This window comes from Onthophagus taurus, chromosome 6 (assembly GCF_036711975.1).
Source record: "Onthophagus taurus isolate NC chromosome 6, IU_Otau_3.0, whole genome shotgun sequence".
Lineage (NCBI taxonomy): Eukaryota > Metazoa > Arthropoda > Insecta > Coleoptera > Scarabaeidae > Onthophagus > Onthophagus taurus.
The window spans coordinates 10,035,380-10,095,158 of record NC_091971.1 but is presented as its reverse complement, the minus strand read 5'-3'; the positions used below and the strand labels follow the sequence as shown (position 1 = coordinate 10,095,158).

General features: G+C 33.7%; 1 protein-coding gene and 2 long non-coding RNA genes across 4 annotated transcripts; 2 read left to right on the top strand and 1 right to left on the bottom strand.

Moving 5' to 3' along the window:
• The first annotated feature begins 9,900 nt into the window (after nt 1–9,900).
• On the top strand, nt 9,901–25,545 carry LOC111427869 (uncharacterized). The gene is made up of 5 exons (XM_023063218.2): nt 9,901–10,233; nt 17,323–17,770; nt 21,039–21,158; nt 22,328–22,543; nt 25,256–25,545. The coding sequence occupies exons 1-5, from the start codon at nt 10,072–10,074 to the stop codon at nt 25,321–25,323; spliced, it is 1,014 nt and encodes a 337-aa protein (XP_022918986.1). The 5' UTR covers nt 9,901–10,071; the 3' UTR covers nt 25,324–25,545.
• A 1,416-nt stretch (nt 25,546–26,961) lies between these two features.
• Nucleotides 26,962–59,506, top strand: LOC111427878 (uncharacterized). Its single transcript, XR_011640661.1, has 6 exons — nt 26,962–27,470; nt 44,596–44,673; nt 46,466–46,920; nt 46,979–52,087; nt 53,384–53,778; nt 59,130–59,506. It is a non-coding gene; the product is annotated as an uncharacterized lncRNA (long non-coding RNA).
• Nucleotides 31,704–32,802, bottom strand: LOC111415116 (uncharacterized). Of its 2 annotated transcripts, XR_011640706.1 has the most exons (4): nt 32,391–32,802; nt 32,028–32,332; nt 31,878–31,969; nt 31,704–31,820 (listed from the first exon to the last, which is right to left on the bottom strand). It is a non-coding gene; the product is annotated as an uncharacterized lncRNA (long non-coding RNA). The 2 variants fall into 2 exon arrangements; XR_011640705.1 differs by having other exon boundaries at nt 32,028–32,802.
• Nucleotides 59,507–59,779: the final 273 nt, after the last annotated feature.

Here is a 59,779-nt window from a genome sequence, read left to right as displayed (position 1 = left end):
CGTGTATTACTCCATATACCACATAAACAACCACATCATTTCATCAAATCCACGCATAATTTCTCATACGATTTATATTCACGATTTCTTCAGCGATTGCGATTCGCCATCGCATGTTAATGATCGTTCCAAAAACTCGAATAAATCACTGGGGAACGGGTAGACCCAAAGTTATTTGATCAATCCGATTAACGTTGCTTAATTTTTTCGCTTTCTTTGTCTGATAATTTTTTACTTGAATATGTCGTTGTTATCGATCTAATAATAATGGACGAGTTTTGTACGAAAACGTGATTTCGCGTCTGTGTTATCGCACTTTATGATGGTAAATTCTGTGAAGCCGAACTCGCGTAGCATGACACGGGGCAATGCAATGTGTAATTTTCCTCCCTAACCAAATGGGGAACGTTTTAAAGTTTATTGAATACAAAGGTTTTGGCGTAATCATATTGCATGAAGTTTATTTGAGGTAAAATGCATTATAACGTTTTTTTTTTCTGGTGAATTTATTATTTTTAGATTTTTTTTAATGATTGTTAGTCACCGTATGTTAATTTGAATTCTAAAGTGTCTGTAGTAACCGCTAACCATTGAAATCTAAATGACTCAGGACAATTGCGAGAACGAGGCGTTTATGACGATCGTGATGAGTTTAGATCGTCTGCGAAATAGTTGTAGAATTGAGATTTATTGGTGTTAGTCATTTAGAAACATGGTGACTTAAGACGTTTATAAAATTTAAGTTTCTATTTTTGTTGACCCACTTTTATATGTGAAATAAAAAAGTTAGATTATGATCTCTTTTAGAAATCGTTTTAATAATCAAATTAGTAATGAAGTCATAAAGAGGTTTAAATGAATTAAAATTGTATAAAAGGGGTTACAAGGATTTGGTGCGAAAAAGGGGGTACTTACATTAAATGAGTAAGGTCCGGAAGTAAAACTTCAAACCGGTCGCTTATTCAGCGTTCGTCTAACTGAATTCCATGGGGTAAGGATTAAGGACGACTGATTACTGATACCAATCTCTATGGTGAACGAGGTTTGCGGCGAGTCAACCCCTTATAACAGAGGTGGACTCAAGAAATTTAAAAAAAACTTTAACACCTCCAAAAAAGAAAATTAAATCCCTTTTTTTAATGTTATAAATCTAATTTAAAATTATTTGACGCAATATTTTTTTAAGACACAAAAAAGGATGATTTATTAAACATGAAACTTCATTAGTTTTGAACTTAATCCTTAAAAGCTTATAGAAAAACGTCTATAAGAAAAGTTTGTAAACCAATTTAGGTGATTTAAATGTAAATTTTTTAAGTACTTTAAAAGTTTGATAGGATAAAATAAGATTTAGTCCGGGTCTGTTAAACTTCCCCTACTTGGGGGAAACCACGAAGGGCGACTCCGCCTGCTAGAGATTGCATTAAAATTGATTCGTTAACGGAAAGGTAAAGCCTGGGATGTTTTAAGGACGAGCGTGGAAAACTCAAAGACTAATTGCCTCGAGACCGAAGCCGAGGAATTTTTCCAACTGGAAAATGGGGTTTCGTAATTGGTAGCGTTTAACCGAATCGAGTGGTTTTTTTAGGGCCAATTTATATGTGGCGTGATCCAAACCCATTTTTTCTATAAAACAAGAATATTTCGGTTTCATTAACATCTTTGTTATTAAATAAACTTTTTATACTTTTTTTTCCTTTGTTTCTTTTTTATTCTTGTTTTTCTTTTCATTTTCACAGTTGGAGGCTCACAACCACCATAATCCAGTAATAAACGTTTCTGCTCTGATTCTCGAGCTTGGTCGAGCATAGGTTTTTCTTCTTAGGACGCGATGCGACAAGCTATTGTAGTGCTTTTAAGAGAGCGCGGATCATAACCCGTGAAAAATGTGTCGTTTTAAAAGTTTTAGATTGGATCGGTACCATACCTGCAACTTTAAAGTATTAATGGGAAGACGTTCAAACCGTCTGGGAAGTTACTTCCTCGAAATTGAAGTTTAAATTTATTATTATTGTCTAGTTTCGTTATCGCTTCCGGATGTGTGCAAGTGTGATGCCTCTTTTTATAGTTTCACCGCATTACAACATAAGAATGGCATTAAAATGGAAACTTATAAGATTCATTTGTATACAACAGGATTATCTCATAAAATGATGGATGGGAGACAACCTGAAGTAGACGAAGTGCGCAATCACTGGCTTTTAGAAGTTTAAAATAGAGATTTAAAGCTTTCATCTGAGCTATAAATCATTTCTGCATCTTCATAGTTTGAGTCAGAGCGATTTATTAAATTTTCTAATAAACCTCAAATTAAGACTAATATTATAGAGGTTGATTGTGGAACGTATCATAGAATTTTTTTTTTTCTAATCAATATGTCGATTCTTTTAAAATAGAGATTTCAAGCTTTAATTTAAGATATAAATCATTCTTTTATCTTCATAAATAAAGTCATGAGCGACTTTTCAATTTTCCAATTCTCAAATACACCCAAATGTTAAGGTTCTTAATTTTGGCTCATTTGGGACACTATTTCCTAATTAACATATCGATTTTAATACGCCATTTTAAAGCACAGATTTTAAACTTTCATCTGAGCTATAACTCATTTCTGTATCTTTACGGATAGAGTTAGAGCGATTTTTTCAATTTTTTAATAAATCTCAAATTAAGCCAAATATTAAAGGGCTTGATTTTGGACCATATCATTTATTTTTCTATAATCATTATGTCGATTCTTATATATTTTAAAGTAGAGATTTCAAGATTTAATTTAAGATATAAATCATCCTTTTATCTTCATAAATAAAGTCATGAGCGACCCTTCAATTTTCCAATTCTCAAATACACCCAAATGTTAGAGTTCTTGATTTTGGCTCATTTGGTGTACTTTTTTCTAATTAACATATCGATTTTAATACGTCATTTTAAAGCACAGATTTCAAGCTTTCATCTGAGCTATAACTTATTTTTGTATCTTTACGGATAAAGTTAAAGCGATTTTCTCAATTTTCTAATAAATTTCAAATTAAGCCAAATATTAAAGGGGTTGATTTTGGACCATATCATTTATTTTTCTATAATCATTATGTCGATTCTTATATATCATTTTAAAGTAGAGAATTCGAGCTTTAATTTGAGATACAAATCATTCTTTTATCTTCGTAAATAAAGTTATGAACGATTTTTCAATTTTCCAATTATTCTCAAAAACACCCAAATGTTAGGGTTCTTGATTTTGGTCCCTTTAAGATATTTTTTCCTAATTAACATATCGATTTTAATATATCATTTTAAAGCACAGACTTCAAGTTTTCATCTGAGCTATAAATCATTTTTGTATCTTCACGGACAGAGTCAGAGCTTTTCAATTTTCTAATATATCTCAAATTAAGCCAAATATCAAAGGGCTTGATTTTGGACCATATCATTTATTTTTCTATAATCATTATGTCGATTCTTATATATTTTAAAGTAGAGATTTCAAGATTTAATTTAAGATATAAATCATCCTTTTATCTTCATAAATAAAGTCATGAGCGACCCTTCAATTTTCCAATTCTCAAATACACCCAAATGTTAGAGTTCTTGATTTTGGCTCATTTGGTGTACTTTTTTCTAATTAACATATCGATTTTAATACGTCATTTTAAAGCACAGATTTCAAGCTTTCATCTGAGCTATAACTTATTTTTGTATCTTTACGGATAAAGTTAAAGCGATTTTCTCAATTTTCTAATAAATTTCAAATTAAGCCAAATATTAAAGGGGTTGATTTTGGACCATATCATTTATTTTTCTATAATCATTATGTCGATTCTTATATATCATTTTAAAGTAGAGATTTCAAGCTTTAATTTAAGATATAAATCATTCTTTTATCTTTGTAAATAAAGTCATGAGCGACCTTTCAATTTTCCAATTCTCAAATACACCTAAATGTTAGAGTTCTTGATTTTGGCTCATTTGGTATAATTTTTCCTAATTAACATATCGATTTTAATACGTCATTTTAAAGCACAGATTTTAAGCTTTCATCTGAGCTATAACTCATTTCTATATCTTTACGGATAGAGTTAAAGCGATTTTTAAAATTTTTTAATAAATCTCAAATTAAGCCAAATATTAAAGAGGTTGATTTTGGACCATATCATATATTTTTTTATAATCAATATGTCGATTTTTATATATCATTTTAAAGTAGAGATTTCAAGCTTTAATTTAAGATACAAATCATTCTTTTATCTTCTTAAATAAAGTCATGAGCGCTTTTTCAATTTTCAATTACTCTCAAAATGACCCATATGTTAGGTAGTTGTTGTCATACCGATTTCAGCTTATAAATCCACCCTCAGCCGAATTTATCAAAATTGTTAATAACAAAATATGTATAGCAGTAAATAATATATAAAAAATTAGAAGTGTTATTTGTTCGTTTACATTAAGAAGATAATTTTTCATTAAAATAATAACTTTCTTGATATTTAAAGAGTTATTATTATCTCAAAACAACAACGAATAACCGGACGTGGCTTTTCTTTGATCTTAACCGCTAAATATAAGCTGCGCATTAAAAAAAATTGTCATATTTCTACTTCTACTTGTACATTTTACATTTTCTTCCTTACAGAGAAATTCGAAATAGGTCCTCTGATATCATAGACGGGATCATCGAACCATACGTAATCGCGAATTTAATATACGGAAAGTCAGTCGGGTGACGTAAGTCCCGACGAGTCGAAAAAGGAACAATTTCCGGCATTTCCATTTTAGAAAAGAGCACGCCGTTATCGCTGGTATTTATTTATAGTGCGGTTCGCCTTTTATTTACGCGAAAAAGAAGAAGGCATATTGTTTCGTGTGGAAAATTTCGTATACAATTTTGTCGTGACACGATGTATAAGTAAAAAAAAGAATAGGAAAAGAATAAAAAAAGATACCGAAGGCAAACGGAGAATACTTAAATAAAACATGAGGCCGGAGTCAATGTATTACTTGTCCACGAAACGAGAACGCTATAAAATATAATACATGAAAAGTTGTGTGTAAGGGAAACGTGAAACATGTTTCTAACAGTTTTTAAATTATTAAATTTTAATAATTTAAGTAAATATAAGACGAGAACAAAATAATTCATTCAATTTAAAATTCATTCTAGAGTCTATTAGTAATTCAAGGAAACGTTTTTTTTATGAGTTTTGTTGACTCATCGACATTTTTATTGAATTGAATAACTCATCATTGCACATATATAGTTGGTATGTCAATATAGCTTGAATGGTTTGGATTCCATTCGGTTTTTAGCCCTTTCATTTTTCCGGACTGAAACGGATAGAGAGCTTTTCGTTCTGTTTGCTTTCGAAGCGAGGGGAACTCGGAACTGAAAAAGCTGTGAAAGCTCGGAATTCCAAAAGGGTGGTGTGAGGGTATGGACACAGAGGAATTGTTTGCGCTCCTTTAAATAATTCAATTTCGTCAGGTCAACGCGGTACCTCGTTTAAATTTCAACGCACACGGTTGACGTTTTCTCCCCAAAGACATTTACATTCAACACCACAAAAAATTATTTTTGTATAGTTATTTTCTTTTATTCAGTTTAAATCAAATTTTAACATTTCCTTTTTAAATGTAATAAATGGGATTATTAGAAAATGTATAATTTCGACTTTGTGAACGAGTAGTTTCCTCGGGAATTAAATGGAACTTAAGAAGTAAGAAGAATTAAACCGACTTAAGAAATTGGAATTAAACGATTTTAATCCTTCTCTCTAAAGTTTCCATCTTTTCTTAGATTAACTCTAAGCGCCGCGTTATTTATCGTCGTGGATTTAAGAGTTTAAATTTATTTTATAGCCCAATTACCTTTAAATGTACGTAATTTGTTGGGCTATTTGATGACTTATCGCCTGATCGTGCGTTATCAGGTAATAATGTTTAATAAGTTTGGTATTTTCAATGTTTATTTTAGATAACTTGGGAAAATCGTGTATTGAAAATTTACACTAATCGGTAATTTCAGGTATAAAAGTTTTCTAATAATTCATTTTTTTATTATTTTCTTGATTATTTACTTCAATGGAAACTGTGGCGCCTGTTGTTTATTTAATCTTGATAAGAGTTTTTAGAAAGTCGTTCATCGTTCAACAGAGGATTTCCTGTATTTTCCAATTAGTGGTTCTGATTGACGTTTTTTATTTCATAATTTCATATCATGAGCAATTTTTCAATTTTCAAATACACTCAAATGTTAAGGTTCTTGATTTTGGCTCGTTTAAGATACTTTTTCTTAATTAACATATCGATTTTAATACGTCATTTTAAAATGCAGATTTCAAGCTATCATCTGAGCTATAAATTATTTTCATATCTTTTTGGACATAGGCAGAGCGATATTTTCAATTTTCTAATAAATCTCAAATTAAGCCTGATATTATAAAGGTTGATTTTGGACCGTATCATTAAATTTTTTATAATCAATATGTCGATTCTTATATATCATTTTAGAGTAGAGATTTCAAGCTTTAATTTAAGATATAAATCATTCTTTTATTATCATAAATAAAGTCATGAGCGATTTTTTAATTTTCTAATTCTCAAATACACCCAAATGTTAGAGTTCTTGATCTTGGCTCATTTGGGATACTTTTTCCTAATTAACATATCGATTTTAATACGTCATTTTAAAGCACAGATTTCAAGCTTTCATCTGAGCTATAACTCATTTCTGTATCTGTATGGATAGAATTAGAGCGATGTTTTCAATTTTCTAATAAATCTCAAATTAAGCCAAATATTAAAGGGGTTGATTTTGGACCATATCATTTATTTTCCTATAATCATTATGTCGATTCTTATATATCATTTTACAGTAGAGATTTCAAGCTTTAATTTAAGATACAAATCATTCATTTATATTCGTAAATAAAGTCATGAGCGATTTTTCAATTTTTAAATTATTCTCAAATTTACCCAAATGCTAGGGTTCATCATTTTGGCTCGTTTGAGATACTTTTTCCTAATTAACATATCAATTTTAATACGTCATTTTAAAGCATAGATTTCAAGCTTTCATTTGAGCTATAAATCGTGTATTAAAAATTTACAATAATCGGTAATTTCAGGTATAAAAGTTTTCTAATAATTCATTTTTTTTTTATTATTTCCTTGATTTGCTTCAATAAAAACTGTGGCGCCTGTTTTTTATTTAATCTTGATAAGAGTTTCTAGAAAGTCGTTCATTAGGTAATTCCCAACAGAGAGTTTCCTGTATTTTCCAATTAGTGGTTCTGATTGACGTTTGTTATTTGATAAACAAATCTTTTTTTTGAGTATCAAATCTTTGTTTTAGGAATTGAAATCCACAAATCTGTAATAAAACAATGTTCTTGGTATTAATTAAATTAGGTTTAAGCATTATCTACAAATATCTATTAATCGATTGTGTTTTTTATTGATATTAACATTTTTTGATTAAAATCAACCACAATATTATCCGTATTTAGATATCATTCGATTTAAAAGCCTACAGTTTCTTATCTCGCTTTCCATAGCAATTCTACATTTTCACTGAAATTTTAATTCTGTTTAATACATTTCTTGAAAATATTATAATTCCATATCGATTTTAAGAAAACCTATTAATGTTCTAAACCATTGTGGTTAAGAATCATCAATATTTACCACTTTTCATCACTTTGCGAATTGAATAAATTGATCTTTAAAAAATTTATCTCTACAACAAATAAAGATATAATGATGAAGTAATACATATTTAGACTATTACTTCTTATTTTCCATAAACCTCGTTGTTATGATTTTTTAAACCCAACCCCATATCTTTCTTGATATTGTAAAAATAGATGTTTCAAAGATCGTATCTCTAGAACGAATTGAGATATCATCATGAAATAAAGAACATTTTAAAGCAAATTTGATGTGCCATAAATAATTTCTTGTTTTCCATGAACATTTCTGCTATGATTTTTCAATCTCTGCAGTTTTGGTTATTACAGTTAAAATATAAATTTAAAAAAATCGTATTTCTAGAATGATTTGAGATATCATAATGAAATAAAGAACATTTTAAAGCAAATTTGATGAAGATTTAATGTGCCATAAATAATTTCTTATATTCCATAAATCTGATTAATATCATTTTTTAAACTCCACTCAACATCATTCTTGACATATTGATGTAAGAACTTTAAAAAATTGTATCTCAAGAACAAATTGAGATATCATGACGAAATAACGAACATATTAAAGTTAATTTGATGGTGAATTAGAATATCAAAAATATTTTGTTATATTTCACACTTTTTTCTGTTTTTGTATTTCGTTAAATTATCTCATTTTGCTTGTGACACGTGCGAGTTGGGTTGAGTTGGATTATGATAGAATAAGGGAATAAGATGGATACGCCCATGATCCAACAACAATGTGCTCTTTTTGGATTTGTTCATGATCAGATTTTTTATTGGATCTATACAGTAACTTCCTCAATATTAGATTGATACCCCAATAATTCAGTTATATTTTAGTACTTTTCTACATATTGCTTTCTATTTTTTTATCTCTGAATTGGGGTGATTCTAAAAGCAGGAAATTTAGACTCTGGATATACTTAACTTCTAGGTAATCCATTATTAAATTATGAAAACTGATGGATGTTAATGGAAAAGATAAGTCAAACGATGATTCAAGCATTATACATGCTAATGAGCTGTACACAAATGTATGGACAGAGAATAGAGTAAATTTCAAGTATGGTCTACTAATTTTAAAGAATAACGCGCTGATTGTATGTGAACCAGAACAGTTTAGAGAGCAAATTGTAGAGATGAAGTGGCAGGATTAGACTCTGTGGCCAATGAGTCTAATCAAAAAATACAAGAACCTGTAGTTTACTCACTTTCAAAGAATTTCTTCATAAAAGCAGAGCATTCAGATTTGGTACAACCCAACCCAGTGTAAGTTATCATTTCAAAAACTAATGGTGATTTTAACTTTTGCTATACATATTGAGAGGGTAATCCATCGTACATACAGACAGATGACAGACTTGGTAGTGAGTTGATACAATTATTGTAATGGACATGAGCAGAAAGCGAAAAGTATTAAAATGGTTTCGAGACAAGACGATGACCCGTGCCGATAGAAACGTAGTTATTACACAAATGCCAAGATCACGTGTTAAGATAATTAATTGAGTTAAGTATAATTATATGCGCTGTCCATAAAGAATAACAAATAAAAGGAAATTAAAAATATTGTATCTGAAAAATTAACTTAGAAATCATAATAAGATACTAAATTAAATTAAATCTAGTTTTATTGTGTCATAAATGATTTGTTATTTGCCATAAATCTTGTTGTTATGATGTTTTCAACACAACTGTGCATGTTTAGCAGTTAACGAGGTTAAATTTAAAAATTGTTAAACTTTTTCTCAATCTATGTGTATTAAATATCTTCTCCACCAAAATTAATCAAAAACATCCTCAAGTTTTCCCATACATCGCCATAGAAATCTCCCCATCAAACATAAATCTTCTCCAATACATCCCTAATGTCCCTATAAATCACCCACTTAAACCCACCATTACCCCCCATTTCAAAACTTACCCCAACAACAAAATCTTATCACCTATACCGATAGAGTCGATAGATGATCGCATCTCTACAAGTCTCTTTTTAAGCTCCCCCATCTTTTCACCACGTTAATAATCGTCGCTGCAATTTTCCGATAAGAGCGTCGCGACGCCAACCGACGGTTCTGCAGAGGGTTTCCCTCGATACCGGGAGATTCCTCCCCCACCATCACCAACAGCGCACTCCGAAAGCTTAGTCACCGTGATACCTCGATCCGTCAACTGGCGATCGGCTGGCGACGCCGCATTCAGTTGTATCGCAGCTTGCGATCCCGATGGGTGTCGTTCCTTCCTTTAAAGTTGAGTTGAAAGCGTTTCAAGAAAAGCGTGTTTTGTTTCGAAAAAAATTGAATAAAATTTTTTTTTGAGTGAAAAAAAAATTTCATTACGGATTTTTTATTTTGGAGAAAAAATTTAAGTGATGTCGACCTCGAATCAGCGATTTTCGTCGATGCCCCCCGGCATTCTGGACTCTCCTACGCTCGCCAGGGTTGAAAGAGCAATCTTGCGACACGAGCAGGACGTTGTACTCAGGAATGGGGGACATAGGGAGCACACCCAAAGTAGTATCCCTTATCAACAGGTAATTAAATTACACCTCTCTAAATGCATGCAAAAATTTCGAGTAAAATTAAAATCTTGGAATTTTATGATTAAATATATACGAAAAATAAAGATTACGTTGAAATATTTCATTAATTAGAAAGTTTTATGAAATGTGTTAAAAATAACTTTGATAAAAATCTTTTCTTACTCTTTCTCCCTTGTATTAAGCTCTCTTTTTATTCCATAAATCTGAAGTGCTGGGATGAATGAAATCGATTACGATTCAGCTTTCCCTTCACAATGCGGGGGGACAATGTACGCAGCTTTAACGTTTCTATGCAATAATAGGGGCTGGTCTATTTGACTCTCTCTCCAGGTTATAATCAAAAATCACTAAATACACCAACAATGTTTTTACAAGTATTTACTTAATAAATTAGCTGTGTTTAAAAAGTCTTTTGAAACGCGACGGGGGTTATGTTTATTAATAGAAAGAAAATATTGTGAAAACAGATGTGTTTGAAGACAATGAGATATAGAAAAAATGAGATATAAAAGAAAAGAGATGTAGAAGTGAGAAGCAAAAAAAGGAATTAAAAAAAACAGATAGGGACTTGAAAGGAAGAAGGTTTCTTTTTTTAAAAAATGCTTTGTGGGGTTCTTAAGAAATGTGTTTGATGTGGTTTTCTTCGAAAAACTTCAAAGGGGGCTCAAATAAATCAATAATTGTTTATAATAAATTGTAAATTAAGCTTAATCTTTTTTTTTGTTATCGTATTATGAAATTAATTTTAATTCAATACCTTAATAAATAGTAATTGTTTTATATCAGATGTCTGCGATATGATTTAATCTAACTTGTTTATGTTTCAAATTGCAACAACCATTATGGTTGAGCAACCTCAGATATTATTGTTGAGTACTCAACAATGAAGTATTAATAATGTAAGGGTACAAAATGTCACGTTAATGCACAGATATAAAAATATCTTGTACAAAACCAAGCTGTAAGGTGACGCAAAGATGAAGAAAAAATGTGCATAGATGCAAAATTTCATGTTACGGAAACAATGTGATAAATATGAGCGCAAGAATGAAAATGTGATGTGTATAAGTAAATTATGACGTGTAGAAGCGAAATATGTTCTCCTTAGTGGCAAAACACCATCAGCAGAATCAAAATACCATGTGCATAGGTAAATTATGATATGTTGAAGCAAATCTCAGATGAAGAAATAATTTGATGAATATGTGCAAAAGAAAATGATCTCCTCAATGACAAAATAGTATTAGTAGAATCAAAATATAATGTGCATAGGTTTATTAGAAGCTATAGAAGCTAAATATCAAATACAGAAACAATATGATGAGTATATGTTAAAAAGAATTCTTCTCAATGACAAAATAGCATGAACAGAAACGAAATATTATGCCCAAAAGTTTATTATGATGCATAGAAGCAAAATATCAGATGTAGAAACAATGTAATCAGTATGTTCAGGAGATAATCTTTTCCTCAGGACCAAGATAGTATAACCAGAATCAAAATATGATGCGCAAAAGTTTATTATGATGTGAAGAGTCAAAATATTAGATGCCGACACAATGTGATGAGTATGTGGTGAAAAAAATATTCTTCTCAAGGGCAATATATTATTATTATTATTATTTATAGAAGCAAAAAATTTGTGATGAATATGTGCGGAAGAAAATATTATCATCAGTAGCAAAACAACATGATCAGAATCAAAATATCGTGCGCACATGTAAATTATGAGAATTATGATGTGTCTTGAAGTCAAAGTCAGATGCAGAAACAATACCATAATCTTGTTTAATAAAAGATTTTTGTAACAAAGGAAATTTCGTAGATAAATAATCAAGAAAGTGAAACTTGAGCTGCAAATTGCTTAGAACAAATTTTGATGAGGTTGGTCATAAATTTTAATTCAGTGGGGGAGTCTCTTTACAAAAAAAAGCGAAAGATAATGTAAAACTTTCTAAATTTAAACAAAATTGTTTTACTTAAAACTGTTAAAATCGACCCGGTGAAATTCAAATATAAATTAAACCTCCCTTTAAATTGCACACTTGTTCGAACTTGCCGTAAATAAACAGCGAGTATTTTGCGCGAGAGGTCATTACGTACAGTTGCTTTGATGGCTACATTAGCATAGAAAACCAGACTTTCTAGCAAATAACAACTTCCATCACAGCGTATAACGTTTTTGATGTTTAACGTTTCGCTTTTCTGTATTAAAACTAAGGTCAACAAAAATTTCTGGCACAAAAGACTTGTTTTCTTAAATACTTAACCGTAATTAGTTTTTAATTAACGGCGCCAGTCGTCTAATGATAACAGAAATAATGCGAAAATTAGTAGGAATTAGATAAACGTAAAAAAATGGAATGAGGTTTTCAATAAAAAACACGTTGTGTCAGCATGGTCGTATTAGGAATCGTGTAAGGTTATGACCTACATTAAAAACCAAGTTTAACTGTATACTTTACCTTTTTAAATAAATACTTTAAATTATTTTGAATCGAGTGATGAATCTCACCTGATCAAGAAATATTTGATTCTTATCAATTTTTAGAATTCAGAAATAATCAGGAACGCGAATACCAAGAAATATATAATTGCAGTGGGTTTTTGGAAATTTTAGATAAAATTCTACTTAAATTGTTTAAATAATTTTATTGTATCGAGTTTGTAAAGTGTTTGATACTTTGACGTACAAAATCTGTATAAATAGCCCAAGTTCACAGTACAACTATTTTTACTCTTTTATTTTCACCGAAAAATCTGGTTTATTTTGAGTTTTCCGAGATTTCCTATAACTGTTATTTGGTTCTATTTTCAGCTTATTTCAAAACATTTTTTTTTAATTATCTGTTTTGTTTCATAAATTATTTGCCGTTTTCTACTTATTTCATTTAAAACACAAGCTTTTAACTTCGGCCAACCCAACTGTTTATAAAACGAGGTTTTATCATTTAAAACCCGCGTAACAAACAAGGAAATTCCCATGTACTCAACTCCTCGGCATTGTTTCCGAGCAATTCCGTTTTATAAATTGCAGTTGCTCCGTTACTTCTCCCATTTTCCTCCGTTTGTCTTTTCCACAAATTCAAATCGCGTTATGTTAATTTTTTTCACTACAATCTTTATCTATTTTTGTATGATGTATAGTTGTGAAATAAAAAAATGAGGAAATGAAAAATTTTGCCGTTTAGAATTCTTTATAAATTACAATCCTCCTTGAACTCATCCGAGGGGGGAAAACAACAGACGCCTTTCTCTCTGCATAGAATTCGTGTTTGTGCGCGAAAGGCTATCAAAAGAAAGTGATAACAATGCTGCAAACCGGAAATGAATCGCCTGCTGGCGAACAGGACGTTGACCGACGCAAACTCGTCATAGTTTTACTTAAAAAAGATCAGTTTCTTCTCGAAACAAGGAAATGAAGAAGATGAAACAAAAACCTAGTCGTTCCGTTAGCTCTCCCACCATCTCTCCAAATCAAAATCCAGTTTTATAAATTTGCATACTTAATTACTAACATAAATTAGCTCGTTAAATTTTGACCTAAAAATGTATGTTGAAAAATCGAAATACGTTGTTTATTTATTTTCTTGAAACGACGACCTAGAAATGCAATTACGCGCTGATAAAAATGTTTCGTTCTACAACTCGGTGTGTTATCAACAAATGCAAGTGTTCAACACGAGCTGATTACGAAGTCGTACAATAAATCCAGTTAAAATCGGAAGAAACAAATTGGTCTCTAATCAACCGATTCGGAAGTCTTTGTCGGCCGATGATTAAAAGGGGGACGTTTTGAATGACTCCGTTCATTAGAACCATTCGCTATCAATGAATCCTTATCTAAATCCTCAACATATTATCAAATCACAATTCCAACAGATGGTAAACCTCAAAATGAAATTTTATTTCGATTAGATTTGACTTCAAAGACAAGAACAATTCATTCTATTCTTTATAGATTAATGAAGAAGCTTGAATTTTTATCTATATAACAGAGTATTAAAGAAAATGATAACGAGCAATTAATAGAAACTATCTTATTTATCGCTGTCAGATGGTCCTTTATCTTGAAAAGGCAATTAAACGCTTGTTTATGGGTTATTTATACTTGTAAATATAGCGATATACATTTTTTTATTAGTATAGAGAAAAATTGATTTTTTTTATTCTTTATGAATCATATTTATGATAATTTAAACGGAATTGTTAAAATTCTAACGGCAATTCCACAAATTTTACTGCTTCATAAATCAAATGTGTCGAGCAATCGATAACCACTCCACGCGAACAATTTACTGTTATAAAAGGTTAAACGCAGTTAGATCAATAAATTCAAGACAAGCGTAATGACTCTAACATCTGCTAAATGAGCGTATTTTCCTGTTGCTGCAATCATGATATTTAGAACACCCAATTGGTTGGAAATAAATATTAAAATTTACATACAAGAAAGTTCTGGCTAGAAATGTATAATTCTATCAAATCAAAAATAACCAACAATTAATATTTAGGTTATAACAATTTATATACTATAACCTTTTTTAAATATAGAGGTGAAATTGTGGTGGTTAAAGTGAATGTGTTAAAACAAAAAATATATTCGTTGTTTCAAATAATGAAATAAAAAAGTTTTGGATGGATAAAGTGAAATATAAAGTGAAAAAGAACTTGATACTTGGGCATAATCTTAGGTTTTTTCCACAAATTACAATTTATAATAAAAACTAGTTAAAATTTTCCTACAGTTTTCTGGGCATGTTGCTGTACACTATATGTAGATTTGAGATGGCCCCAGAAGAAATAATCAAGTGCATTGCCCAGGTTAAACTTCGTTCAGGAAAATATGGGACCAAATCCATCTTTCTGAAAAAAGACCCACATTTTTTATCCACTTTTATCTACGCAGTTTGGCTCTGTACAATGAGCATGTATCAATCATTAAACGCATCGAGATTCAACCAATAAGGTATTCATTGGCGTAGACCTAATCATAGTGGTAATAACCCTGGCTGTCCGTAATTATTTGCTGATTAATTTCCTGCAATCCAGCTAGTTTCATTGGGCTACGACTCTATTTGGTGTGTAATAATTCACATGTATCCCCAAGAATACTTTAATATTCTCCCAATTACACACTACTTATAATCGATACAATCTCCTTTTCCTTTAGCAATACCTTTAGTATTGCTGTATATATGTATTTCTTCTGTAATAGTTACTGATATTGTTTCACATCATCCTTAACGAAGTCTACCTTGTCAACAGAATCTATGAAAATGTTCTCCTTGCGCTCTTTGAAGTAGCATTTTAGACAATGCTGATTTCTTCTTGACAATGCTGGCCACCAATTTGAGTCTGAATCTCATTATTCTTACATTTTCACCACCATCTACAAAGATAGCTAATTTTCGAGTTTAGGTCAGTCTTCGGGATAAACTTAATTTGTTCATTGCTGGAACATTCACGAGCATATGTTTATGGGTAAATTCCAATACATATTTAAGATTCATTATATTCGTGTAACTGTCAAAATCGTCGTTATGATATAATATTCGCGAAGGTTTTTGAGATTATTAAAACTCAGAACTTCTGTAATAGTTAGTGTGAAAATGAAACTTTTAAGGAAGTAAAAAGACCGTAGTTTCCAATTATAAATGCAAAACCATTGTTAAAATTGAAATGGAAAAGTTATCGGAACTCAAATTGAAAAGTACTCAAAACTTTTTGAGAAATTGTCTTAGAAATTGTTTTAGCGGAAATTAATTTAAAGATTAAAAAATCCTCTTTCTCTAAGAAAATAGATAATTAAAAATTGTATAAATAAATATTGCAGACATCCACAAATGAATCACTTCCTGATTAAATACATACAAATGAAATTTAATCGTTATCACATTGTTCTATTTTTTTTCCGCCTACATAATCATCAAACTTTTTTTATTCCCCGCATAAAAAACTAAAGATAAAAAACGTCCAGTTACTCGTTGTATTTTTGTATCCTACATAAAGATAGACACAGAAATTTACTACAATGTGTCTATAGTTAGAGCTTACTCACGCTCGATTATCATACTTTCGCGTAATTATCCGGCCAAAGCAGAAACGGGAGCTTCGCTGCGCCTATTATTCTCCACGCACTTCCTTTTTTACGAGTACTTCTTGAATCATCCGACGCAACCAGATGGTTTAGAGAAGACAGCGCGGAAAAAGAGGGGCGACAACTCTTAATTGCGAAAGGAATGAAAATGCCATTCAAGCAACCAACCAACCAAGCGCTCTTTTGAATTGACCAGAAGGTCGCGTTAACGTTCGAGTTTATTCGAAACGAACGAATATTACACAATTTGTTGACTGGATACTGCATAATAAGCACGATATTAATTAATTCGAGCTAACGCAGTTATATTTCCGCAACACCTGTTGCTATACTTGAAAATGTCTATTAATAAAGTCACGTAAATTATTTGATACAATTTCAATTTCTTAATCATAATATATTTTGTAATGCAGCTGCAACATAATCTATAAAATCGTGTATCGTAAAATGTTGTAATCCAGCTGCTTTTAAATGAAAAAAACAGACATTATAAAGAGATCATTCACATTTAAGTCTTCTCTTTGCCCACCAGTGTTAATTAAGTGTTTGTTAATCTATTTCTGCCCAATTCAACATCAACAACGTCCATTTAGATTACTTGACATAAGGGTCAAACGTTTCTTGTTATTAAGAATGGTTCTTTTAGAACCATCAATAAAGAAAGAAAATGTTTAAATTGTAAATTTAAAGAATATCTGGTTTAAATGGTTCAAATAAACACGTTTTTGAAAACCTGCTTTGTCTTTAACTCTCGGGAGACGGTCACAAAGAACCTCTTCACCGCGTCAAAAAACGTCACATGTGGCCACACGATGCGTTTGCGGTCGTTTTGAGGAAGTTACCCTTATACGACTTCCGGTGTATTATGTATTCTACTCTCGGGTAGTAGAATGGATATTGTTTCTGAGAAGAGTACTCATTTTTCTCTTAACCATCTTTTTTTTTCTTTCATTCTAATATTTTGTTTTATTTTATTTTAGTCTCTTCTTTCTAATTATGGGAGAGAAGGTCATACAGCAATAAAACGTGGGTTATTATGGCAACAACGAGGAAAAATGTTTAGTAGATGGAAGGAACGTTATTTTATCTTAACGCGGGATTATCTCCATTGCTTTAGAAGAGCTTCCGGGGCGGATCGGATCTCCGATATGGGCCAGTTCCTCTTCAAAATCAAACTTATGGAGCTAACACGAGTCGAATGGGAGAACAAGAAGACTTATAGCACGGTCGCTTTGATCCTCGACCGAGACAATAAGATATATCTCCGAGCTTCCGACGGTTTAGAGGATTGGTTTGAACTTTTGGAAGAATGCACTCTTATCAGTAAAGAAAGGAGAAGAAATCAAAGGTTTTCTGTTGATAGTAAAGCCAAAGATGTTAAGATGTCGTCGTCTTTTGATAACTGGATAGCTGCTAGACAAAAAATTCGTAAGTTTTAATTATTTGCATTAATTTTTTATGTATATAGTAAAATAAAATTGTCCTTCTTGTCTTTAATGTCACGTTACGTGTTTTACGATAGCGGCACCTGCGATGACGTACCCGCATATTTTGTAGGTGCGGTCATAAATTTATTAATAATACAGGGTTATTACGGTGAAGCTTCATTTATGGAATAGGTGGTTCGTTTATAATGGTGTATCAAATTATAAAGTCTCTTTATTTCAAAATAAATTGGAAATATCTCTACTCGTTAAAATATTTCAATAATCTAGTTTGTCAATATAATTAAGCAGCATGCTTGAATAACCAAAGTAATTGAACACTCTAATAATGATATAATGATATAATCACGTGTACCCATGTGTTTGTGATTATAAGGAAAAATGTATCTTTCCCGTTATCTATAAGCAAACAATTAATATCAAACGGCACTTATTTTTTTGTACGTACAATCACCGTTGTTGTATAACATTACGGATTAATTCTCAAGGTTTGCGAAATAAAATAAAATTTATTTCTATAGAAGGGCGTGTCGCAACTATTTCAATTATACCTATTACACACCAATCCAACAAAGAATTGCTTTGTTTAAAAAAAGGGAACGATTTCAAACTTTTTTTTTACTTTTTTTTCCTAACGAACTTGATATCTTAAGTAAATGTTGTAATCGTTCCAAAGTGATTACAACATGATGTATAAACTAATCTTAAAGAAAGGAATTCGATTTGAAGGAAAAAAATTATTTTATAAACTAAGTGAGATATCACGATGATTTTAAAACAAGATTTTAAATCAAAATTAATCTAGATTTAGTGTTTAGTAATAATTTATAAGTAAAAGTACGCAACACTTGGAACAAAATCGTTTATGGATTATGTTTTTATGATTTATTATGCACAATTTTTATTGATATCATTCTTACCCACAACTTTTCATTTTTGAGTTAAAAGTAATTTTGTTGTTAAACACTTCAAATTTATCAAATTTGAGGTTTTGAACCCGCTAGGTTGGTAATACTCATTCTTAGGTTGTAATCATTTTTGGAAAACATTTTCTTGGTTCATTACAAGCAATTCACATCTACAACATTTTTTCATATAATTTTTATTTTTCGAGTTATAACAAAAATATGCCCAAAATCGTCAATTTAAAGATTTGGGGATTTTATGATTTATAAGTAAATGTACGTTATAGTTGAAACAACATCGTTTATGGATTATGTTTTTATGATTTATTATGAACAATTTTTATTAATATCATTCTTGCCCACAACTTTTAATTTTTGAATTAAAAGTAATTTTGTTGTTAAACACTTCACATTTGTAAAGTTTGAGGTTTTGAATCCGCTAGGTTGGTAATACTCATTCTTAGGTTGTAATCATTTTTGGAAAACATTTTCTTGGTTCATTACAAGCAATTCACATCTATAACATTTTTTCATATCATTTTTATTTTTCGAGTTATAACAAAAATATGCCCAAAATCGTCAATTTAAAGATTTGGGGATTTTATGATTTATAAGTAAAAGTACGTTATAGTTGAAACAAAATCGTTTATGAATTATGTTTTTATGACTTATTATGAACAATTTTTATTAATATCATTCTAATCCACAACTTTTTATTTTTGAGTTACAACTGATTTTGTTGTTAAACACTTCAAATTTGTAAGGTTTGAGGTTTAGAATCCGCTAGGTTGGTAATACTCATTCTTAGGTTGTAATCATTTTTGGAAAACATTTTCTTGATTCATTACAAGTAATCCACATCTACAACATTTTTTCATATCATTATTATTTTTCGAGTTATAACAAAAATATGCGCAAAATCGTTAATCTATAGATTTGGGGATTTTATGATTTATAAGTAAAAGTACGCAATTCTTGGAACAAAATCGTTTATGGATTATATTTTTATGATTTATTATGCTCAATTTTTGTTAATATCATTCTTATCCACAACTTTTTATTTTTGAGTTACAACTGATTTTGTTGTTAAACATTTTAAATTTGTAAAGTTTGGGTTTTTGAATCCGCTAGGTTGGTAGTCCTCACTCATTGTTAGGTTGTAATCAATTTTGGAAAACATTTTTTGATTCATTACAAGCAATCGACATCTACAACATTTTTTTATATCATTTTTATTTTTCGAGTTATAATAAAAATATGCGTAAAATCGTTAATTTAGAGATTTGAGGATTTTATGGTTTATAACTAATAACACACAACAATTGGGACGATATCGTTTATAGATAATATTTATGTTTCATTATAAACAATTTTTATTAATGTAATTCATATCGCTAATCTTTAGTTTTTAAGTTCTCTACCTCATTTTCTTGTTAAATACCTCAAATTTAAAATGAATAATTTTTAAATCCGTAAAGTTGGTAATAGTTACAATAAAATATATTAAAATAGAAGTATTCCGAACTTTGTACGACCCATTTAGGATTTTGTTCAAATTTTTGTTCCCTTCTGTATATGTATAACTCTTGTATTTATGATTTTTAAAATAATCTTTCAAATTAAATTAAATAATTCTTATAAATAATCTTAACTTAATTAATTTTTTCATCGTAATCATTCGAAAATACGAAAATGCTGAATTTGGTGATTTTGAAAAAGCTTATAAATCAAAAATGGAATGATACAAAAACGATTTTTGCATGAAAAATGTTCATTGTCAACCTGAAACGCGATTTCAATGCACGATTATAACTCATCGATTAGTTTCGCCAAGCTGAAATAAAACAGTTTTGAAATTGATGATTTAAATAATTATTTTGTAACAAAAATAAGCTTTTTGTGAATGTTGTAATCTGTTAATTACATTGTGACACACGCTACATAATAAACTCATTGACACTCTACTTTAAGAGTAAGATTACACATTGATGTGGAGGAGAACCAATATTTAAGCTGTCGTTGAACGACTCCTTGTTTAAACAAATAATGACATCACAACCATTTCGGTTGTTTTATATTTTTTAAAACACGTTTTTTTGAATTTCATCTTTTTTTATTAAAAGCCTTTTTGTTACGCAAATATTTGTTCACCTCGATAATATTAGTTTATACATTTTTTAAGGTTATTTATAAATTGGTGATCTTGTTACACATCCGGTTTTGTTTAAAAAGGGGTTTAATGTTTGTTTAATATACTAACTTTTTTTCTTCTTCTCCGCTTTAAGCCGGAGCTAGTTTCTTCAAAGCAGGAGGAAGTATTTATTTACAATTTTTTTTCTCTTTCAGCAACGGAACAGAAGCAGTACACCGATACTGTTAGCACGAACCAAAATTCGGTTAAAGAGGATTGCTGGTTACCGTCGGAGGATGAAAGCGAGAATCCCATTTACAACAATCGATTATCACGTAAGTAACTTGTGCATATAGACGGGTGAATTTACCACGATGACCTAGTTATTCTCAGTATTAAATTAACGAACTCCATTATAAGTACGGAAACGATGATTTCAATGATAACGATGATGTCTATTTTGTAGAGAAAGTAAACTTGTTTTATAGGAACGAAAGCTTTAAGATTGTCCAATTAGTTGAATCGTTAAGAGATTTCAAACATCTGGAGTGAATCTCATTTTCCATCTCTTAAACAATTTTTATTGCTACTTAATATTTTTTTAAAAGATTTTTCCTTGAAGAAACTTTTATTTATGTATTTTGGAGTTATGAATCACTTCTTATGAACTCATTTTCTTTGTTGAGATTGTGAAATCATTTACAAAAATGTTGTTTAAACATTAAATAATTTCAATTTCCTTATAAAAAGTTTTTAATAACCAATAACTACTTACTTCAATAAAAGGCACACACGCGTGCTTATTGCGTAGTTTCCTGCATACGATTGAGGATGTGATGCAAGAAATGTTAAACAAAACCCGTTGAAGTTGTCGACGACGACTACAACGAAGGAAGTCGTCTCAAACGGCTCGGTTTCTAACGATTAATCCGTAATTAATGCACAATCGGGAATTGGGTACGCGCTTTCCTTCGCAACGCTTTCTTGTTTCTCGTTTCCTCCAACCGGATCGAAGTCTTTAACAATAACGAGAAGGAAAAAAACATGATTTTACGAGAAGAATTTCGCATATAGAAGAAAATTGAAAGAGACTGCGATGATGATGATAATGAAAAGGGAAAGAGACTTTCTTTTTTTGGTTTAATAGATAACAAAGATTGAGGTTTTAATAGAAAATATTGATTAAAGTTTAAATTGTTTTGATCGTTATATCTATTATTATTTGAACACTTTCAAAAAGAAAAAAAAACAAAGTAATCATTATTGTGCAATAAACGTGACTTGGTTGCAATCGAATTTCGCGTCTTATTTTATTACCTTACTAACTTATTCTGAACGCACAAGTAGGTTACTCGGCTGCTTTTTCCCTTCTTATTCACCATGACGTGCCAAATACATTAATAGTGATGAAAGTAAAACATTAAACGATTTTAATTTTAACATGTTAAATCTTATTAAATATTAATCAAAAACATTTATTAACAATTAATTTTTTTTCTTTCAGTGTTAACCGATATTGATATTAACGCTTACGACACGGATACATTGGAAGCAATTTCTGTAACTTCTTATAGAATGAGTGAAGACATCCTATGTATACAGCCACCTTATCTAAGAGTTTCCGGATCGTTTAGGTCCAGCAGAGAACCCGTCAGGGAGGTTAAAAGGCCCAAAGAAGTCCCCCCGGAGGTCGCTCCGCAACAGCTTATAAAATTTCGAGGTAAGTAAAGGGACAAGTTCGTGGCGACGTCGTCTAAATAGGTTTAGCTACACGTCCTTTGGGTCGGTCGAAAAGACCTTTTATGTCCCTTGAAAATTTTATTACACGATCCGAAAAGACGACAACAGAAAATTGTTGCGACAGAAAATGTTTTCGTCTTTTAAAGGATTTGTGACGTAATTTTTCTTTTCTTTATTTTGGATTGTAAAAGTTTAAACATTTTTTAGGGCTATCTTATCTTTCTTTGTGAATCATATGTCTCGATTGATATTCAATGTAAACAAAGACGTGTTTTACAAGAACATTGATATAATCTTTTTTTAAACTATTTAATATAATACAATCAAAACTATCATTATAAGAACCTCCAATTACAGCGTTTATTTCAATTTCAATACAGTTTCTTGAGTGTCCATAATTAATCCAAATAAACAGTGAAATATAAACAACACATTATCTTACGTAAACACAATTTTCCCGAGATTAAGATATTATGTTGGTTATGAAGTTGACAAAGAAAATTTACTCAAAGTTTAAGTTACAAAAAGAATTGTCTATTTTGAATACCACAAATAAATTAAGCAACCTTATTAACTCTACACACAAATGAGAGAAAAGTTTATTTCTTAAAAAAAGTGTTGTTTATCTTCTTTTAAAATTGATATTGACATCAATTAAAAGTGATGTTTTTGATTAAGAACTTGGATATTGTCAATAAACTTGTCTCTTTTGCCTAACTAGTCTAGACTTTGCAAAATTAACCTGACTTTCCTTACCAGACAATTTTTGTCTTAACGTCGTTATTAAAGTTCAATTATTAATTATTTTATGGCAAAACGAATTTTTTAAGTTCAAACTAACGATAAAAAATTCTCAAACGTTATGAAAATCATGTATAAATATGTACCAAGACTATCTTCGTGAGTAAATGAGTAAAAATGTGCTTTGTTAAATGGTTCTTATACTTTCTATTTTAAATATCTGAAAGGAATTTTAAATATTTCTTGTTGCCCAAACTGTTTGGAAAACTAAAGCAAGACTAACAAATTAAAATATGTGATTGAGGTTGAAACAAAATAGGAACATCAAGCACCATAACTAAATCAGCTCTTTGAAACGACAAAATCATCCACAAAAGATCCACCACAATTTCCAGCAAAGTTTGTTTCTGAGCTTAATATATTTCACTGTTAGAAAGTCTGTGGTTTAGTGCCATAAAGCTGTAACTTATGATTGCATTAACTAAGAAACCGCAGATTCGTCTTCAATTGTGCAAATAACATTACACTAATAGATGAGAAACTTTTCACCATAAACAAAGCTATCAATAAACTGTCGGATTGTTACTTTTTCGAGCAGAAACGTATACTAGAAAGATGGCGATGTTACCAGAACAGGAGAGGAGTTAGTAAAACTCAATATTAAAAGCTGATATGAATCAAAGAATGATTTTTGAAAAGTGTTTTACACTTATTGTATAAAGTTCTTTCTTACTAAAATTTGCAGCTTAGCAGTTTATACACATTTTTTCCTTTACCAGTATTCTGTTCTTTCTTGGACAGAAAGTTTTTTAAACTTGTAATAATGTATTTCATGATCCTTCGAGTGAGAGATTACTGCCAACATTTTAAATTGATTCTTGAGATAACCCAAACCGTCTTGTAAATGAGACAACAACAGGTGTAGTGTATGTATTAGACATAACCTATCTCGGTAACATGATTTTCTTGTCTTAGACTCAAATAGAATTGTTTCTTAACTCCAAAAAATAATTTAGTGAAGTTAGACGTTAATCTGAATTCAAAAGGGCCTTAGCCAATCATATAAAATTATATAAAACACATCCTCATTACCTTACCTTAGTTTCTTTAGTATTTTGGCTTTATTATTTCTGGTCTATCCCTTTTTTCTGAATTCTTCCTAATATCTTACTTATTCATAGCAACTTTAATTCTAACTCAATTAGTAATTTATTCTTTTTATCTGGTACCTTCCTAGTTTCTGATGTGTTTCTGGATTTTCTTCTTGATCTTGGCGCTTTTCTGGCACTCCCTTTGTGTCCCCCCTTGCTTTTTCCTGCTCTATTTGAAATGTAGCATGATTAACAATAACATCTATCTTTGGGTTGATGAGAAGAATCATGTTGTGAGACTTTACTGATTCTTTCTCCCAAACTGCCTTTTCAAGTATCTTGCTTATATTTTGTGGTTTTTAGGTTTATTTAAGTTTTTTGACAAACTTTCGAATTTTTCTTTTTGTTTACATTTTCCACTTGGTTTTTTAGATTCCTAAACAATTTGAACTAGATCTTAAGAAATCGTCTATTTAAAGTTTGCAATTCATTATTTTCCATTTTAAATGACTTTAGAATATTTTATTTATTAATTTATTATCATATTTTTTATGAATTAATAACAATAGTGACATAATCAATCTTATATCCCATGTGTTACACTTCTGGTTTCGCGAGAATTCGTCTCTGTAACACTTACATAAGTGTGTTGCGGAGAGAAACTTTTTTTGAACATCTGCAAACTGTTTGCAAATACTGAAAAACATATGGCGTTGTTTGTAATCGAATTTAAACTCCACTTTTAAAACCCGCCATTAACTCCGTAATTGTATATTTATTTTTAATTTTGTTAACATTACCAAATAAATTTAAAGTTTCTTTTTTGAGTGATTGTAAAATTTCGAAATTTCTTGTTGCAGAGCGTTCGTACAGCGACATCCAGCGGGTAGACAGAAGACAGTGGCGCGCGAGATACAACGGCGAGTAAACAGATGGAGCCGCTAGTCACGATTATTTCATCGTTTATAAATCTGCTCTGTGGACGATGTTCATTCCCGTTTTTAAATTATATTATTATCGATGTTAATGAGAATGAGGAGTCCCTTTATTGCTGTATTACAAAGGGCCCTTGTAACCCTGTCCTACCAAAGAAAAATAAATGTATGAGAAATCGGGACGCTCGATTTTCTCCTCTTCATATCCAAGTGTATCTCGATTTTTAGATATAGAATGGATAGATGTTATTTAAATTTTTATTAATATTAATAGATATTAATAGATGGCGATATTTTTCGTTTTTTTTTGTAAGTTTTAGGACATGATCTGTTTAAATTGGTTTATTTTCATTATTTGTGGATGAATAAATAATCAATAAATAAAATATATAATTGGTTTTATTTCTTTATTCATTAATTATATTGATGAATTTTATTTAGAAGTTCATCACTATACAGAGTCGCTGTATAAAGCTAAAGTAAGATAGCTAACAAAAAACGTTAAGATACAAAAATTTTAGATGTTTTTTAAATTTTTCTTTAATGGAACACCTGTGTATCATAAACCTAAACCTAACCGTTTTCGAGATAATCGAACTTTGAAATTGTCTTATAAATTACACAAAAATATTTTAGTCAATTATGTTTATAGTTCATCAAGTTACCTTAGAAAGTTTCTCATCTCCATAGCAACCTAGTATGTCACTATGATTTGCTGTCAGAATAGTTCAGTACCGGAATAAGACACCTGTCTGAAATAATGACGAATGAACTCTGACTTTTCAGTTAACTGTTATATAGTGAAAACCTTCCTTACATGAATTTTGTTTAGAATTTCAAGATGAATTAAAGTATGGAATAATATACAGGTGTTCCATTAAAAAAAAATGTAACTTTGTTTGTCCGCAACTTTGTCCAGCGATCTAGCAACACCGCTCGCCACGGCGTTGCAAGATCGTTAGTTTCGTCATAACTTTTTGACTGACCCTGTATACGTAATTTGTCTTTACTGTTATAGATTTAAAAAAAAAGCACTAAAACTTTTGTATCTTAACATATTTTGTTAGCTATCTTAGTTTACGAAACAACCGAGCGTTTCGATACATGAGCGACCCTGTATTTTGGTCAATATTTTGCAGAGGAAACGAATCTGGGGCTAATGACGTTTTTGGGGTTGCTAGGCAACATTGTTGTCAGGACAGGAGCGCATGGATGTGGAAAAGCGGGGTTGTAAAGATTCCCAGAAAATATTCGGCTTTGTTGAAGTAATCACTTCTCTGTTTCAACTATTAAAAAATGTGAAAATTAACCACCTAAAAAAAATAATTTAATAAAAACTAAACCTTTTTCATTTATTATTTAAATAATCTCCTTAAATAACCAAAAAAAAAAGTTAAGTGAACACAATAAAAAAATATACTTTAAAAGGTAAGTTTAAATGAGTAATAATATAAAAATATTTAAATTTGGCGCTTTTAAATAAACGAGTGGTGCAACCTACCGATAAATTTTTAATTTAACACAACGAGTTAATTACCAAGGTCGGCGTATAGATGGCGCCATCATTCTAATATGTTAAATATGTCTGACCATGTGATCGACAGTTACGCGACTGAAACTTTGAGGTTAGTTAGGCGGTGATTGTCGATTTGACGTTGTTCCGCGTACATTTCAAACTTGAATTAAGGTTAATTTGAAGGGTTTTTATAATGTATTTTATTAGAAAATATCGGTTGACAGGTGCAGTTTGATGTTTTGCCCCTAACCTTGAATACGTCCAATGAGAGAGTGCGCCAGTGTCTTTCGGCCAATAGAAATCGCCAAAGCGCCAGGGTCAACAAATCCTTGTGAAATAGCAGAGTTTTCGGCGGCCATGTTGAAAACAACCTTTACTTGGACGTGTGTGATTTTTTAAACGATTTTCGCTCCATTTTCCACGGATTTTCACCCTTTTCTTCGTTATGGGCACGGTGCGGTGAGTTCTTGTACGACGGTTCGCGTTTTAAGTGCCACCGTACGTTCTGCTCGAGTGACACTTGGCGTGTTTTGATAAATGTGAGACCTTGAATTGTGTTTGGCTGGACGGAAGATAATTTTCGGCAGTTTCGGATACATCTCATTATGAATTATATTATTTCAGGTAAGTTTATGGGTTTATTAAAGGTGTACTTGTTGAAATTGTTACAGTAATCGTCTCGATTTTGTTTAAAACTCATTCTAAAATGTGGGTTTGTTAATCGATATAGGTTAGGTTCACTTTTTTATAACCAGCCTCCTATATTGGTAAACACGACTATCCCACATTTTATTTATTCAAATTTACTTTTTATATCCATATTTTTTGTTTACAAATATGTTCCATATTCAATTTTATTCATATTTTGATGGAAGTTATTTAAAATTTTAATTGAATCCCTAAAAAACTCATCTATATATCTTTATTCAAACGTTTTTTTTTTAGTATGTACAGAGGAAGTCAAAATCAGTATTCCAAGATATTACTATTGATTACTAATTAATTAAATAATTACACGTCTCAAAAAACGTTCAAATACGTTCTACACTTAAGTTAAATTTACACTTTGATTTTTATTTTTAGAACAACTTGTTTTAAATTTGGCATGAACATATTTTCAAATATTTGGATTTAAATATAGGATGAATGAATAATGAATTTTATATACAGGGTGTGTCAGGTATGAATAAAAAAATTATGTTGTAAAATTAGTAACACAATAAACCATTCTTTATCCTTCTTAAGATATGACAGGATAAAGTTAAGAGTTCGCAAGTTTGAGTACTACTAGATAATGAATTATACTAAGCAGGCTTTGCTTATGTATTGCTTTAATATTGACACAAACGTTTATTTGAAAAACTATTAAATTATTCCGAATATAATCTTTTAATACACTGATGCTGCAAGGCTACAATATTCTGTACAATTTCCTAACCGCCGTTTGCCAAATGTACAAAAGTTTATTAATGTAGTTCGAAGACTTTGACTAACTGGTCAGTTACAACCCAAAATGAAAGATCGCGGTCCTTAAAAAGATTTCACTCATGAAGATAAAATTTTGGAAAGCATTGAAAACAATCCGTAATACATCACATATGTCTGTTTGGAGAATTTTACATCATAACTTGTTGTATTCCATCCCACAAAAGATCAAAAGTTACCGGCAGATTATCCTCTAAGGGTCGAGTTTTGTGTGTGGTGAACTGATCAAAATTCCGTCGATAATCAGCTCATTAATAAAATTATGTGGACGGATGAGGCGTGTTTCAGTCGTCAAGGAATTCAAAATTACCACAATAATCATACCTAGAGTTATGAAAATTCACTTTCTATACAAGAACGGCGGTTTCAACATCAGTTATTGGTGACGTTTTGTTGGGTCCGTATTTTATAGCAAACCGGTTAATATTTACGGAGATTCATATTTACAACATCTACAAGGTATACCAGATGTTGTACCTTTGCAATACATAAGGAATTTCATATTTATGCATGATGGCGCCCCGCCACATTTTAGTAGAAATGTGGGTAATTGGATAAATGCAACAATCCCCTGTCGTTGTTTAGGACGTCATGGTCCTATAAATCGATGCCCAGATTTAAATATGATGGATTTTTTCTACTGGTGTGAAGTTATCCATAAATCCCAGCAATAAACTTAAAACATTAATAATTCCGTAACCAATACGATTTGGGTAACCAAATTTCACACACAGGTCACTCTTACCCTCAAGAACAGCTAACCACCCCCATTTGGTAAAAAAAAAATTTTTCAACCCTCACCCCCGAAAAAGGGATGTTTTCGCCCTGATGGGCACCTTCGAATTAAACGAAATTCTACCACATAATAGAACACACTTCTAAGTATTTTTATCAATTTTCAAAACACCGTAAGCCCTAACGGTTTTCGAGAAAAACAATCAGTATTATAAACCGCGGATGGGACTTTAGGGGTGAATTTGACCCCGTTGGGCACCTCCAAAATTGACGAAATTTTAGGATGATTTAGAGGATGCCTTTAGCGATTGAAATCAACCATCCAAACACCGTAATGTATTACGGTTTCGGAGAAAAAAAATGTGTTATTAGACACTATAGGTATACAGCGCGGCGCGGACTTTGGGGGTGAATTTGACCCCGTTGGGCACCTCCAAAATTGACGAAATTTTAGGATGATTTAGAGGATGCCTTTAGCGATTGAAATCAACCATCCAAACACCGTAATGTATTACGGTTTCGGAGAAAAAAAATGTGTTATTAGACACTATAGGTATACAGCGCGGCGCGGACTTTGGGGGTGAATTTGACCCCGTTGGGCACCTCCAAAATTGACGAAATTTTAGGATGATTCAGAGGATGCCTTTAGCGATTGAAATCAACCATCCAAACACCGTAATGTATTACGGTTTCCGAGAAAAAAAATGTGTTATTAGACACAATAGGTATACAGCGGGGCGCGGACTTTGGGGGTGAATTTGACCCCGTTGGGCACCTCCAAAATTGACGAAATTTTAGGATGATTTAGAGGATGCCTTTAGCGACTGAAATCAACCATCCAAACACCGTAATGTATTACGGTTTCCGAGAAAAAAAATCTGTTATTAGACACTATCGGTATACAGCGCGGCGCGGACTTTGGGGGTGAATTTGACCCCGTTGGGCACCTCCAAAATTGACGAAATTTTAGGATGATTTAGAGGATGCCTTTAGCGATTTAAATCGACCATCCAAACACCGTAAGGTATAACGGTTTCCGAGAAAAGAAAATTGTTATTAGACACTATAGGTATACAGCGCGGCGCGGACTTTGGGGGTGAATTTGACCCCGTTGGGCACCTCCAAAATTGACGAAATTTTAGGATGATTTAGAGGATGCCTTTAGCGATTGAAATCAACCATCCAAACACCGTAATGTATTACGGTTTCGGAGAAAAAAAATGTGTTATTAGACACTATAGGTATACAGCGCGGCGCGGACTTTGGGGGTGAATTTGACCCCGTTGGGCACCTCCAAAATTGACGAAATTTTAGGATGATTTAGAGGATACCTTTAGCGATTGAAATCAACCATCCAAACACCGTAATGTATTACGGTTTCGGAGAAAAAAAATGTGTTATTAGTAGGGCCCGGAACTTTTGTAACGGTACGATACGATTTACCCCCTCCACTTGTTCTCCTAGAAAATGAGTCGGTGGCGTCAAGTCAACTCACCTGATCGGTTGTTATTGACGACCGACGATCGGTTTTTTATTGCGCATCAATGTCAACATTGTCAACTGTCAGTACGATTTCACTGTTGTTCAAATGTGCAGTATTCGACGCTTTTCATCCGCATAATTTCGTCAAATTTGCTATTTATCTTTCTTTAGTTACCTTTAATTGGAATTTGGAGTTCTGTTTGAGTTCGTATTATAGTTTTTTTTAAGAATTGTTTTTAGTTTCCCTTTGTGGTAAAATTGTTGTTCGGATTTGAAAATTGTTCAACAAATTGTCGAGAACAATATACCTTTAACTCTTAAGGAAAAATATGGTTCAATAGCTCAGTATTTTATTTATGCTCCACTTACAAATTGTGATGTTGAAAGATCATTTTCTAGGTACAAACACATTTTAACGTCAACTAGAACGTCATTTACAGATGAAAGTTTAGGGATGGTTGTTTGAATATACGTTAACAGCAATATTTTTATATCCGTATCCGATTTGTGATTGATATTACAAATCGGATCCTGTTTGTTTGAATTAAAGTTATAAAATATATATTTTTTTAATATTTTCAAATCGTACTGACAGTTGACACTGACGTGTAATAAACCGATTGTTGGTCGTCAACAACAACCGATGAGGTGAGTTGACTTGACGCCACCGACTTATTTTCTAGGAGAACAAGTGGAGGGGGTAAATCGTATCGTTCCGTTACAAAAGTTCCGTGCCCTAGTTATTAGACACTATAGGTATACAGCGCGGCGCGGACTTTGGGGGTGAATTTGACCCCGTTGGGCACCTCCAAAATTGACGAAATTTTAGGATGATTTAGAGGATGCCTTTAGCGATTGAAATCAACCATCCAAACACCGTAATGTATTACGGTTTCGGAGAAAAAAAATGTGTTATTAGACACTATAGGTATACAGCGCGGCGCGGACTTTGGGGGTGAATTTGACCCCGTTGGGCACCTCCAAAATTGACGAAATTTTAGGATGATTTAGAGGATGCCTTTAGCGATTGAAATCAACCATCCAAACACCGTAATGTATTACGGTTTCCGAGATTGTCTGAAATTTTAGGATGATTTGGAGAGTGGATTTTTGATAGAAAAAAAAACTTTTGATAAAGAATGAAATCTATTATATTAATGGTCTGTTTTACTTATAATTAAATTGTGTAATGGATTGAGAATATTATTATAATTAGTTGCTACCGCGTTCCAAACCGCTTCCAATCCTTGTTCATTTAAGTGAATGCCATCCCTGTGTAGAAATTTGTATTAAACACATAAGAAAAGAAAAATGTTCACGTTGTGTTACCCTTCCATCATGTTTCTGTTAACAATTGCTTCAATGTCGGTACAATTGATTTGCTTTTCAGCACAAAACCGTCGAATGTAATGATTGATTTCCTATAAAGGCATAGAGAGTATTTATTTATAGCATGACATAGAAATTATAATATCTTACGTTCACAGACTCGAAGTTTTTGCAGGGAGGAATTGTGCAAATTTGTATTCCTTTAGGATTTAAGGAAAGAAGGAAGCGGAAGAGGTGAGAATATTGGGACTTTAGTTGGGATGGTGATGTTTTGTGGAGTATATCGTTAGTTCCTATCATTATAACGATATGTCGTTCAACAATATCTCCACAAAACCAAGGGGAACATGTTTTTGGAATACACTTTGCGCGCCGCAAAAGTTTTAGTATTGTTTGACCGCCTACTGCTAAGTCGAGGAAATATTTTCCGTTGCTTGTCCGTTTTGATTGTCGTCCTAAAAATATATACCATTAGTAGGAATTAACTTCATATCTGTTAAAACAAATACTTACTTTGTATAGTACGTAGCATTCGGCAAAAATTACTATCGCCCAAAAACAGTAATTTCGTCGGCATCTTCGCTGGTCACTGGTTTTAACAAGAGATAAGCAGAACAACTGATCTCTGCAATAGCTGAGGAACCTTTATATATTATTAAGTTCTTACCTGTGTTACAGTAATATCGATGGCTATGATTGGTCAAAGCCGGTGTAAGTGTACTTACAATGCACTAACTCGTAAGCCACGTACCTGCTTAAGTGACCTTTTTGCTGAAAAGAAGTTAAAAAGGAATTCCCTGTACATTTATTAACATCAAAAATAAGTTTCTGAATATCACTATTTCTTTATTAACTTCGCGCTTCTAAATGAAGACGTCGTTACCTCGCCAAATATTAATATATATATATTATATATTTAATTAAATATAACTATATTTGTAATTTCTAATTTATATTATATATAAATATAATAACTTATTTATACACAATATATTATATACACAAAAATATTAACGAAAATATCGAAGCAGATTGATTCTAAAAAGAACCGATAAAATATCCATAAAGCGCGAACTACAGCAAAATATATCAACTAGTGATCTCCGTCCCCAATAGAATAGTTTAAGCACATTTATAAGTTTACTCCTCACCCTTCTGGCAAAATCTAAAAAAAAACAAAGGCGCTCTAAAACAACGCCGAATAAGTCGGCAACTATTTTCCCGGAATGCACTTATAATGCAAAAAATATGGACATATTTTTTCCTTAATACCTGCGCCTTTTGTAACTGCACATGGCGGAGTTCTTACCCTTTGTCAGTAACGACTAAAAGCTCATAAAACTACAAAATGCCTTTCTTAACAAAATTTATTTTTTCCATGAAATATTAAGAGTTTCGCAGTTTTCATAATCTATTAAAATCGCTAAAGGCACCTGCTATCTGGTCTACATACGTGTACAATTTAATAACAAATTTTTTTCTCTGAAGCCGTTAAGGGTTACGGTGTCTTGACGGTCGATTTAAATCGCTAAAGGCATCCTCTAAATCATCCTAAAATTTCATCAATTTTGGAGGTGCCCAACGGGGTCAAATTCACCCCCAAAGTCCGCGCCGCGCTGTATACCTATAGTGTCTAATAACAATTTTCTTTTCTCGGAAACCGTTATACCTTACGGTGTTTGGATGGTCGATTTAAATCGCTAAAGGCATCCTCTAAATCATCCTAAAATTTCGTCAATTTTGGAGGTGCCCAACGGGGTCAAATTCACCCCCAAAGTCCTCGCCGCGCTGTATACCTATAGTGTCTAATAACAGATTTTTTTTCTCGGAAACCGTAATACATTACGGTGTTTGGATGGTCGATTTAAATCGCTAAAGGCATCCTCTAAATCATCCTAAAATTTCGTCAATTTTGGAGGTGCCCAACGGGGTCAAATTCACCCCCAAAGTCCGCGCCGCGCTGTATACCTATAGTGTCTAATAACAGATTTTTTTTCTCGGAAACCGTAATACATTACGGTGTTTGGATGGTTGATTTCAATCGCTAAAGGCATCCTCTAAATCATCCTAAAATTTCATCAATTTTGGAGGTGCCCAACGGGGTCAAATTCACCCCCAAAGTCCGCGCCGCGCTGTATACCTATAGTGTCTAATAACAATTTTCTTTTCTCGGAAACCGTTATACCTTACGGTGTTTGGATGGTCGATTTAAATCGCTAAAGGCATCCTCTAAATCATCCTAAAATTTCGTCAATTTTGGAGGTGCCCAACGGGGTCAAATTCACCCCCAAAGTCCGCGCCGCGCTGTATACCTATAGTGTCTAATAACAGATTTTTTTTCTCGGAAACCGTAATACATTACGGTGTTTGGATGGTTGATTTCAATCGCTAAAGGCATCCTCTAAATCATCCTAAAATTTCATCAATTTTGGAGGTGCCCAACGGGGTCAAATTCACCCCCAAAGTCCGCGCCGCGCTGTATACCTATAGTGTCTAATAACAATTTTCTTTTCTCGGAAACCGTTATACCTTACGGTGTTTGGATGGTCGATTTAAATCGCTAAAGGCATCCTCTAAATCATCCTAAAATTTCGTCAATTTTGGAGGTGCCCAACGGGGTCAAATTCACCCCCAAAGTCCGCGCCGCGCTGTATACTTATAGTGTCTAATAACAGATTTTTTTTCTCGGAAACCGTAATACATTACGGTGTTTGGATGGTTGATTTCAATCGCTAAAGGCATCCTCTAAATCATCCTAAAATTTCGTCAATTTTGGAGGTGCCCAACGGGGTCAATTTCACCCCCAAAGTCCGCGCCGCGCTGTATACCTATAGTGTCTAATAACAATTTTCTTTTCTCGGAAACCGTTATACCTTACGGTGTTTGGATGGTCGATTTAAATCGCTAAAGGCATCCTCTAAATCATCCTAAAATTTCGTCAATTTTGGAGGTGCCCAACGGGGTCAAATTCACCCCCAAAGTCCGCGCCGCGCTGTATACCTATAGTGTCTAATAACACATTTTTTTTCTCGGAAACCGTAATACATTACGGTGTTTGGATGGTTGATTTCAATCGCTAAAGGCATCCTCTAAATCATCCTAAAATTTCGTCAATTTTGGAGGTGCCCAACGGGGTCAAATTCACCCCCAAAGTCCGCGCCGCGCTGTATACTTATAGTGTCTAATAACAGATTTTTTTTCTCGGAAACCGTAATACATTACGGTGTTTGGATGGTTGATTTCAATCGCTAAAGGCATCCTCTAAATCATCCTAAAATTTCATCAATTTTGGAGGTGCCCAACGGGGTCAAATTCACCCCCAAAGTCCGCGCCGCGCTGTATACCTATAGTGTCTAATAACAATTTTTTTTTCTCGGAAACCGTTATACCTTACGGTGTTTGGATGGTCGATTTAAATCGCTAAAGGCATCCTCTAAATCATCCTAAAATTTCGTCAATTTTGGAGGTGCCCAACGGGGTCAAATTCACCCCTAAAGTCCCATCCGCGGTTTATAAGAATGATTTTTTTTCTCGAAAACCGTTAGGGCTTACGGTGTTTTGAAAATTGATAAAAATACTTAGAACTGTGTTCTATTATGTGGTAGAATTTGGTTTAATTCGAAGGTGCCCATCAGGGCGAAAACATCCCTTTTTCGGGGGTGGGGGTTGAAACAAATTTTTTTTACCAAATGGGGGTGGTAAGCTGTTCTTGAGGGTAAGAGTGACCTCTGTGTAAAATTTGGTTACCCAAATCGTATTAGTTACGGAATTATTAATGTTTTAAGTTTATTGCTGGGATTTATGGATAACTTCACACCAGTATTTTTTCTTCTGGGGCTACATAGTGTACAGTGATGAAATTGAAGATCTCGCGAATTTACGTTTACGAATTGAAAATGCCTTTGAAAATGTATCTATCAGGAATAAATTTTCGAATGTGACGTTTAGAACTTAATGTACTCATTGCAAAATGAAATTTGTACTCTTTAATCCAGGAAAGAGAGTGTCGAATTACACCAAATCCCCTTATCCAGTAAAACACGGTAAGTATTTTAATCCATTCAAATTCGGCGATTTGCGGGCAAATCCACCCTTATAGTCTAATCCGCCCTATAATTATGTGAATGTGCGACATTATCAAATTTACTCATTAATGTAGTGATCTTTTCCAAATAGTCGAAAAAGTAATAAATATTTAGTTATTATTTTGATTTACTTCACAACAGGCACTATACTCTGAGTAGTAATTGGCACATTTAATGCATGGAATACTGATTAATAAGTTAGAAACGCATATACTGTGTCGTTTGAAATTGCTATATTTACACCGTTTGATATTTAGATCAGATGGTCCAAATATATCATGTTCAAACAGTGCAAATGAACTCCGCAATTTAAATCAATGTCATTTTGAATACACGCTAACTATTACGTAGTTAGCGCCAATCTCGATATGTGACGTTGTACTTCATTACTGTGATGACTGTGAATATTATATAGTGTAAGTGTCATTTTTCCGTGCAATTTTGGAATTTATTAAGTAGTCGGATACAAGTAGGATTATTAAAAATCGATTAATAAGGGTGAGTAATAAGGATCTGTGTATAAAGGATATAATAATAATATATAATAGATTAAATTGAGAAGGAAAAAGTTTTCTTGTGTGAAGTCTATGATTACTTCAGCTATAAATCAAAATTGCATATGGATTTAATTTTATACTGTATTCTTATCCATGACGAATATGCTAGAGGTCATGAAAAAAAAGGTGTTGAACATCCCCATTGCTAGTTGTAGGTTTTTTGGATGAAGTAGATACAAGAGAAGAAATGACACTTCGGTGATCAGTATGCTCAACCTCGGACCAATTATGTGCCAGACTCTGATATATGCAAATGATATAGTTCTCATTTCAGCCTAGGAGAGGAAATTGTAACTGGCTGTACTCGAGTGGTCAGAAACTCGAAAGGAGAGGGGCATGATGCTGAACAAGATGAAGAGTCAAATCGCAGAGAAACAGGTGGATAACATCCACATCGAATCCAAATATACAGCTATCAATATCTAGACACAGCAATCCACCAGACGGGCAAGCTTACTGAAGAGGTCAGTAACAGAGTGCACAAAGCTACCAAGGCTTAGTATATCCTCAGTCGGTGTATGTTTGGAAAGGATTATGTAAGACGGCAGGCCAAGACAAGGGGTTATAAAGCGGTCATTGAGCCTATACTTACCTATAGCAGTGAAAGCTTGGCCGTAAATAGACGGGACATCAGTAGATGCGGTCTAAATGAAATGCCTCCGGAGGGATGCAAGAAAGACGACGACACAGAGTACGAAACAGCCAGCATTCGAGAATATGCAGCCGGTCGAAAAGATGACTGAGAACAATTTGGGAAGATATAGTAATGTAGAAGACTATGTAGTAGCTCAAGGGTCTTGCTGGGGAGAGGGAACACTTCAAAAAATGGATCCGTGTACATCTCCCCCTAATGCCACGATAGGGGCACGCTGGAGAAAAGAAAGAAGAACAAGATGTTGTATTCTTAGTCATTTTTTGCACAATTCGTAGATGGGGATGGAGCTAAGAAAAAGGGGAATTAGTGAACATCTAATAGAAAGGATAGAATATACTCGGAGATTTTTATAATATATCAATACTTTTTTACTAAATGACATTTTTGAACGAGATTAATGGTTTTATAAAACCCATCTTTAATTTAATCCAACAGCCTGAACCGTTGATTAACGTCTCACTTAGCATCCATTAGTAATCAATTTTTGATTGGAGGTGTCGTTAATGTTATTTTAAAAACCATTATTCGATTAGCGATTGGGTAAGTGGTTCGAACGATTAGCGCGCGCATAAAGTTAATGTGACGTTAACATAGCTTTATTAAACTGAATCGTGATTAAAGTGATACTGTTTATAGAAATAGAAAAAATAGAATAGAAGATTAGGGAAATATATAAAGATCACATCTAAGACGGTGTTGTTACAAATAAATGGATAAAAGCTCCAAACATCGCAAAAATTGCCAATTCAAGTAGATAACGTTTCGCGCAGTCTTAGGTGAGCGATTTAAATCGTCTCTATCTTTCTCACACACGTGACTAGTTAAATGTTTAATTAACACTATAACTTTGCTTGAATAAAAATCTATCCCATACTTAAACGATTTTTAATTTATTACTTTTCCCACGATCGTGGAATTAGCCACAGATATAAAAATAAAACAATAGGTGCTTTTGCGCGTATGATACCTTCACTAACTTTACACGCATTAAAAGCAACGTTTATTATCCGCATCCAAACTTTTTAAAGTTATAATTGTCCATAATTGATTTCGTAACCGCAGTACTCGGTTTGATTCAAAATTAGTTCAAAACAGTTATAAATCACGAGTTAGTGATTTGACCGTCAGTGCAAACTTTAATAATGCTGTTACAAATGAAGATATGTTACGTAGTGGATATTTCCATTGAACGGAAAAATTAATAAAACTACAAGTACACTCTTTTCCGGTTAACCTGTTTTGCTTAAATGGTTGGTCCAAATTTTGTTACTGCACTAATTCTATGATAAGTGAAAATTTGTAGTGGTTGGATAAAGTTCTAAATTTCGATGCTTTTTCGACCTAAATAATTGATAAACCATTAAACTGTTCGGAACTATAGAACTCTTGAACTAAAACTGGCCTAATGAGAACTCCTTAATAAGTTTTCCTCTGTCAAATTGCCGAAAACGATAGCACTTTAGTATTTGATGCGACTATAAGCTGCTTTTTCCCTAAATCATGTGTTATCTGTCATTATTCTACACACAAGGTATCGAGGTAAGCAGTAAAAAAATATTTAATGCGTTTATCAATTAGTTTTTTAATTACCTTTTCTTCTAAGCACCTATTAGCGGATGAAAAAAACCTTGATTAAAGGTAATTGAAAAATCCAATTAATCATTAAATAATCAATAAACTACTAACGAAATGTGATTAAGAAAAAAAATTTAACGATCAAAAAATTGTTTTCAATACATTCGTTTTTCGATGAATTTCTCACTTTTGTCTTAAATATCGTTGATGATTAATCAAACCCATATAAAGTCAGTCGGTATCGAAAAGCATGTTGTTTGCGATATTGCAACGGAAAGGAAAACGACATTAAGTAGTGTGTGGTGTTTTTAGTGTATCGATGTATCAGTTCGTTTCGTATACTATGTACACTAACACATAAAAACGCACACAAACGGAAATTCCCTCGCATACACGGAAAGAGTCTACCAAACAGAGAGTCCGTCAGACGTTTGCACGCAATTTGAGCAAATATTTTTTCAGCCGGGTGCAACGACTGATGAATGGGGTGTCTCGTTATATAAAAAGGTACGTCGTAAAAGTTACTCAGTATTATTGTTACCAGACAAAAAAAGCCATAATGACTTCACTTATATAATTTGTTTTTAATATTATTATTATTATTTTTCGTTTTGCTTTTTACGATTTTTTTAAAGGCATAAAACTTTTATGTGACTTTATATAACAACACTTGACCGCGAAGACACTCAACATTGTAGAGAGATATGTTGTGGTATCTAGGTTCAATAACTTTTGAGGCCCTGATATCGTTCGATAATTTCGCTTATTTTTGGCGAGTTTATGTACTGTTTGTACGAAACGCTCAAGGCGAGATTAGGGGGAAACGGCCACATTTTTATATATACCAACACCAAAAACCACGTATCGATATCTTGTTTTTTTGTGTGTGTATGAGTGTTATATATTTTTGTTTAACTTTACTTTGGTCTCTAACGGATGTTGTTTCACTTTCTTATCGCGAATACTTTGCAATAACAAAAATTCCAATTTAATTCTGATTTCTGTGGGGCTTAAATTTAAACGTTAATAATAAGACGGATATCATTCATATTAATGGATACTAACTTCGTACAATTTCCTTTTCTTTTTAATATCTCAACCTGGGATTTAATGGTGTGGTCATGTTTATTTCTTTTTGTTGTGGTTTTCCACGTGCCACCCGAATAAGGAGGTAATAAAATCTTGTTTTACTCACGTGTCTTCAAGCGGTCAACAAATTTATTTTGTTGATTGAGTTAAGTTTGTAATGATGACAGATTGAGTTCAATTGGAATGATACAGAATATATGTGGAGTTTTACAATTATTTTATTTGCTGAATTAATGATCTAACCCATTTGAATTTATTTGTTTATTTTTCTGAGATGAATCCTTTGCGCAAAGGGGCTACTTTGCAACATAACAGGATTTCACGTGTTTCAAAAGATGATTTTTTCTATAAAGGTTTTGTGCTCCTTAAGACTACTTTTCCGAGAAACGAACCAATTTATGATTTATGTTTTTCTCAACCTTATTTTTTTAAATTCTTTAGTCGAATGATCAATAATTCATAATTATTGTTTAAAATTGTTTGGTTTTGCGCAATAGATGTCTAAAATTCTAGGCGTTGTCCTTAAAAAAATCTAAAAATCTCGTCGACCGCATTACCATGTGTGACGTCTCGCCATTATCGCTCGTAATTACTATCGGCTATTAAATTGGTTCTGTCGAACGGTATAGAAAACTTAACGTACGCACGTCGAAGGTGAACGAATCTAAATGTCAACGGGCTACAAATCGGTTTCGTCCTACCTCGTAATACGTCGTTACGAGGTATTTAGTATAGATGTTGATACAATATTTTAATACAATGCAGCATAACTTATTTAAAGTGTGTTGGAATATAATTTGAATTGTTAAAATATTTTGAAACATGTTTTAAAGCTATGTATCTGAAAACATCAAGTGTATGTTATGTCCAATAAGAGGAAAGATTTTCAACAAGCCTTAATTTCGTTACATGTTTCTCACCAGCTACTAAGTTGCTACCTAATAGTAGCATATTTTTATACACTAGCATTTAAATATTAGCTACATTAAAGAGAAAAATTACATATTCATCACAAGATAGTGCACATGGTGGCGCATCAAGTGCAGTTTTTATGACGCACGATATTTTCCTTTCCATTATGTCTTCAACCGAAATTATGTTGAGTAGGTAGATTAAAAAAATTTAAATATTCATTCTTTGTCTGTCCAAGTTGAATTATAAAAGATGTAGTTTACAGCGCCAATTTTAATTTATTAGCAGTGTCACCGGGTTAAAAATTCATAAAACGTTGAATAAAGCTGCTTGTAAAGTTATTAAAGATAAATTATTAAAGAGTTTTATCATAAAAACTATCACTAAAGACAAAGATAAATTTTACGAGTAATTTGTAAGATTTATTCTCGCTATAAATTCTGCTGTGAACATTGACCATTTATAAAGCGTTTAGAGATGCTACATCATCATAAATAAAAGCTTCCAAATAGAACCGTTAGTTGTCATAATTTTAACCATAACTTAAGTGCATAAATTATTTAAGATAAAAAAAATCATTGCAATATTGCTACTTATTCCTATTTCCAGTGGTTTTCAATTTTAATTATCTTCTCCAACCAGTTTTTTCATTTTCTCCCTCACCCAGCCTAGTCATGCACCGTTCTCTTTTCAGGATTCTATTAAGATTTTGAAATCAGATTTAGTATCTATATTCTAACTATATTATCTCTTGTTGGATTCGAAACTTGCCTTATTTCCCATATTTCTGCCTCATTCGTAGTTAGCTACTGAGCAAATTATCATACATTAATGTCGTTTCTTACATTTATTACAAAGTCAAAAACTGTTTCAATAGATGAACGGCATAACCTGAAAGGTCTCTTCAAACACTTTTTGCACTTTTTGGTCTCCTCCTTTTTTATTTTCATAGCTGATTCATCACACAAATTTGATTTGAAAAACTTATATTTGGAATACCCTCATTTGAGTAACTTAGATGATATCTCGCATTTGTTTTATGAGAAATCTTAGTACTCTGCTTTCAATTTTTTCACCAAACCTCTTGTTACCAAATGATTTCAAACTTCGTTAGTCTTTAATGGCGATCACAATAGCAATTCGATTGCTAAACTTGTCTCTAAATGTCAATAAGAAGTTATTGAGTGTTTTTGCATTTATGCCAAAATCAAAGAAGCAAAAATAACACTTTTTTCCAACAAGAAAAGTTAGAGGTTGTGGAATGAGCAGATCATAAGATCATAACTGTTTCTACAGCCGTAATATATTTAATAAAAGCACATTCTAGAAATATTCTGATAAATTTCCGAATCTGTACGTTTCTGACAAATAACAACGCTTATAGAGTATAAAGGTGTTGTTATAACTGCGGATGTTTCTTCTTTTGGTTTCACACTCAGTTGTTCAGGTGATGTGTTTATTAACTTGCCTGATGGCAATTGAGGTTGAGGATAGTCGATTAGCAAGGAGTGATAGACTTCTTGAACGTTTTCGGCATTTCTCTTGAGATTTGTTTCCAAAGATTTATGGAAACTATTTATTCTGTAGGTGACAACAGGTGAGATGTGAAGACATTAGTTGACATTATCTAGTTCATTTCAAACCAGACTAAAACCATGCAATAAAGTTGAAAAAAAAATAGAATGGCTAATAAACTTCTCTGTTTTAGGTACTGAATCATAAAGTTGGTAAATGAAAACAAAATTAACTAATTAATGGATTATAAGAAAAAATTTCTAATGTAAATTGTGGGATATCTAATTATACAAATGAAAAAATTAAAAAAAAAACTTAAAAGGATACGTTCTGGGAGAAGAGTGTAGTAGAAAACGGAAGTGGGCGTGTATGGTTTGAAGTTCTCCAATTAAAAATTAAACTGGCCGTCGAAACCGAGGATTTTTATTGCGAAATTAGAGGCGAATCCTCTCCTTTATTGCCCCCGGTACGTGACCATTAGCGATATCCTCGGCTCACGCCTATAATCTGCTATCGGCGATGTAACAGTTGCAGCCGGTAGAGCTGCGCGGCATTAGCATACATTATATGCTGAGTGGAACAAGGCCAAAGGAAGCCGAATAAATATGGGATTTTCGAGACGATGAGGTCCAACCAGTTGCTAAGCACCCATCCGGGGGTTGGTGTGGACAGGTGTTGATAAGTTTTGTCTTTTTCAAAGGACGCTTTTTGCTTCTTCTCGTTCTCCCTTCTTTTTCGTCTTTTGGAATTTGGACGGTTTCTAAACGATCGCCGAGTTTTCATTGAATAGAGGGTGTGGTGCGTAAAAGTACCTTAAAAGTACCGTCGCGACGTCTACGTCTTTTCGATTGCTATGACGATGAAGGATTTCGATTTTTTATTTTCTTTCTCAAAAGGAATAATAAACCTGTTTACGAATCACATCGAATATATAACTTTCTTTGTTGATTTTTTTACACGTCTGAGTTGTCGTCGATTCAAAGCAGGAATTATTCATCTATCATCAGACGAATTGGATTCAGCCTTTTCTCTTTGTCCTACGTGTTTGTTTTTAAATGAATTTGTCTGATGTTCTTTCTTATTTGGATTTATAAAATAATAAGATTGAAAAGAAAAATAAATGATTGTGATTATTTTAAATAAACAATTTATGTTATAAGACGAGAAACAATTTTAAATGATTAAAGAATAAGTAATTTTTTGAATATATACAGCGTGTTCCGAGTCGGTTGTTTTCGTGTCGGCCTTGTTTGGTCCTTCACCGGTTGTTACCCCGTACCTCTGCGCACAAAGCTCTCCGTTCACGGCCACAGCCGAATATTATCGCCATTCACGGGCTCGGACTGTGAAATTATTTTCGGAATCGAAAGGAAACGGCGGTTTCGATGCGCTAATCCGAACGTTTCGGACCTTGAGTGTTTATTTTAAACCTTATAAACCGATGAAATTTATCCGTTTCGAACCTATTTATCTTTTAATGAAAAATGTTTAAATGTTTATTTTTTAGTCATCGAGATCGTTCATTTCATACTTGATTTATATAAAAAAATAATAAATTAAAAATAATCTTTAAAAATAATAATAATATAAAAACATAGAGTTGTCTGCATATCTTATCATAGACGCTTTGTACAGCAACACGATAAATATAAAACAGGATGAGTTATTGTTAGTCACAAAAAGATTTTTTTAAGTGCATCATCTCATAAATTATTCACAAACATAATAGTTCTCATTTTTTTTGGTTGTAGATTATTTATTGACATCCGTCGGTATTGACGAACCAACATACAATGCGAAGGTAAATAAATAACTTGTGAAGCAAAGTTTGTACGCTCTAATTAATATATATTAACATCTTCTTTAATGTCGATTGTTTTCTAATTCTCGGTTGTTGAACCCTTTTTAATATTTGATTTCAATGGAAAAAAAATTGTCTGTTCAAGCTCACCCGCGGCAACAAAAAATCCAATGAACCTCCTGCCTGAAAGAGACCAAATATTTATCTTCCGGAGTGTTTTCCATTTCTGTAAGGTTTTTCTGGAAACCACTCGTCCGTGAGCGACATGTGCAAATTAATCAATTAATATTTTTGGCCTCGGTTCAAGCGACTCGGTCCGAGATTGAAACACTTGCAATTGACCGCGGCGGGTACATTACTCAGTGGAAGTGGTGCCAACCGTCGCCGTGTGTCTCTTAGTGTGAATGTACTTACCCGAGGAAATAATTTATTTCTTTTAATTCCTTTTTTATGTTTAATACTGACTCATAAATAAATTACTATTTATAAACCCAACTTAGTAACTATAATACATTTTTCGTTGTTTCAGATATCACTTCCTGTATACGTAAAAGCCCATCTCATCGAATATCAAATGCCGAACGTCTCCTTTCTATACCATATACAGGTAATTATATTTTTCTATAATCTCAAAAAAAGGTTTTACCTTGTCTCGAAACTTTGTTATAAAATCTCTGGTTAATGGAAAGAAGCTTTAGTTACTTTTCCGTGGAGGTCATTCATGGATATATTCCATTAGGGAGTTGTTTTAACTAAAGGTCGTGCACAGCGGGTTAAGTGTGGGTTAATGTAAGAACAGCGGGGAATTACCTACATTTCAGCAAAAAGCGTAGCAGAAATGGGACGGGAACCGCTCCATTATTGCCGGTCGCCGCAAGAATACGTTGGATTGCCCTTCGGCCAAGCAAGATAAATGCCGTGATTTGCAAAAACCGGGCGCTTTTTCCGAGCGCTAACGAAGGCAATAAGTAAGAGAACCAACGCGGAGTTCTAACGTTTTTGCGCGAGGTTGAAACATCTGGCCGCGCACTCGGTGTAATGCTTTTGGGATTCGCGTAAACGGCCATTAGTGTTACTTTATGGTTAATTGCAATTTATAAATTAACGTTAATAAACGTGGGAGTTTTAATGCTAAAAAAATGTGGGCTTGATTATTTTTAAAATAAATAAAAAAAAGTTGAAGTGTCTTATTTCACGTAGTTTGAGGAATAGTCAGCGAACACCATTGGATGATGTTGATGCAATAATGTATAAGCCATACGTGGAGGCTTTACCTTCGATTTTACAACCACGAAAAGTCGTAAAATATAAGAGCAACAAACAACTTAATCGCCTTGCGACGCGATAAACCTACATTCCTGCTTCGTAGGAATTTTTATAAGACCGCACAATGGAGGCTTACATTCAAACAGGTAACCGTTGAAAAGAAATGAACTTTATGTTCTAGACCAAATAAAAACGGAACAAGAAAAATTTCTAAGAAAAAATACTTTTACTTGTCATAAGTCGTAAAGGTCAATGTTTTATTACAGTGAATAAAGTTGTATTTAGTTATGTTTCTTTTTGCATTTAAATTGGCCATAAATTACAATAAACACGTTATTAACAATCATTACCGAACACAAATTGCACCAATTTTAACCAAACATAATTTTTCCACACGTACGCAAACCTTGTACGAGTTTCGAAAATTTCCTATCTAAATTCACGCAGTCGCGCCCTCGTTGGTTACCATCATATCGTTTTGCATGCCGAATGAGGCCACCACCACGCTCATCCCGTCACGGCCCCAGCGGGACTCCTGTCGGATTGCGTAACAACCCGATTACGTCGAGGGACCCCCAGAAGAGCGAGAGTGAGAGCCGTTACCGCGCCGGTGAAAACAAAAATGACGAGTAAAGTACTTTCGCCGGTCGCTCGGGTCGCGTTCTGCCCGGCTTTCGCGGTCGACCCACATATCGTCGGGTCGCGATCAGGTGTTTTGCTCGACCCGCGGAGGTGGCCCCATGCCATTGATATTACTTTCGCATTTGGCTGTGAAGAACGTCACGGTTACGTGTGCATTTAGAACGTGGTCTCATTGTTGAAATAGTCTAGTATTTAATGGTGTATAGGTACTGTAATAGAGATATGTATCTGTGTATGTATTAGCTTATACAATACGATTATTTAGTTATTCGAAGTGTCAAATTCATAAATGCCATTAAAATTATCATTAATACCATTAATATTATTAACAGCTTTTACTGTTATATTATTTTTACGTTAACTCATATAATTTCAATTGAAGAAACAACTATGATTTATCCGTCAAAATTTTATACAAAATGAAGATGGTATCAAAATGGAAAAGTTATACATTAAAAACACTTTCAACATTTTTCTTGCCTGTATTCCAGTGGACTATTGACAAAATTCAATACCTGTGCTCAAGACAAGAAATTATGGAACCGTTTAGAAACTGCAGATTTACAACGCGACATTAAAAGACATTGCTAAGGATTTGTGGCATGTATGTACTACATTTGAAGACTCGGACAGTCCCACAACAGAAAAATCAATACGAATTGCACAAACTGTGGAATATAAGAAATCACATTCCACGATACTCTAGTTTTACGTTTTCTTTATGCATGATTTTCATTTACAAGTTCTTCTCTACTTCGAAGATTTGCTACAGCTACACACGCTGGATCAAAAGTCTGAAATACTCATTTACTCCTAAATGGGTAGCCAGAGTCGTACAAAACATGGATATGCCTATTTTGGGATACGGAGATTCCAGACTTGCTATTCGCAATATTACCAGATTCCAGATTTATCGGTTTTCTGATATTATAAGTCACTTTTAAATGTATGTATAGTACTTCATTATTGTTATTATATTTAATATATTTATTTCATACTTGTAGCATATTGTGATTTTGACATTAACACTAGAAGTGTCAGTAATTTGTTCGTGATTTGAAGAGTTCTTCAAAGTATATCATTTTATTATGAGAAAATATGGCAATAGAATAAGATCTACAGCGAAGAGGCAATCTTGTTCAAGGATACATACACAAATTATTCTTTTATCCATAAGACGACAGTGCAAAAAAAAACTGCCAAGCGTATTGAGGACACTGTAAGCTGATGAATGACAACAAAACTTTAGATTCAACTCGCACAAAACTGCACAAGTAGATGATGTAAACTATTCTTCAATCTTGCGTGTATTACATAAAAAAATTAAACCATACAAAGTTCAGATAAAGCAAGAATTAACTGAAAATGGCTTCGATGTTATATCAGAATTCAATGAGGTAATGATTGAAAACATTACGATTTACGGATATTTTGTTAACTTTTACATAGAATAGGAATGTAAATCCGCATAATGTAAGGTATTGGAATGATGTAAATCCCCACTGGATGAGTGAAAATCGTACTTAAAGACTACAAAAGTTACAAATGTATGGCCGCATATACATAGAGTAATGCAGGTATGAAATGCTACTTAGAAATTAAATTGTACCTACACCCAGAAACTTGTTTGAAATCAATTCGAATTAGATATGGTTTTCACTATGGGTTGAACTCATTTTGGCATAAATATTCGGCGTTATCTGAGGTATTTCCTGGACAATAAATTGGTATACGAGAGAATGGCCTTCTCCTTGAAAAGTTGAATTCATAAAACTAAACCTGGAATTCTCGCAGAGTTAAGGCACCCAATTATCGATGAATCACGATTAATTTCCGGAGAATCATGGAGGAATGTAATAAACACATTCTACCATCGGTTAGGGTACTATTAAGTTAACAACGGAGTGCATTAAAAATCCTAAATGAGTAATAGTATCAAAGAAACGGCAAATGTGGCAACATTGCAAATATTACAGCTGGAATTCCCGTATCCTAAAATAGGGATATTCCAAATTCTAGTTCATTAGAAAGTTAGTTAGCAATACTCTTAGTATGACTACGAAAAGTCGTTTCACAACTTAAAGATTTAGACATATCGTTTGAAGTTTTTTTTTCAATCAACCAAATGTATGGTTTCTTTGAATATGTCCACGACAAATTTACGCACAATAACCCTACGTAAAGGTTTTGAATACTTGCGTGGGACTTATATTGCACAAATGTCGGCATGCACAGCACATACACACGTCCGTTAAAATTAATTAACACCTCGAACCGTGCCATTATTGTGATTTTCATAGTGACGGAGCGCTCGCAGCGGCGGCGCCGAACAATGAATAGAGCTATAAATCGTATAATATCTCCAATATAAAAGCCTTTGGAGTAATGGCGTGGCCCGGTTGTGCGCGGAACTTATAGTGAAAAAATGGCTTCTCTATTGTTCGTAATCGATAACGACAATTTGCCCGCGGTGCGTTTCGATAATGGTGTGTTTGTGTGTGTATGAATGCGCGCGGGGCTGTGCCTGTTTACGTGTCCGACTGAAGACATGTCTTTCTTTAACCGTTACGCACGCCGGACTATCAAGACGTACTCTGATAGAATCTTAATGGTGAGCATTATTGTTGCTACTCGTCCAGTTTCGAGGAGACGTAGTTTTCTTGGTAGCCATGCAAACGTCAGCTGAGTTAAACGCTACGTGGATGTGTACTTGGAATTAAAAGTGTGAGCGTGCACGTGGATAAGGAAATTTTTGTTAAAAAAACTTTGTAAATTGTCAGCTTGATCCTGATATATTTCCCGTTTTCAACAATCTTTATGAGTTTATACTTTTAGCAAACAAGCTTGAGATTAAGAAACTGTTTATGCAGGAAGATATATGGATACATATGTAATAAAGAATTTCAGAGAATCAAAACACACATTTGATGTGTTAAGAAATGTTTATGGAACAATTTGTATATAAGAATTAATGTCAAAGATGTTTCCTTAAAATTAACATATACAGATTACGCAACACCTGCATTTCTATGCATCAACACTTACTTCCGTACCAATTAAATCACAAGACACGACTTGTGATACTCAACGCCAGCTGCGTCATTCCATCTGCCGGGAGGAGAAACTGTGCGCGGTGCAAGCACGGCAAATGTTTCAAGTCCATGAAGAAATGTCGCAGCTGCTAATCCCCGAACCTTTTTATTTAGAAAACCTTACTACCACACCACACTACCCACCTCACTGTTTTTTTTGCGTTACGTAATTATTATTACTTCACGCTGTGCTTTTTTTTTGTAGAAAAAATATATTCCACCAGGAAAATCGTTAAACCAATTTTAAGTGTTTGTTTTCTTGTCGTAAAATGAGGTGTTTTATGTTCGTTTGGTATTGAATGATGTACTAGAAAATTTACCGAGAAAATTTTTGGATGTGAAGAGGATATTTGGGGGGCGCGGTCATTAATACGGGCGAAAAAGTGAAAACATTTGAAACAACATGAAAAAAACATTGCGGTTTTTTGCGAGAAGATCCAAGGAGCGGATTCCTTTGATGTGTCAACACCGCCCACGCGTGCGGTTCGCCGGCGACTTCTTTCTCGCGCTTATGATTTATTTTCCGCCTGGGACGCGTCCGGGCGGTGCGTTATTTAGAAGAGATTACCATTTGTCATCTAGAATTTCTCTGGCGACTCTTAATAATGCATCCATTTTTAAAAACGTTCGCTTTAAAAGTGATTTTTTTTCGCTTTCAACGGAAACTATAGTTTCTTCGGGCTGAGCAGGCATTCATAGAAAACTGTATGCTGCCAAACTGAAACACACCAAGCAACAGAGAACGAGGTTTCTACTCGGCTCGCATGAATCAGTATCTACATTTAGATCAAGTGGTCACCAACTGCGTCTGGTTTTCTTCGTTATGTTTTACATCTGCAGCGCTGCAATTTTAAACACCGCGTACTAAAGTTAGTTTACGTTCGTGCTCTCGGTATGCAACCGAGCGCCGTTTAAATTCTCTCCTTCTTCATAACAACGTGAACAATTGATTCGATTTTATTTAAAAAAATTAATCCTGTCCGAATCAGACTTGTTTGTGTAAAAAACAAATCGATTTGTCGATTAGTCCCATTAGGATTGTTTACTCGAAATCGAGGGACGGCAATAACAACCCGCGGTTACCTTCCGAAACGACCCGATTTGTTTACTGTACTAGGACAAAAACAATATTTTGGTAAACTGAAGGCTTATTGAGAGGAAATTTAACGACGGTATTTTGGCAAGCAAATCAATGGAATGTCGCTCTGCGTTAGATTCAATAATAGGACGATAACTCAGCGTCGTGTTTAATAACTCAGAGGCTTGTTAAAATAGCACGGAGTGCGATGGTAGACCGAGTAGCTCAGTATGACAAGAGTTAGGTTAGGTTTCGACGTCTATTTTCGTTTTAGAATCGTTTCACTACAATGATTCTTGTTGGAAATTTACAAGTTTTAGTTATTTCAATAAAATTTTATGTTGAGTTAATTTTTTATGTTTAAGCTTGGGGTCTAGACAAAAGTTAATATACTATAATTAAATATAAAATAGGGTGATTTAGGTAAGTGGCTTAACTGGTTAGGTGGTATTACAATCATGGCAAGTATAGCTATAATTATTTCTATCAACTAATTTCTATTGATTCCTGGTACCGTGATCGTTAAAATTGTCAGACATGATTTAAGATTTAATAGACCACACACAAACCTCTAATAAAATTGTTAGATGATTACAAATGGGATAAATTGATTAACATTGGCATATATTGATGCAAATTAGAAAGCCAATAACTAACATAAATAGTTTTGTGTCCAGGACGAGGCACCGTATACGAGGTGTTCATCAAATTTTGACCAATGAATTGGGGATGAGAAAAATCTGCGCAAACATGGTTCCAAAAAACCTTTCGTCAGACCAAAAGGACATCAGGAGGGAAAGATTAAAAATGATTCCCATTTTCTGGAACGTGTCATTACTGGAGACAAGTTTTGAGTGTTTGAGTACTCGTACGACCCGGAAGCCAAGCGTCAGAGTGTGAAGTGGTACACTTCAATCTCTTCAAGACCCAAAAAAAGCAAGAATGAGCAAGGCGAAGATCAAATGCGTGCTGATTTGTTTCTTCGATATCCAAGGAATTTTCCACACACAATTTGTGCCTCAAAGCCAAACGGTCAATCAACACTTTTACTTACACCTAACACTAGTACTGTCACTAGAACAAACATTAGACCTAAAACTAGAAACGTTCGGGTTTGACTGAACGTCTCTCAAGACAGCTAAACCCGAATGATTCTAGTTCTAGGTATAGTATTAGTTCTAGTGATAGTGCTAGTACAAAACTAATCTGAAGATGCACGGCTAAACCCGAAACTTTCTAGTTTTAATTGTTATTCAGTGCTAGATTGTTGTATATATTTCGTTTATACTTTTTAAACATTACCTTGCACATTAAATATACTTGAATATATAGACATTAATATTTTCCAGATATACATAGTTAATATTTATCCAATTTATCAGAGACTGATTCATTATGGCCATCAATCCGTCGTGTGGACAAATCGGAATAAAAAAATATAAAAATCATCTTTTGATCTGTTTTATAGTGACGATAAGAATTTTCATCAGTCATAAATATTCTGGCATGATATAAACCACCAAACGCTGACCTAGTGCAATAAGAAACTGGCTGAAAATGTGAACACCGGCCGCAGGGAATCGGTTTCTGCGTGTGGAGAGCAAAAACTGGCCTGAGACAGCGCTGCCAACGTCGAACGAGTGGTACTAAATTTGAAATTCAGTCGACTCCCGGCCGCCGTAGAGAAAACGTGTCGCGTACTTGTCAGCCTCCTTTTTACATTTGATTAAAGAAAAGGACCAATTAATTAAGTTTCTGTGTGAAAGTAATATAAGTAAATAACAATTAAAGTTTGATGTGAGCACCTTTAAGTGTATTTAGCGTATATAAGTGTTTATTAACGTGGTTATTATTAGTGCTTAATGTTTACATGTCATCGACGATCGTACACGCTATCGGATATAAGCTTTTTAATACAAACCGGCTTTAATGCTATCTTTAAGGTAAAGATTTGCCGATGTCGAGCTAATCGATCTTCCATAAATTTTTTTTTTACTTTTTCATTTTTTTTCCTATTTTATTGAATTAAACCTTCAGCCATCGTCCACAACCGTATCGATTTTTGTTTATGCCAACAATACGCCGGCTATATTTAGATTAGGGTTATCGCTCCCATCTCGGCCGCGAGAGTATTTGTTTAACGCGGCGCCGATTAACATTTCAAATCGCACACTTCGCAATAAGATAATTAATGGATGGCCAATTTATCCCTTTCCAGTTCCGTTTTGCGGGCGGCGCCTTCTGATTGGCACGTTGTCATGTTTACGTTTGCTGCCCTAATGCGATTTCTGACTGTTAATTATTAATGGATTCGTCTTTAGCCTGGTGCCAATTAACGACGTCGACCCGTACGTTTCCTATCCCTGTTCTTGTCAGCATCGTCGTTGACGACGCCGTCTTGTTGTATCTTAAAGGACGAGTTTGAATTTCAACTCTGGCATGCTGGGTAATTAGATTTGTCTTTGAAGCTTTAGGTGTCCACTTACGTCGTTGGTGTATACGATATTTAATTGCGTTTGCGTTGGTAGAAATTAGAGTTGAGGTCTTGTTTAAGATGGTTTGTATTAGGAACGATTGTTACGGAATATGTCGAAATGAAATAAAATAATGAGAATGACAAGATGTGTGTGAGGATTAATTTATTCACTAATGTTACAATAGATCGTATTAATATTGTAATAATAGGAGGTATTTTGTAATTGACCCATAAACAACAATAAATCACTAATTATGTAACATGCAAATGGAACAACGCGTAACGATGCATAATTCAGTCGTCATAAATTCACACTAACTCGGTTACATAATGGTTATAGTACCGACCCACAATAGATAAATATTAATACAATGCTCTTGTACCTGTTCGAGGCGATTGGTAGGTGTGGCCTATGCTATTTGACTAGGATACCTTAGGCAAATAGCGGAGTGTAGCCGAGCTTTAACGCAGCTGGTGCTATTGCCGCCAGGTTCTATTCCTAATTATCTCCAAATTGCCGACGACGTTTTACGTCGGAAGAGAATAAGGTAACAGTATTTTAAAAAGCTGAAGTGGCAAGAGTGTTAGGAAACCCAAGCTCTAATTAGGCGACCTTGGGCTCTCAATTTTAGATTAATTGCCCGATACGGCGCGGAGGAAATCGTTAACGACGACCAGATGCTTTTTTATATTGCGAAAAGTGTGCGTTTTGAAATGGTAATGTTTTCAAGATAATTACCTAGTTTAATTGTTACCATCTTAGAAGCACCCAAAAGCCGTCTTATTGCGTCACCATCAACAGAAGCTCGACATCGGCGTTGACGTCGTTTGAAAGTTGGTGTATTTTGAAGTGAATTATGAATCGTCCTCGTGCAAAACGAGCGTTGGCGATCGATTTCTTGTTCGGAAGCAGCTGTTAAAACTGTTCTACACGTGGACTGGCGAAGGGGCCGACGCCGTCGTCGACCTTGGCGAGGGCCCCACCGTCGTCGGCGCCTTGGAGCTGCTAGGCCAGGGGCGCCCTGCCGCGGAGGCGGGAGGATCTTCAGTACTTCTGCTCGGTTCCCTAGACCGAGCAGATTACCTCCCGCCTCCAACTGCAGCCACCGCACCCAGCGTTCTATCACAAACTTCAATAGGAATCGCCGAAAATGCAGGGTATGAGAAATACAAATTTCAAATTGAAATCAAAATTTCCTACTCTATACACAAACACATATTTTTACGACTACAAAGCGGGTAAATGTATCTATTGTGTCGAGAAATTCTCTTCCTGTTAGTGAAGCTCACATCATTCGAATGTATCACGCATACAAATAAGAACGCTGCAGGTTGGTTGCGTTCGTATTTTTACCGCGTACTCGTTAAAATTTAAAATTAAAATAGACGTAGACATCCTTTTTGTTTCTTTTTGAAAGTCTTTTTCTTTGTGTGTTTATAAGCGTTTTTGTGTTTAAAGTAAATACCAGTCGTCCAATAAATAAATCCAAGTAAAATAATGCTTTTCTCTGCGTAGAAACCAGCAATTTGGATGTGGCTTAAAAATTATTTGCAACCCGTTATTGCAAAATACCAGTCGTGTAATTACCGCTAAACGCATAAAGTTATTGAATGTGGGGGTCTTTTCTGTAATTAATTGAAAATTGCGCAACGATGACAACTCACAACAACAAGGGTGTGTCAATTACTGTTAACTAAAGTGTGTCTTTTAAAGGTTCCCTATAAATGTACGTAACTGCTAAAATGTGTTTACAGCGAAGTTTACTTAAGGTGCAAAATATCACTATGTTGCATATTTTTATTAAACTAAAACTAGAACTATCACTAGAAATATCACAAGACCTAGAACTAGAATTATTCGGGTTTAGCCGTCTTGAAAGACTGATGAATGTTTCTAGTTCTCGGTCTAGTGTTAGTTCTAGTTTTACACTCGCACTGTCACTAGAACTAACACAAAACCTAGAACGAGAATCATTCTAGTTTAGCCGTCTTAAGAGACGTGCGGCTAAATCCGAATGTTTCTAGTTCTAGGTCTAGTATTAGTTCTAGTTTTAATTGTTATTCGGCGTTAGATTGTGTATATTTTTATTGAACGAAAATAGTCTGGAAAAAGTCTAGACGTGGAAGCAGAAACATTCGGGTTAAGCGATGGGTCTCTTAAGATGGAAACTTAGAGTTATCATAAGGATGTCACCTTTTCCTTTGCAAAACTACCCAATGCCTGTACTATTAAGCTATGTTGCATTTTAAGTGAGACAGTGCAAATGCGTAGTAGTTTCCTAACTATGGTTGCTGTATTCATATATTGCGAGTTATATGAAATTTCCGGTATAAGTAAGGCTTTGATAGGCGTGGTAGTGCTAGTGTTGTTCTAGTTTTAGTTTAAAATGTGTTTAATTTTTAATTTAAGAAATTTTGAACTAAAAAAAATGAATTACTCCCTGTTTGTTTAACCCATAACCCAAATTCCGTGACGATAATAAAATGATCTCGACAACAAACGAACCTTTCTCGGAGTGGGTCATGTACGCTCGTTTTAATAATAACTCGAAGCAAAATGGAAACGGGCGATTGCAAGTTCGATCCTTTCTCAAGTTCGATTATTAACGTTTTTGAATCATAGAAATCCTCCCGCAATTATTTCTTATATTAACTTTTAAACGTTTAAAACGTTCAACAACCGTCTCATTATGCGTCAACATCTGGCTACTGTATTCCACGGCGATGAGTCGAAAGAAAAATCTCCACGTAATGAACAGGATGCTTCTAACTACCGCTTTGTCCTTCGACTTTTTCGCAGCTGCTAATGATAACTTTACGGACTTCGAATGTTACTTCTTTTGAAATTACGGGGTTTAAATACTCTTCTTACCACATATATTACTGTTGTTGCAAAATACGTTTATTTAAATTGGTAAATGTTTCAACAAAAAAGTTAAACTTGATTGTTGAAATGATTGGAGTTTTTCTTCTTTAAAATTGATAGTCACCAAGTTAAATTTACTTCTAATATTAGCTAAAAGGGGAGTTAGTTGTTCGCGCATCCAGTCATGTCAAGGTCCGTTTATGAAAGCAAGTCGGTTTAGCAAATTCCGCGACGGAAAAATTGTCTTTTGTGATCCCTGCGAAGTGTACACAGAGAGTAGGTTGGTGGTGGCGGCGGCGGCGGCGGCGGCAGGACAAAGGCTGTTTCGCCGACGTCATCCTCCGTGAAACGGGCCTTAACGATCTATCGCGCTTTCGTCCACGGACCGCCTCGGAAACCCGTTTCGAATCCAGTTTTTTCGACTTCGCCTTCTCATTTCAGACGTTAGACCTCGCCAAACCATAACGAATCGCGACTCGTTACGTATCGAAATATCGGCGGCTTCGACTACGACGGCAGCGCGGCCGTGAGACGCCCGAGGGGCGCCTTCTTTTACACACCAACCGCCGCTTATTCTACCATTTAATTCTAACTTTTTTTTCAATCACAATTTTTATTTCACTTTTGATTCCCATAAATAGACTACCATTTAAAATGGTTGGGGAATGAAAAAAATCGATCTTGATGATATTTAATTTATTTTCTTGGTACCGATTTCGTGCAAAAAGTACATCATCAGCTGTAGTCTGTCAACTTTATTACAATGTAAAATAAATTACAAATATATAAAAAGTTTGATTTCTTTGGCTTTATCAAATTAATATAATTAAAATAAAAAAAGTAACTAAAGTAGAATGAATCACTGAGTTTGCAATTACAGCAACTTTTCACAAAATAAAGCTTTTCCTCATTCTTCCAGCAAATAAGAACGTTGTTCAGCTTGTGTTTACTAGAAATTGCATGTTCCCGAACTTTAAATCCAAACAGTTCCACAAATTCTCGATGGGATTTATGTCTGGGTTTTGTTTCCGTTAGAGTAGAACAACTATACTAGAAATGTACTTCGTAAGCTTTGTGTTTTAGATCTTGTTAAAATCGCCAGTCGCTCCCTAGACAATGTTTATCCACGCTTCGATGTAGATTACTTAAAATATCTAAACACATTTCATTTCTAACAGTTGAAAATGACCATCATAGATCCGCCACTATGTTTCACAGTTGGTCAAAATTCTCGTTTTTCGTCATGCATATGAATTACCATCTGTTCCAAAGATATTTACTTTAATGGTTTTCCAAAAAGAAATATTTTTCGTAAATCTTCCTGTCATTTAAATTGGCATTATAAAGTATACTCCTGAAGTGTCTTATCATGTAATAGAATGACTTAACCACAATTTTGCAACCAATGACAGGTTTTGCTTTCCGAGAAACTTTATTGCTATTATTCGCAGTGTAATAATCGTTTGGCTTCTTTCTCTAGAAGACTGAAGCTTAAAGGCTGCATGTTGTTGTTGTTGGGAATGATGTGTTTGTATCGGATTTTAAGGTTTAGTATGCTTTTCGCGACAATAAAAACGTTGAGTAAGCTTTTTTAAATAGATTTCATAAAATGCTGTTTATGCCCGGTTCACATTATTCCAGTCCATTAATACAGCGAGTCAATTCAGTCCAGTGCGTGTTCTCAAAAAACAACAATGCATGTTCACTATTCAAAGTATCCAGCACTGGATTCATTGATCTATGGCTCTACAGCCCGTATCGAGCCTTGGCCTCCCTCAGCCTCTCCTCCAACTCCTACTTCCGACCATCTTCCTAGCATCCCGGTCGACTGCTTCCTCCCATCTCAATCTCGGCCATCTCCTCGGTCTCACTCCCTGCATCCTTTTACCGATCAGTCTTCTCGGCACTCTCTCTTTTCCCATTTTAATCACGTGGCCAGCCCATCTTAGGCGTCGGAGTCTGATGAACTGTGCTAGTGGCAGATCTTTATAAATCTCGTACAACTGATGGTTGTATCTTGATCTCCATCCATCCTCCTCCCGAACGGGCCCAAATATTCTTCTCAAGATCCTCCTCTCGAAGACTTTCGCGCTTTCCGCCGACTTTTTCATCCCATAGCTTAGAGTTGGTCTGATGATTGTTTTGTATGTACGCAGTTTGGTTTCTCGGTGTATATCCCGAGATCTGAATATGGGGGTCAATGCAAAATACGACCAAGGCTGATCTTCTGACTTTTTGTTCCTCTGTACCCACCCTAGATAATGCTACACCAAGGTATATAAAGTGAGGCACCGCTTCTATGTTGTCATTTCAGTACTAGATTGGCCGTCTACATAATTCCAGTGGACCTGCAATGGGCAAGCTGGAGTGAAAAAGTAAACTGTTCAATCCACTCACTGGACAGGATTGCTCAATGGAATGACTGCATTCCATTGCGGTTCATATTATTCCAGTGGAATTGCAGCACTAGTTTCGATAACTGGACTCGAATATTAGTGGAATAATGTGAACCGGATATTAACTGGGCTGTTTGTATAATTTTTTTTTTTGAAAATATTAGATCTTTGGTATCTTAGGCAGCCACGTTTAAACTCTAAGTAGTATTCTTTTGCACTTATACGGCGAGAAAAGTATGTAATACAAGATCAGATACAACATATAAATAAATCTGATCTTTCATGTTTGTATAATTGCATCTCATGGTATACGCGATCAAACTCTTTTTCATGACATCATTCATAAAGTTGTTCCGAGGTTGAAAGGGATTTACCACTTTGGCATTATCTAACGAGTTTTCATCTTAATTCATAAATCGTTTGTAAATCATGTTTTTGACTGTTTTGTAAGTCAAGATTTATTATTATTATTATTATGGCAATATCAAAACATAAGTAGATAATAATATATCTTTTACATGTGTTGCTCTGCAAACTACATTGCAGCTGAGTGTGCAGCTTTAGCCCTGAACTACTTTGTTTGGAGTAGGTACCTCGTTAAATAAGTTATGTATGAAGTTACACCTGAGTAGTTCAAACTTATTCCCCGTAGTATTTTGAAAGCAATAAATATGGAGAACTAATACTAAACTCATTTTAGCTGTTACTAATTCAATGAGTAGTTTTGTGAATGACTAACTTGCTGAATGAGTTTTCTACTAAATAACAAATTACTTCATCACGTTTTATTTGTCCACCTTGTTGAAATATATTTAGCAAACATTTTTTGACTTGGCAATTTTAAATAGATACCTTATTTATTCTATACCTACATCAATTGTTATTAGTTATCATATTGAGAATCTTAAGACTATCGTTTACCTTCAATTGTAATATTATATCTTTAAATCACAAACTAACGTTCAAGCAAGAAAATACAATAGACCCAATAGATTTTTTTTATTTCGGTCGTGTCTTAGACGACCTCTTTGTTCCCTTCGATGTGATTTCAATAACGCGCAACCATTTCGGTTCAAATTACACGGCGTGCTTATTGTTTGTTCAATTTGAGATTTTCCTCGACGAACACAATGACATACGTTTAGCTCGCGCAAATCGAGAGAGAGTCAGCCGTGACCTAAACGAGCTGATGTCGAGTGACATGGAGTCTGATCACCTTTTTGTATTTTTGTTTTTCTTTGTTTCAGGTGAGTACTCTACCGATATTTTCGTTCTGGGGGAAGATGTTACGGTAAGATATGTTTGAGGAATTATGGTTTTACATTAAACGTTGCGTTCTGTTGGAAACGTTCCTGCGAGTCTCTTCGTTTTTGCGACGGCGGCGCTACCTGACGGTTTCTTAGGATCTTACCGAAAGCTACGGGGACCGGTTTCGCTCGCTGAACGCGCACCTATTTATAGATCCTTAATCGGCTCTCATATGGGAGCTTAAATACCTTCCGATTATTAATACTGTCCAAGTTGGACGCTTAAATTACTTTTATATTTTTTGTTTTATGTTTTTGCAATTCTTTCGACTTTTGTTAATGTTTAAACTTAAAGCGAATGTATTCATGAAACACGATTTCGTTTTAATTCGATAATTATTTCTTCCGACACATTGTAAATTGCGAGTTTTGACATATTCAAGCAATTATCCTTATCCCTTAATCACATACCGTACATAACCCGCCTAATCTCCGTCGGTTAATTATAAAGCAATTGTTTTCCAACCCGTAAAAGCGCAATTAAGTCTTATGTAACCCTCTACGCTATCGGCTACGTAAATCGTTGCTTAGATCTTTCTCGCCGTAGCAGTTCTGATTAATGCAGTTGCGACCGATCCAATTATCTTAAC

Coding starts and splice junctions, on each gene's coding strand:
- LOC111427869 (XM_023063218.2), top strand. CDS start 10,072: ATGTCGACCTCGAATCAGCGATTTTCGTCGATGCCCCCCGGCATTCTG. Junction 10,234..17,322: donor GTAGTATCCCTTATCAACAG/GTAATTAAATTA, acceptor ATTTTATTTTAG/TCTCTTCTTTCTAATTATGG. Junction 21,159..22,327: donor TTACAACAATCGATTATCAC/GTAAGTAACTTG, acceptor TTTTTCTTTCAG/TGTTAACCGATATTGATATT.